General features: G+C 56.2%; 5 protein-coding genes across 10 annotated transcripts; all 5 read right to left on the bottom strand.

The window, feature by feature from the left end:
- Positions 1 to 13,999: 13,999 nt before the first annotated feature.
- LOC113883398 lies at positions 14,000 to 21,714 on the bottom strand. The gene is made up of 10 exons (XM_027527069.1): positions 21,682 to 21,714; positions 19,568 to 19,794; positions 18,183 to 18,329; positions 18,022 to 18,063; positions 16,678 to 16,798; positions 16,561 to 16,599; positions 16,363 to 16,419; positions 15,984 to 16,010; positions 15,749 to 15,808; positions 14,000 to 15,270 (listed from the first exon to the last, which is right to left on the bottom strand). Exons 1-10 carry the CDS (start codon positions 21,712 to 21,714, stop codon positions 14,953 to 14,955), a joined length of 1,071 nt encoding a protein of 356 aa, XP_027382870.1. The 3' UTR covers positions 14,000 to 14,952.
- An 828-nt stretch (positions 21,715 to 22,542) lies between these two features.
- LOC113883284 lies at positions 22,543 to 26,869 on the bottom strand. Of its 3 annotated transcripts, none has more exons than XM_027526903.1 (7): positions 26,792 to 26,869; positions 26,626 to 26,670; positions 25,108 to 25,146; positions 24,911 to 24,967; positions 24,531 to 24,557; positions 24,296 to 24,355; positions 22,543 to 23,811 (listed from the first exon to the last, which is right to left on the bottom strand). In XM_027526903.1, exons 2-7 carry the CDS (start codon positions 26,638 to 26,640, stop codon positions 23,497 to 23,499), a joined length of 513 nt encoding a protein of 170 aa, XP_027382704.1. In that variant the 5' UTR covers positions 26,641 to 26,670; positions 26,792 to 26,869; the 3' UTR covers positions 22,543 to 23,496. The 3 variants fall into 3 exon arrangements, with proteins under 3 accessions (XP_027382704.1, XP_027382703.1, XP_027382705.1); XM_027526902.1 differs by having other exon boundaries at positions 26,626 to 26,667; positions 26,792 to 26,866; XM_027526904.1 differs by lacking the exon at positions 26,626 to 26,670 and having other exon boundaries at positions 26,792 to 26,835.
- Positions 26,870 to 32,946: 6,077 nt separating this feature from the next.
- Positions 32,947 to 37,236, bottom strand: LOC113883285. 2 transcript variants are annotated; one of them, XM_027526907.1, is made up of 7 exons: positions 37,194 to 37,236; positions 37,028 to 37,072; positions 35,512 to 35,550; positions 35,315 to 35,371; positions 34,935 to 34,961; positions 34,700 to 34,759; positions 32,947 to 34,215 (listed from the first exon to the last, which is right to left on the bottom strand). In XM_027526907.1, exons 2-7 carry the CDS (start codon positions 37,040 to 37,042, stop codon positions 33,901 to 33,903), a joined length of 513 nt encoding a protein of 170 aa, XP_027382708.1. In that variant the 5' UTR covers positions 37,043 to 37,072; positions 37,194 to 37,236; the 3' UTR covers positions 32,947 to 33,900. The 2 variants fall into 2 exon arrangements, with proteins under 2 accessions (XP_027382708.1, XP_027382706.1); XM_027526905.1 differs by having other exon boundaries at positions 37,028 to 37,069; positions 37,194 to 37,235.
- A 6,219-nt stretch (positions 37,237 to 43,455) lies between these two features.
- Positions 43,456 to 47,733, bottom strand: LOC113883286. Its single transcript, XM_027526908.1, has 7 exons — positions 47,675 to 47,733; positions 47,510 to 47,551; positions 45,995 to 46,033; positions 45,798 to 45,854; positions 45,419 to 45,445; positions 45,186 to 45,245; positions 43,456 to 44,696 (listed from the first exon to the last, which is right to left on the bottom strand). Exons 2-7 carry the CDS (start codon positions 47,522 to 47,524, stop codon positions 44,382 to 44,384), a joined length of 513 nt encoding a protein of 170 aa, XP_027382709.1. The 5' UTR covers positions 47,525 to 47,551; positions 47,675 to 47,733; the 3' UTR covers positions 43,456 to 44,381.
- Positions 47,734 to 55,364: 7,631 nt separating this feature from the next.
- On the bottom strand, positions 55,365 to 59,730 carry IL32 (interleukin 32). 3 transcript variants are annotated; one of them, XM_027526900.1, is made up of 7 exons: positions 59,574 to 59,730; positions 59,413 to 59,454; positions 57,923 to 57,961; positions 57,725 to 57,781; positions 57,346 to 57,372; positions 57,111 to 57,170; positions 55,365 to 56,632 (listed from the first exon to the last, which is right to left on the bottom strand). In XM_027526900.1, the coding sequence occupies exons 2-7, from the start codon at positions 59,425 to 59,427 to the stop codon at positions 56,315 to 56,317; spliced, it is 516 nt and encodes a 171-aa protein (XP_027382701.1). In that variant the 5' UTR covers positions 59,428 to 59,454; positions 59,574 to 59,730; the 3' UTR covers positions 55,365 to 56,314. The 3 variants fall into 3 exon arrangements, with proteins under 3 accessions (XP_027382701.1, XP_027382700.1, XP_027382702.1); XM_027526899.1 differs by having other exon boundaries at positions 57,725 to 57,961; positions 59,574 to 59,728; XM_027526901.1 differs by lacking the exon at positions 57,111 to 57,170 and having other exon boundaries at positions 59,574 to 59,725.
- Between the last annotated feature and the right edge of the window lie 1,218 nt (positions 59,731 to 60,948).

The raw sequence follows: 60,948 nt of genomic DNA on the forward strand, positions 1-60,948 counted from the left end.
TGTTCAGTACAATATCCTCCAGCGTATTTGGCTGTTTAATTAAAATTGAATAAAACTTAAAATCCCAGGTGTTAGATTAATACGGGAAACCTGTTCTTGTGGAAGGTTGGTAACTAATTCAAACAAAATGCTAGCAGTTAGTGGGTGATTAATTTAAACTGAAAAACTAAACCTGCCTGCAGGTAAGTTGGGTTGACTGTTGGGGGACCCCTAATCACGCATAGGGTCTTCCCTGGTAGCTCAGCTGGTAAAGAATCTGCCTGCAATGCAGGAGCCCCGGGTTGGATTCCTGGGTCAGGAAGACCCCCTGGAGAAGGGATAGGCTACCCACTCTACTTGGACTTCCCTGGTGGCTCAGTCGGTAAAGAATCCACCTGCAATGCAGGAGACCTGGGTTTGACCCCCTGGAGGAGAATGTGGCAACCCACTCCATTATTCTTGCCTGGAGAATCCCCATGGACAGAGGGGCCTGGTGGGCTACAGTCCGTGGGGTCTCAAAGAGTCAGACATGACTGAGTGACTGAACACAGCACAGCACAACCGCCCATAATCCTCTTAAAAACCGGGAGCTGGTTTCTAGGTTTGCTCTACCTTCTTCCTGCCCATCAGGCCCACTTGGTTGGCTTCTTCCTCTGGTGCACAGATTTTAAATCACATGACTTCTGGTAACAATACAGGAGGAGAAAAGCAGCGCACTCCAGCTCCAGAACACAATACCTTTACCCTGTGGCTTTTCAACCACAAAAATACCATATTTTAATTACTGCCCCTCCATCAACCAGACACATAACTGCTCCTTAGCAAATGCTTGTGGAAAGGAAGTGAACTCATCAACCAGAGCTCAAGCAGCTGAAGGAGAACCAGCCCTGAATCTGGGGAAAGTAGAGGTGATTCCTGGGCACAGCTGGCAGGGAGAGCTCTGAGCCTGGGGGAGTGCAGCCCTTCAGGGTGGGGAGGAAGACTGGGCTACAGAGAACCCCTGAAAACTGCTGTGGGTACCTCCCTGAGGCAGGAAGTCAGGGCTGGGGAGGTGAGGTAGGGACCTAGGGTAGGGGGATGTGTCCTCAGAGGTGGTGAGCCGGGCTGGCCCTCAGGCCTTGCTCACTGGCCCCCAGTCTCTGCCTTGAGGCCCAGGTGAGGGACGCCACAGGCCCAGAAGCCCACTCCCGCCCTCCTACCCTACTTTCCCTCCTGGCCCAGGTTTGGGCGCCCTCCCTCCCCTTCCCCTGGCCCCTGGGGCTCTGGTCTTGGAAGAAAGATGGTAGAGCTTCCAAGCCCCAGCTGGGGTACTGAAGGCCAGGAGAGAGAGGTCAGGAGAAGACAAGAGGGGTCAAAGCCCCTCCCCCGAGCTCCCTGGGCCCTAGGAGTGTGATGGTCCAGTCCTCCCCACCAGTCAGTCCACGACCAGTGTTCCTGTTGTAGCCACGCGTTCTGGGAAACAAACTCACTCAGAAAGACAATGCAGATAGTGGAGTGCAGTTTATTACACCAGGGGGCCTGAGGTAGAGTCTCCTCTTAGCCAAGGACCCCTTATATACCCTAAATGTACATGCTCAAACCCACCTCCCCAAATTCTCTGAAACTAGTCTGAAATAAAGGAAAAAGAAAGATACAATCAAAGTTAACCTGTGATCATATGCCTTGAGCTAAGTAGTTAACAGTGGACAATTATCAATAAGCCTGTGGTCATATCCCAATAAGCATAATAGAATTCATGATTCTATTTGGTTACCCAGATAATTAGGGAATTCTTTTAGGCAATGGAGAGTCTAGGTACAAGCCCTGGGGCTCTTGCATCGGCGGTGGGGGGTTTTCCAGTTGGTACATCGTTTCCATAGATACTGGGCACATAGCTCAAAGTCCACAGTCTGACCCAAGATGGAGTCCTGCTTGCAAGATGGAGCCTGTTCTGTCTGTTTCCTCCTTCATTCCCAGTTACAGATTAGAGAGTCCAGTGGCATTTGCTTATCCATCCAGCACCAGGACCCCCACCTGGATCCATCTGACCCACCACCTCTGCCTGTAGCCATCCGACCCCCAGCCTCTCATCCACACAGACACTCCATTTGGGTTAACTGACTTTTATTAGCACATCAGCACTACAGTGACAGGCAGGCCAGACCTGGTGCAGGAAAATTCAGGCAGGGAGAGTTAGATGGGCTGGGTGGTGCCCTCCCTGAAGGGGAGGGGGTGAGGCAGGCTATGAGGATGGGTCAAGGGTGAGCAGGAGGGTAAAGGGTGCATCAGAAGATGCCCTGTGAGAAGGGGAAATTGAGGCGTCTAGATGAGGCCAAGCTCCCTGGGGACCCCTTGGGGCTTCTAGACCTGGATGAGGCTCCTGAAGAGCTGCTCCAGAGAGGAGCAAAAATCATTCAACACTCTCCAGACGGCCTCAGCCGCTATGCGCAAGCCCTGTAGGCAGGCAGCCGCTATCTGATGAAGCCACTCCAGGGCTTTCTGAAACTTCTGCTGCAGTCGCCGCAGGAGCTCTTTAAATAGCTCAAGTATCCAGTCATACCAATCCCTTGAAGTGGAGGAGTCAAAGGGCTGGTTCCGGCCTGGGGGACTGTAGGAGCCAGAGGGCTCACAGACTCTGCGACGCAACTCTTGCAGTGTTTCACGAAGCAATGGACAGGATTCCTGCAGGGATGGGAGGCTGTTCAGGTACATGTCTGGGGCACTGTCCTGACCGAGCCGAGGCCTCCCAGCCTTTAGGAGACTCTGGGACCCAGAAGCCCACGAATGAAAACTGCCTGCCTTCCTGCCAACAGCTCCACCGACAAGAGGACTTTTCCCAAAACCTGAGCCTGGTCCCTTGGGTCCCCTCGAGAAATGAGCCCTGGTGCTTTATTGTACCTGAAGATGGAATGACCTCTGAACTCAGCATGAGGCCCCAGGGCTCACAGGCAGGGGGCTGAAGGCAGGGCTCTGCTCGCTGCGCACTGAGTGAGGAGGCTGATGCCCCAAGGCTGCCCTCCGGAGCTCTCAGGGCCCCCCAGCCCCGCTCCGGGGAGCTCTGTGCACCTGTGGCAGGACCAATGAGAAGACAGACCAGTGGGGAAGGGAATCAAGAGGGGCTGAGATGTCAGCGCAAACTCACCGAGTTGTTAACTTGAGCATCCACGGCGTCAGCCATATCTGCACTGCATATGCTCTGAGGAAAGAAAATGTGGAGACTGCCCACGTGCCTTGCAGCTGAGCTCTGTTGTCCCCACTGGGCCTCCCATGGGTCCAGGAGAGTCAGAAGGAAGACAGACGTCCAGACCCAGTACCCTGGCTGATCCCAACCCTGGGGACTCAACTTCAGGGGAAGGGCAAGACCCAAACTCACCTCCATTAAAATAAGATCTGAGCAGACCTATTGGGAAAATATCACTCAGTTTAAAATTCCCCTACCCTCTCTCACTTCGAGTCTCAATCTCAAGCCCGAGTCTGTGCTCACTGGTGTCCCCTCTTCCTCCGGTGGCTGCGGACCAGGCATCTGACACTGCTGTTCTGTCATACTGCCCTGTGACTTGCACACCTCCCCCAGCAGCCCTGGGCCTCCGTATCCCCCACCTGTGCGGTCAGCGGATACAATGGATACACAGGTGAATTTTGTGCAGTGTAGGGACTGGGCCCTGAGCTATCACCTTCATCATCACCATTATCATGAAATTGTTAGGGGAAACACACTGACTGAAACTGCCCACCCTGGCCAGGCACCACCATAACCATCTGCATGAGTAATTTTAGGACAGGAGGTCCTAGTGAGGAACAGGGAACTAACAAGCTGCCAGTAACTGGAAGAGTTGGGGAAAGCTCAAAAGGAGACAGGACGTGTCTGACCACCTCCCAGAATCCTTCTCGCTGGCATCCATCTTGGCTGAGCAAGGTGTGCGCCACCAGGCAGGACTCCGAGTCAGAACAACTGGCCAAAGACAGCCCAGAAACTAATTCCATCACCATGAAGCCCAAGACTGTGAACCAGCAGGCAGAGCAGTTCTCCTGGTTTCCCTTACCCTCCTGTGCCCCACCCGGGCGCCCTTTCTCAATAAACTCTCTTGCTTTGTCAGCACGTATGTCTCCTCAGAGAATTATTTCCGAGTGTTAGACAAGAGCCCACTCTCAGGCGCTGGAAAAGGTCTTCCTTCCTGCAACAAAGCCACCCTATTCCACTTAAACTGGACAGAGGGGAGTGCACTGACCCACCTCTTCTTTAGACTTCTTTTGAAGGTTTGTACAAAACAATTCCACGAATTGAAACTGTGAAGAGAGACAGAGTTGGGACAAAGAGGCCTGGTCCTTTCACTCCTGGGTCCCAGGTGGGCCAGAACATTCTCAGTTTCACCCAGCTTCCCCATTCCCTTAACCATACATGAGGAAGAACTTCTTACCAATTTGGCTTTGAGGGAATTGATGAAATCGTCGATGTCCTGTGGAGATGACAGTAACACCCAGGCTGATGAGACCTCACCAACCATTGCAGACCTGTTACACACTCACACAAGGAGGACCCTTGCCCTGGACTAGGCAGGTCAACCTGGTTACAGATGCCTAGCCCTCCGTGGTCCCGCTAGAGCAGACCAGGGAGGAACTGGTCAGTTCTCTGACCCTGCAGACCCCCGGCCCCCAGCCCCTTTCCCTCCAGACACTTGACACCATCTCGGAGGTGGCAGGCGCCCCACCGACCCCTCGGGAGACTCCACCTAATGGCGGGAATCTGGCGCTGTCCCCACTGCCCTCCTGGCCCTGCGTGGTCAGTGTGGCTCACAGGGCATGCAGGGCTTCCGTCTGCACACCCTGTGTCCCGGGGCCCCATCCTGTCAGCCCAGCATCACACGTGTCTGGGCAAGAAAACACCTCGAGGGGCCGTGGGGACACTCTGCTGCCCTCATCGTCCTCTCGCTGGGCCTGGCTGCTCAGCCTGGGTCACCCCAGATGACCACTCCCAGACACCGGTGTTCCATGGCCCAGAGCCCCTGAGCATCTGATCATGCTCAGGACTGAGGTGGGCGGATTGGTACAGAGCGGGGAGGGCTCCCCAAAGGGAAAGAATAGACTCTGAGCTCAGCGTGGCTTCAGCTGCTGATCCAGGCCCTAGAGAAATGCTTTCGGTTTCTAGTAAAACACCACATGCCTCTACCCCCAGGTTTCCAGGCTGTAGAAAAAGTCTCCAGAGATGACTCATTCCTCTGACCCTGGAGACCCTCCATTTGCAGCTCTCTCACCAGAATGTCGACTCTAATTCCTAAAGTGACTCCTTTGTCCCATGACTCTGGTTCCTCAGTTTTCTGCAGCCCAGACCAGCCCACCAGGACCTGCACAGAGCTGCTGCCATACCTGTCCTCCAGCAGGAATGCCGCCCCAGAGCCAGGACCTGCTGCTAAGGACGGGGCTCTAGGGTGGGGGGAGTCTGGGGGAGAATGGATGCGTGTATATGTATGGCTGAAACTATCACAACATTGTTAATCGTCTCTATTCCCACACAAAATCAAAAGTTAAAATAAAGAGAGCAAGAGAGAACGAGACAGAAAGAGAGAGAGAAATCTTTGTGCACAAACCCTTTTAGAAATGGAGAGAAAACAAATAGTTGAAGTCCAGCTGAGAATTTTCCAAATGAAATAAAAGAGAGGGCTCAGAGCAACAGGCGTGTATAGGGTCTGTGTCAGTAACTGTTCAGAATGTCGGGGTAGAGATAGCAGAGCACTCCCCGTCACTGCCCCGGATCGCTGTGAGAGAGGACCCTGTCAACTGCATGGGTCACAGGTCTTCAAGGCCAATCTCCCCGGAGGGTCCCCCACTTCAGCCCAGGGAGGTTGGGACAGAGGCAAGTTAGGAAATTCCAGGGCCCAACCTTCCCCCCACTCTTGCGGTCACTCACCTTAGCGGAAGCCATGGTGCTCCAAGGCTCTGCCACTGTAACGCGGTGGGAGGGAGGGTGTGAGGAAAAGTGATCTGGAGAAGCAGGCTCGCCCACCAGCCTGGAGCGAGTTCTGCCTGCAGGTCTCCCCTCTTTCCTCAGCCCAGGCGCCCGGAGCCCCTCACCTGAGAGCCTGCGGCAGAGCCCCAGCTAGCAGTCCACTGCACAGCAGGCCAGACTCAGCATCCCCTGGGAGTCAGGGACTTAAGGGCAGAGGAGGGAGGGGTGGGAGGGTGGAGCCATCGAAGAGCCCAGGAAGCCGGCTGGGGCGGGGGTTCGTGTGTGTGTGTGTGTGTGTGTGTGTGTGTGACAGAAATAGAACTAGAGCAGGGCCAAGACAGAAGGAAGGCAAAATGGGCTGACAGAATTCTGAGGGGCCAGGGTGGACAGGGCGTGTCCCTGACACTCAGGGTCCCTGGACAGGCCCCTCCTCCCTAAGCTGGGACGGGATCTCTGAGCCCAACTAGGGCCTCACCCTCCACCCGCACCCACCAACTAGGGGGCAGGGAGGGACAGGGAAGTCCAGACTTGGGACAGAACGTTGAGGAAGCTTGCGGAGCTCCAGGAAAGGATGTCAACCAGCTGGGGGTTAAGATACAGGGGAAGGCGACCAGGGCCCTCGAACAGACTGCACCCCACTCCACATCCAGAGAAGCTTCGGTAGCCGCCCTGCCCTCAGGAAGTCACAGGACCTGCAAGGGCCCTGAGGTGGAGACTCTCCCCGGGTCCCCGGCATCCAGGGCAGGGCCGGGCCTGATTGCCTGACACAAAGGATGGGGCCCAGGAGGGTCTGAAGGGAGCCTTGCTGACCAACTGACCCCAATGACCAGGGTCTCCTGAGCCCCATGGGGGGCCCTTCAGTCCCAAGCTACAGTGGCAGGGGTCTCCCTGGCCCTGGCCGTCCCCACAGGGCTTGACTCTCACAGCCTGGCCCACCTCCCCCTGAGAACAGCCCCTCACAGCCCAACACAGCCATGGCCCTGTGTCTGTCTCAGAGACCCAGGGCCGCCATAATAAAGAGCCACAGACCCAGGTCTCAGCGACACACGTATATTCTCTCCCAGTGGAGCCAAGGCTCACTGTGTGTGTCTGTCGGTGTGTCTGTGTGTGTGTGTCTGTTGGGGTGTGTGGCGGGGGCGGGGTGTGTGTTGTGGGGAAAGACAGCTATTAGAGCCAACTGTGGGTGAGGCCAACCAGTCTCAGCCTGGAGTGATTTCTCTTCTTGAGTCCACCCCCGTGTTTAGTACAATATCGTCCAGTGTATTTGCCTGTTTAATTAAAATTGAATAAAACTTAAAAGCCCAGATGTTAGATTAATACGGGAAACCTGTTCTTGTGGAACGTTGGTAACTAACTCACACTGAAAATGCTAGCAGCTGATTACTTCAAACTGAAAAACGAAACCTGCCTGCAGGTAAGTTGGGTTGACCGTTGAGGACCCCTAAACACACTATGTAAATTGGGCCAGCCAGGAGTGCTGTTGGTTCTACCTGAGGTCCTCACTCCGGTCCTCGGACCTTCCTTTGCTCTGTTTTCGCTGGCTTTTCCCTTCCTTGTCTTTTAGCCACCGCCATTCTGGACTCCTGATTCCTATTCTAACTACCTAACAACCTCAAGCAGCCATTCTCCACCCCTAAGCCATCATCCTCCAGGGCCCACTACCAGGCAACCCCTAAGTCTGCTTTTTACTTTTTGAGGTACCACTGGAATATTTCCCAAGGTCATAAAACCACGTCACATTGCCAGCAGCAGTATATCAAAGTTCGAATTTGCCTGATCTTCATCAGCACTTATTATCACAACCTTTTGATTCTGGCATCCTAGTGGGCATGAAGTGCTATCTCACCCTGATTTCTATTTGCAGTTCCCCGGAGGCAAATGCTGTTGAGCAACCTTTCATGTGTTTGTGGACCATGTTTATACAGTTCTTGGAGAACTGTATACACTGATCCTCAGGACGTTTTTAAACTGGGGTATTTGTCTTTTTATTTTAAGTTGTCAGAAGAGTTTTATGCTCTGGGTACCAATCCCTTATCAGATACATCGTTTGCACAATTTTTGTTCCCATTGTGTGGTTGTCTTTTCATTTTCCTGATGGTTTACTTTGAAACACAGAAGCTTTTGCATTGTTATCTTGGGACTGTTCGTTCATTTCAGTCACTCAGTCAAGTCCCACTCTTTGCGACCACATGGGCTTCAGCATGCCAGGCTTCCCTGTCCATCACCAACTCCTGGAGCTGTACTGTTCTTTACATAATAAAATTCAATGTGATGTGGCATGTTTGTGAACCTGACTTCATGAAGTGAGAGGCTGGAGAAGTGTCCATTGTCTCAGCGAAAGGAGCCTCAGGTGTCACATGGGACATCCCTCTCTGGGCGCCTCCAACCAACTCTTGGTTGCCCCCCAGCTCATCCTCAGCCACCCTGTCCCCTGTCAATGCTGGATTCCAGCCTCTTCTGTAAAACAGTGATTCAGGTCTGTCACGTTCCTGCCACCAAACTTCGCCTTGGGGCTCCATCACTGCTCTTAGGAAATGAAGGGTTTTCTCTCCTGTTATTTTTATTGTCCTGCTTTGGGGCTGATAAGCTTTTTGAAGACAAGTTTCCTCCTCCTCATACTTAGAAAGGGTCCTGACAGAGGCCCAGATGGCTTCTGGTGCCTTTGAACATCCATATCCCTGGCTGGTTGAAGACACCAGGCTGTCATCCTCCTTCTGGCCTGGTCGTGACCACACTGGGCTCCATGCCCCTGGGTCAGCTCTGGGCTGCACTGTGGGCCCGCTGAGGCTGGTGGCACATTAAGAAATGGTGGGTATGTGACTCCAGCCATGGGGGTGAACCTCTCTCACCCAGGCCGTGAGTGGAATCTGTAAACACAGAAAGAGGTTGGCTCCTGGGTGGAGAACACGGAGGGGACGCACAAGTCAGAAGACAGAGACCTGAGACGGCAGCTGCTGGCCCTGGTCCCTTGAAGATCGGGGCCACCCCCAGCCCACCCCCACATCAACCACCCAGTTTGTTCAAATGCAGATTCCTGGCCCCAGACCCAGAGTGAGGATTCACAGTGAAGCCATGGAATCTGCATTTTTCAAGTTCCCTAGGTCATTCTCTCTTTTTCTTGGACCACACCGATCGGCTTGAAGGATTTGAGTTCTGGGACTAGAAATTTAACTCAGGCCACGACAATGAGAGCACCAGATTCTAACCACTGGACCACCAGGGAACTCCCTTCCTGGATTATCTTGTGTGGACTATTCCAGAAGCAGAGTTCCAGAGGCATTCATTTAGATCCTGAATTCAGTGGGGAGGGAGGTCATTGCGGTGGCCAGGTTCCATCCACTTGTCACCCAGGGGCACTGAGGAGACAGTGACCCCAGACTGAGAGGGGACCAGTCCACTTTCTTCCCACCAACATCGAGCTGATGGGAGCCAAGCGGTTCTGGAGGGGGTGGCAGAGGCTCAGGTGAGGAGATGGGAGAGGTGTTTTAGGAGCAGGAGGGTGTCGTACTGAATGTGGGCGGTGCTGGTTACCAGCGTGCTGATTAGAACCAAGGATGGGCCACAGGGGCCGTCTCAGGAGAATCACCCACGTGATGCTCATGTGACACCCATGTGAGCCATGGATGTCACCCCGGACTTGGGACATGCTCAGGGGTGGTCACAGAGCTGGGTTTGGGACCCCACCAATGTGCTTCGATTGGCACTTCATGAGGGGATGACAGGATGAGAAACCTTAGACCAGAGGCTGGAGAGCCGGCTCAGCAAGGGGGAGTGGGGCTGTCCTGTAAAGAGCCAAGCACTTGGGACAGCTGCTGTTGGCAGGTGGGGTGGGCTGCAGGAATTCAGCCGCCTGAGCTCCGGGAAAGGCCAGGTGTTCCGGGAAAAGGAGAGTCCTGCGGGGTCATGGCCAGGGGCAGGGGAGGAAGGAAGGCCCAGGAGGCAGCACTCAGGGCATTCAGTGTCAGGGCCGGCCCTGTGTCTCCGCCTCCTGGACTTAGCTCCACCTGCATCCCCAGCTGCATCCTGGCTGAGCCCCGCCCCTGGGACGGACTTCCCACAGCCACAACCCGCGGGATCCCCCGTGGGCAATCAGCTCCCTTCCACGCAGCCGCAGGTTCCCTTCAGGGGGAGGCCAGGCCCCCCAACAGCAGGGACAGAAGAGGCAGGAGGGGCACCGAAGACCGTCCTGCAGCCTGACTGATCCCGCACTGACAGTCGCAGTCTCCGGGCTTAAGGGTCGCTCTGGGGGTTCTGGGGGCCCGAGGGCCCACAGTGGGGGCGGGGCAGTCCAGGAACTTGGGACCCATGGGTTGGGGGGAGTCTGGCTCGGCTCTGATGCTGCCCTTGGGGAAGCGCCAGTAGTGGAGGCCCTTGAAGAAGTAGGTGTCACCTGCGGGGAGGGAGAGGTTTGAGGGCTGGTCTACGCCTGACCACCCTCCAAACCCCTCTCTCCGCACGGCTTCTCCCCCGACCCCGGGCTCTGCAAGTCCCACCACCCCACGGCCACTGGGCCCCCAAGGCCTCGCCCACCGAGTCCGCGATCTCTCCCACCCCTGTTGCTGACGGTGACATCGTCGGGAGCCGGCAGCGCGCCCTCCCAGAGGCTCAGATCGCGCGGGTAGCCGGGGTCCGGGCGCGCCACAGCCTCGTCCTACCGCCAGTACTGCCGCCCCCGGATCAGGCAGGTCTTCCCGTTGAGCCGCCAGGAGAACGCGGCGTCCACCTCCGTCCCGGGGGGCAGCCCCAGCTCGGTGAGCGGGCGTGCGGCGGCCTCTAGCAGCCGGTCCTGGAACGACCAGAACTGCGGGCCTGCGGGCGGGGCGGGGGCCGGGTAGGCCGCGCTGCGCGTGCCCCGCGCTAGCCCCCCACCACCAGGACCCTTCTACTGCTGCCAAGTCGCTTCAGGCGTGTCCGACTCTGTGCGACTCCATAGACGGCAACCCACCAGGCTCCCCCATCCCTGGGATTCTCCAGGCAAGAACACTGGAGTGGGTTGCCATTTCCTTTTCCAATGCATAAAAGTGGAAAGTGAAAGTGAAGTCGCTAAGTCGTGTCCGACTCCTTGCGACCCCATGGACTACAGCCTTCCAGGCTCCTCCGACCATGGGATTTTCCAGGCAAGAGTACTGGAGTGGGGTGCCACCGCCTTCTCCACAAAAGAAGAGAATCGGGCACTGATTTAGATCCTTAATTCTGTGATGAGCTGGGGTGGGGGGAGGTCAATAGATGGCCCACGTCCCACCCACTCATCACCCAGGAACGTTGACGAAGCAGTGACCCCAGACTGAGAGGGGACCAGTCGGGGGACCAGTCCACTGTCTTCCCGCCAGCATGAGCTGATGGGAGCCAGGAAGCTCCCGAGAGGACGGCAGGGGCTCAGGTGTGGAGGAGCAGAGAGGTGTTCCAGGTGCAGGAGGGTGTCCCCCTGAAAGTGGGCAGTTCTGGTTCCAGGGTGCTGACCGGAAAGAAGGTGCACGGGGCCGACTGTGGAGCATCATCTATGTGTGAGCAGTGATGTCACCCAGGACCTGGGGCACGGTGACCAGGGGTGGTCTCAGGGCTGATGTGGGGTCCCCAGCAATGTGGGTTGCTTGGGATGTCACAGAAGGAGGACAGGGTGACAAAAATCACAGAGGGCCCACAGAGGCAGGCTGGGGTTCAGCGTCCCGGGGTGGACGGTGGGGCCCATCCCTAAAGACCCAAACAGCTTGGCACAGTTGTTGACAGGAGCGGCCTGGGCTGCCTGGCACACAGACTGGGGCCTTCAGAAGGGAATGAAGGCCGTCTGGGCGCTGAGACCTCTGGGGTCCCCTCGATCCAAAGCGAAGTGGCAGGTGTCTCCCTCCCCTGGCCTGCCCCACAGGGCTTGTCCCTCACAGCCTGGCCAGCCTCCTTGCTGAGGCAACAGCCTCTCTCAGCCCAGCACCTCCATGGCCTTCTCGTAAGTCTTCCAGCCCCAGGGCCACCATAACAAAGAACCACAGACCCGTGTATCAACAACACACATTTATTCTCTCACACGGGAGCCTAGAAGTTGAGGCCAAGGTGTCAGCAGGTATGGTCCCTCTGAGAGCCCTGAGGGAAGCCTGTGTTCCAGGTCTCTCCTAGGCTTGTAGATAGCCATCTCCACATCAACACGGGATCCTCTCCAGATATGCATGTATCTCCTAATCCCCCATTTTCCTAAGGTCACCAGTCATAATGGATTAGGGCCCACCCCAAGGACCAGGTTTCTCTTGATCCCTTGTAAAGACCACCTCCAGATGACGTGGCATTCAGAGGACTTCGGCATAGGAATCTGGGGACACAGTGCGACTTCTGATATCCTTGAAGGGCAACTGGATTTGGAAAGTAGAGGTGTTTCTTGGGCACAGCTGGAAGGGAAAGCTCTGAGCCGGGGGCTGGGATGTTCAGTCGTTTAGGTGTTGGGAGGAAGACAGGGCTACGGGAGTCCCCACATGTCGCAGGTTTAGGTTTAAGACTCCTGCAAGACTCCTGGGAAGAACATTTCCAAGAGAGAGGACAGGTCAGCTAAGAGACTGAGGAACTGGGAGAACCCACAGCGTGGGGGGCATTAATGGTAAGGTATCTGACTGCTAATGAAGGAGATGGAAGCGACCTGGGTTCAATGCCTGGGCTCGGAAGATCCCTTGGACAAGGAAATGACACGCACTCCACTGTCCTTGCCTGGGAAATCCCATGGATGAGGGACCTGGTGGGCCACAGTCCGTGGGGCTGCAGAGGCGAACACGACAGAGCGACAGCACTCACAGCATATCAAGGCGTGATTATTTCCTGAGCCCACCCATGTGCCAGGGAATGTGGTGGGGCCTTAGGGGACTTGGCTTGAAATAGAGGGGCAGGGCTGCCCCGGAGAAAAAGGAGGGCATCCCAGGCAAAAGGAGCAGCATGTGCAGAGACCCCGGTGGGAGAGAGAGGAGCTTGGCCAGCAGCCAAGGACTATTGCGCAGGCGAGGAGATGCAGAGCAGCGTCCTGCAGATGAGACGGGGTCTGACAGGTCAGTGAGAGCCTTAGGTCCTCAGTTGTGTCTGACTGTGCCACTGGTGAACTGTAGGCTGCCAGGCTCCTTTCACCTCTCCCTGAATTCTTTCTGAGCTGAAACATAAAGGACCAGAGTTCACCAGATCAGATCAGATCAGATCAGTCGCTCTGTCGTGTCCGACTCTTTGCGACCCCATGAATCGCAGCACGCCAGGCCTCCCTGTCCATCACCAACTCCCGGAGTTCACTCAGACTCATGTCGATCGAGTCAGTGATGCCATCCAGCCATCTCGTCCTCTGTTGTCCCCTTGTCCTCTTGCCCCCAATCCCTCCCAGCATCAGAGTGTTTTCCAATGAGTCAACTCCTGGCATGAGGTGGCCAAAGTACTGGAGTTTCAGCTTTAGCATCATTCCTTCCAAAGAAATCCCAGGGCTGATCTCCTTCAGAATGGACTGGTTGGATCTCCTTGCAGTCCAAGGGACTCTCAAGAGTCTTCTCCAACACTACAGTTCAAAAGCATCAATTCTTTGGTGCTTAGCCTTCTTCACAGTCCAACTCTCACATCCATACATGACCACAGGAAAAACCATAGCCTTGACTAGACGAACGTTTGTTATCCCATGAAATACCACCTAAGGGTTTCAAATGGCTATCCTATGCTAAATGGAGTACAAAACATCAGCTTTACAGCAAATAACCCACTGAAAACTGCTGTCTATAACTTGCATGTGCTGGTTAAAAGGTCCAAGAAGTGAGATGACTGATATTCACATAAGTAATATTTCATTGTTTCAGAATTCTCCATAGGAAGGAAGAAACTTGTGCCCAGAATCCCTGGAAATTGCACCTATTCCATTCACATCACTCCCTCCTGCACCTTGGAGGACTCTTTCCTCCATATTTTTATTGGATTTTGTTCTGTTACCTCCTGAGTTTATATTGTCCATGCACAAATCACATATCATTGGTCAAAAACTGAAACATTTCCTTGGGAGGGAAAGTGTTTAGAGAATGTATTTCATGTAACTTACATTGAAATGGAGAAAAGATTTAATCTAAAAACAACAACAACAAAAATAAAAACAAACTCATATTGATGTTGAAACGGGGAAGAAATTTAATGTTAAACAAAACATCCGTACTACTCTATCAATGGCTATAATCACCATCGTGAGAAGTAGAATATCAGATGTAAGGTCATTATGTAAAAAGAAAAAAAAGGAAATAGTCAAGTGCAGGTTTAGCACAGGGGCACGGGAGAACGCAGGGGAAAGTCTGAGAGACTTGCATACTGATGGGGAGGTGAGGCAGGGACGGGGCCAGGAAGACAAGGCTGCTCAGGGCCCGGCAGTGGGCAGCTCCTTGCAGCAGGGAACTCAGGCCAGATGTAGACCTTCCAGAGTCAGGCCTGTCAGAGGGACCCCCTGGAAGTGAAGGGGGAAGGGTGGGGCCAGAATGGGGCTCTGCCACAAGGAACTCCCAGACAGGCTGCTGTCCTCCTCAGACAGGAAGGCGCAGGCCCAGGAGACAGGGAGAGCCTTCCTCCAGGTCTCCTGCCCTGCTGGGGCCTCAGCTGACAGCAAGCTGGGTCGCTTAGGATGATGAGGGCACTAAGATGCTAGCGTCAGGGTCAGGGTCCACCACTGACTCCTCCTGCGAGACCCACAGCCGGCCCTCAGGGGTCCCCCTCGCTGAGGATCAGCTCAGCGCCCCATCTGACATGGTTTGGAGCGACACGCAGAGACACAGAGGCATGCTGACCCACGGAAGGCACCTTGGTCCTTGGGGCCTCTGAGTTTCGAAGCCTCTCCCACATCCCTGGGTCAGCAGATCATCCCTGTCCCTGACAGACAGGTCAGACCTGGAGAAGGGAAACCTGGCCTGATGCTGTGGTGTCGTCCCTGCAGGACAGGAGGTGAGGGCAGTTAAAGGATGGGTCAAGGGTGAGCAGGAGGGTAAAGGTCGCTTCAGAAGATGGTTTCTGGGAAGGGCATCGTACAGGGCCTTCTGGATGAGGTGGGGCTCCTCCAGAACCACGTGAGGCTCTTAGACCTGGATGAGGCTTCTGCATAAGAGCTGCCCAACAAAGGAAGAGAAATCCGTGAGCACTTCCCAGAGGGCCTCCACCGCACTGCAGATGGCCTGTAGGCAGGCCGCGGCCTTCTCCCACAGCCAGGTGAGCGCATCCCGACACCCGGACAGGAAACTCTGCAGAATGCCCAAGAACTGCCGCAGGGCTCTGGCCCAGATGCTCTCTTCCGGATTCTGGACCTCCAGAGAGGTGGAGACGGAGCGTCTCTGGATTCTGCAGCGTACTTCTTGCCGTGCTTCCTGAAGCAAGGGACTGGACTCCTTCAGGGTTTCCTGCAGGGATTGTGGGCTATTCAGGGACTCGCCCGGAGCGAGGCAGACCCTGGTCCTGACCTTACCGAGGCCTCCCAGCCCTTGTGAAATGCTGGGACTCAGAAGCCCACGAATCCAAACTGCCTGCTTCTGGCCAAAAGGTCTGCAGACACGAGCACTTCTCCCAGAGACTGGGCCTTGCCCCTCGGTTCCCTTCGAAGAACGAACCCCAGTGCTTGGTTGTACCTGCGTCTACGTGATCAACCACTGAACCCAGCACCAGGCCCACGGGGCTCATAGCAGGAAGCTAAGTCCAGGGCTCTGGCCACCGATGCTGAGTCGGGAGGCTGATGCTCGAAAGGCTGCACCACCTGAGATTTCAGGGACCCCCCCCTTCATCCCCCACTCCAGGGAGCTCTGTGCACACGCAGCAGCCCCAAGGACAAGAGAGACCAGTGGGGAGGGGAAGGAAGGCACTGAGACAGTGGCTCCAACTCACGGGACTGTTCTCTTGAATGTGATTATCCATGACTTTAAAGGCGTCCTTGATGAATTTCTCCTGGGGAGAGGAAGTGTGCAGTCTGCACTCCTGCCTCGCTGCTGAGGTCAGTGGTCCCCAGTGTGGCCTCCCGTGCATCCAGGTGAGTCTGAAGGGAGCCAGTGCCCCAGACTCCATACCCTGGCTGATCCAACTCTGAGGACTACCCTTAGCAGGGGGCAAGGTCCAAACTCACCTTAGTCTCTGCTAGGACTGCCTCCATCTGTTGGGAAAAAACGCTCTGTTTAAAATACCCCCACCCTCTCTCACTTTCACCCTGAATCCCAAGGCCCAGCTAGTACTCATCTCTGCCCAGTTACCCCAATAACTAACACTCAACCTGGGGACCATGCTCTGGCATCCTGCCCACCCTCGTTGCCCTGTGGTCTGGACGCTGCCCTCAGCATCCCTGGGCCTCCGTATCTCCTCCCTGTGCACTCACCTGCCACACAGGTGTGCGTTTGTCCAGTGTAAGGACTGGGTGCTGAGCTGTGACCCTCATCATCACCATGACTGTGAACCCACACCACCTCCCTCAAACTGGGGAGGGTCGGGGGTGGGGCACAGTGACCCACCTGTGCTCCTTCTGGTTCATTTTCCATTGTATCGAAAAATTCATCTACAAGGTTGTGCTGTGAACAGAGATGGACTTGAGTAAAAGAATCTCGGTTCTTCTCCCTGCTGGGTCCCAAGTGGGCCAGAATGTTCTCAGCTTCACCCAGCAGAACCCAGGCCTCCCGAACCCCAGCTATACGTGGAAATGAGCTTCTTACCATTAACACCCTGAAAGAAGCCAGGACACGTGGGTCTCTCTGTGGAGGTAACAGTGAAATTCAGGCTTCTGACCTTGTAACCACCAAGATCTGTTTTATACACACACACACACTCACCCAAGGAGGACGGTTGCCCTGGAGTAGGCGGGTCAACCTGGTTCCCAGATGTCTAGCCCTCCGTGGTCCTGCTGAGAGCTGACCAGGGAGGAACTGGTGCTGTCCTCTCCTGTCTGAGGTGCTGAGGGTGACAGTGGCCAGTCTTCCTGACTTCTGACCCTGCAGACCGCCCCCCAGCCCTTCCCCTCCAGACAATTGATGACTCAATGGAGGATACTCGGGAATCTGGCGCTGTCCCCGCTGCCCTCCTGGCCCTGGGTAGTCAGTGCGGCTCACAGCGCAAGCAGGGCTCCCGTCTGCACACCCTTGTCTGGGGGCCCCATCCTGTCAGCCCAGCATCACACATGACTGGGCAAGGAAACTCCTCGCGGGTCCGTGGGGACACTCTCTGCCCACATCCTCTCACTGGACCTGAGTGCTCAGCCTGGCTCACCCCAAGATGACCACTCCCAGACACCGGTGTTCCATGGCCCAGAGCCCCTGGGGATCTGGTCACCCTCAGAACTAGGTAGGTGAGTGGACAGAGGGCGGAGGCCACCCCAAAGGGTAAGAATAGTTTCTGATCTCAGTGTGGCTTCAGCTGTTGATCCACGCCCTGAGAGAAATGCTTTCAGCTTTTCTCTGAAAATCCTGGCCAGTGAACTAGACCCCACACGCTGCAACTAAGATCGCTCAGAGACAAAAGAAATTCAATAAATAGGAATAAGCATTAGAAGGAGCCTGAGGACGGCTGATTCCTCGGACACTGCAGAGGCTCCAGGTCCGGCTCCCCCACGAGCATGACGACTCTAATTCCTACACTCACTCCCTGGTCCATTGCTCCTTCCTCGGTCCCAAAGGCCCCCACACTGAGCTGCCTGCAAAACTGACCTCCCAGCAGGAGCCCCAGCCCCACAGCCAGGACCTGCCACATAAGGAAAGGGCTCAGAGCAACAGGAAATTGGAGCGTGCTTGTCAACAATTATCCAAAATTTCAGGATGGTGACAGCAGAGCGTTCGACCAGGGTTATTGTGAGACGAGGTGCTTTGTGGCACGGGTCCCATGTTTTGACCCTCTGCTTCCTCAGTGGGAAGGAAATGGCAACCCGCTCCAGTATCTCTGCCTGGAGAAGCCCATGGACAGGGGAGCCTGGTGGGCTACAGTCCCGGGGTTCGCAAAGAGTTGGACACCACTGAGGGACTCACACTTTCACTTCCCCTGTGGCCACCCCAGGGCCCAGGGAGGGTGGGACAGAGGTTGCTGCGCACAGAGCAGTCAGCAGGGCTGGGGCTGAGCTGGTGGGAGCGGGGACAGGTGGCAAAGGAGACTCCAGGACCACTCTCCCCTCATCTCTTGTCACTCACCTTAGTGAAGCACATGGTGGCTCAGGGTCCTGCCGCTGGGACCTGGTGGAGGAAGAGTGGGAGGAAAGTGCTTCAGAGAAGAGGGCTCGCCCACCACCCTGGAGGGTCCTCCGCCTGCAGGTCTCCCCGACCCCCACGCCAGGCTCCCCAGAGCCCCTCACCTGAGATCCTGCAGCCAGAGCTCCAGCTGAGCACTACCCCGCTGCCTGCTGAGCCCCAGCGACTTAAGAGCTGGCCAGGGAAGGGCAGAGAGGGTGGAGCCCTGCTGGGGAGGAGGCAGGGTCAGCTGGGTGTGTTTGAGACAGAAACTGAGATAGAAATAGAAGCAGAAACAGAAGAGGAAGGGGGGGAGTCAGAAGGAGGGGAAGACATGGAGCCAGAATCTGAGGGGCGGGGCGGGAAGGGCGTGTCCCTTACACTCAGGGTCCCAGGACAGGGGCCTTCTCCCTGAGCTGGGTGGGGATCTCTGAGCCCAGCTTGGGCTGGGACCCCCCGCCATCGGCTAGAGCACGCGGAGGGACGGGGTAAAGTCCAGACTTGGGATGATAGTTTGAGGAAGCTTCAGGGGGAGCCGACCAGGGCCCTTGAACAGACTGCACCCCACTCCACATCCAGAGAAGCTTCTGTAGCTGCCCTGCCCTCAGGAAGTCACAGGACCTGCGGGAGCCCTGAGGTGGAGACTCTCCCCTGCATCCAGGGAAGGGCCGGGCCTGTGTGCCTCACCCACAGGATGTGTCCTTCAGAAGGGGCAGAAGGGAGCCTTGCTGGCCGTCTGGGCCCCGCTGACCAGGGTCTCCTGAGCCCTGCTCGGGCCCCCGGGCCTCAGTCACCATGGCAGGGGTCTCCCTGGCCCTGGCCAGCCCCACAGGGCTTGACTCTCACAGCCTGGCCCACCTCCCCCTAAGACCACAGCCCCTCACAGCCATGGCCTGGCATCGGTCTTAGAGACCCAGGGCTGCCATAACAAAGAGCCACAGACCCGGGTCTCAGCAACACACATTTATTCTCACAGTGAAGCCTCGAAATTGAAATCAAGGCGTCAGCAGGCAGCGGTTGCTCTGCGAGCCCTGAGGGAAGCAAGTGTTCCAGGCTTCTCTCCTAGGCCTGTTGACAGCTGTCTCCAGGTCTACATGGTGCCCTCCCTAGACACGTATCTGTCTCCTAATTCCCCATTTTCCTAAGGTCACCAGTCATAATGGATTAGGACCCACCCTAAGGGCCTCATGCTCACTTGATTCCCTGTAAAGACCCCCCTCCAGGCGCTGGTGGTTAGGACTTCACTGTGTGAATTTAGGGGAACACGATTTAGTGTCTAATATCCTTGAAGAGGAACCGGGCTCCTGATGGGCCACCCGTGTGCACCCCATGGGGACAACCTATGAATCCTGCTCCTCAGGGAAAGTCTCTCTTGGGCCCACCAGACCCCAGCCGGCACCCCCTGCCCCTGTTGCTGACGGTGACATCGTCGGGAGCCGGCAGCCCGCCCTCCCAGAGGCTCAGATCGCGCGGGTAGCCGGGGTCCGGGCGCGCCACAGCCTCGTCCTACCGCCAGTACTGCCGCCCCCGGATCAGGGAGGTCTTCCCGTTGAGCCGCCAGGAGAACACGGCGTCCACCTCCGTCCCGGGGGGCAGCCCCAGCTCGGTGAGCGGGCTTGCGGCGCCCTCTAGCAGCCGGTCCTGGAACGACCAGAACTGCGGGCCTGCGGGCGGGGCGGGGGCCGGGTAGGCCGCGCTGCGCGTGCCCCGCGCTAGCCCCCCACCACCAGGACCCTTCTACTGCTGCCAAGTCGCTTCAGGCGTGTCCGACTCTGTGCGACTCCATAGACGGCAACCCACCAGGCTCCCCCATCCCTGGGATTCTCCAGGCAAGAACACTGGAGTGGGTTGCCATTTCCTTTTCCAATGCATAAAAGTGGAAAGTGAAAGTGAAGTCGCTAAGTCGTGTCCGACTCCTTGCGACCCCATGGACTACAGCCTTCCAGGCTCCTCCGACCATGGGATTTTCCAGGCAAGAGTACTGGAGTGGGGTGCCACCGCCTTCTCCACAAAAGAAGAGAATCGGGCACTGATTTAGATCCTGAATTCTGTGATGAGCTGGGATGGGGGGAGGTCAATAGATGGCCCACGTCCCACCCACTCATCACCCAGGAACGTTGACGAAGCAGTGACCCCAGACTGAGAGGGGACCAGTCGGGGGACCAGTCCACTGTCTTCCCGCCAGCATGAGCTGATGGGAGCCAGGAAGCTCCCGAGAGGACGGCAGGGGCTCAGGTGTGGAGGAGCAGAGAGGTGTTCCAGGTGCAGGAGGGTGTCCCCCTGAAAGTGGGCAGTTCTGGTTCCAGGGTGCTGACCGGAAAGAAGGTGCACGGGGCCGACTGTGGAGCATCATCTATGTGTGAGCAGTGATGTCACCCAGGACCTGGGGCACGGCGACCAGGGGTGGTCTCAGGGCTGATGTGGGGTCCCCAGCAAAGTGGGTTGCTTGGGATGTCACAGAAGGAGGACAGGGTGACAAAAATCACAGAGGGCCCACAGAGGCAGGCTGGGGTTCAGCGTCCCGGGGTGGACGGTGGGGCCCATCCCTAAAGACCCAAACAGCTTGGCACAGTTGTTGACAGGAGTGGCCTGGGCTGCCTGGCACACAGACTGGGGCCTTCAGAAGGGAATGAAGGCCGTCTGGGCGCTGAGACCTCTGGGGTCCCCTCGATCCAAAGCGAAGTGGCAGGTGTCTCCCTCCCCTGGCCTGCCCCACAGGGCTTGTCCCTCACAGCCTGGCCAGCCTCCTTGCTGAGGCAACAGCCTCTCTCAGCCCAGCACCTCCATGGCCTTCTCGTAAGTCTTCCAGCCCCAGGGCCACCATAACAAAGAACCACAGACCCGTGTATCAACAACACACATTTATTCTCTCACACGGGAGCCTAGAAGTTGAGGCCAAGGTGTCAGCAGGTATGGTTCCTCTGAGAGCCCTGAGGGAAGCCTGTGTTCCAGGTCTCTCCTAGGCTTTAGATAACCATCTCCACATCAACACGGAATCCTCTCCAGACATGTATGTGTCTCCTAATCCCCCATTTTCCTAAGGTCACCAGTCATAATGGATTAGGGCCCACCCCAAGGACCAGGTTTCTCTTGATCCCTTGTAAAGACCACCTCCAGATGACGTGGCATTCAGAGGACTTCGGCATGGGAATTTGGAGACACAGTGCGACTTCTGATATCCTTGAAGGGCAACTGGATTTGGAAAGTAGAGGTGTTTCTTGGGCACAGCTGGAAGGGAAAGCTCTGAGCCGGGGGCTGGGATGTTCAGTCGTTTAGGTGTTGGGAGGAAGACAGGGCTACGGGAGTCCCCACATGTCACAGGTTTAGGTTTAAGACTCCTGCAAGACTCCTAGGAGGAACGTTTCCAGGAGACAGCACAGGTCAGCTAAGAGACTGAGGAAGTGGGAGAACTCACAGCGTGGGGGCACTAGTGGTAAGGGATCTGACTGCTAATGAGGGAGATGCAAGCGACCTGGGTTCAATGCCTGGGCTCGGAAGATCCCTTGGAGAAGGAAATGACACGCACTGCACTGTCCTTGCCTGGGAAATCCCATGGATGAGGGACCTGGTGGGCCACAGTCCGTGGGGCTGCAGAGGCAAACACGACAGGGCGACAGCACTCACAGCGTAGCAAGGCATGATTATTTCCTGAGCCATGTGCCGCATTTTCCATGTGCCAGGGAATGTGGTGGGGCCTTGAGGGGAACTGGCTTGAAACAGAGGGGTAGGGCTGCCCCGGAGAAAAAGGAGGGCATCCCAGGCAAAAGGAGCAGCATGTGTAGAGACCCAGGCCGTAGAGCAAGGAGCTTGGCCGGCAGCCAAGGACTATTGTGCAGCCGAGGAGATGCAGAGCAGCGTCCTGCGGATGAGACTCGGTCTGACAGGTCACTGAGAGCCTTAGGTCCTCAGTTGTGTCCGACTCTGTGCCACCCCGTGGACTGTAGGCTGCCAGGCTCCTTTTGCCTGTCGCTGAATTCTTTCTGAGCTGAGACATAAAGGACCAGAGTTCCTCGGATCCCATGAAATACCACCTAACGGTTTCAAATGCCTATCCTATGCTAAATGGAGTACAAAACATCTGCTTTACAGCAAATAACCCACTGAAAACTGCTGCCTATAACATGCATGTGCTGGTTAAAAGGTCCAAGAAGTGAGATGACTGATATTCACATAAGTAATATTTCATCTGTTCAGAATTCTCCATAGGAAGGAAGAAACTTGTGCCCAGAATCCCTGGAAATTGCACCTATTCCATTCACATCACTCCCTCCTGCACCTTGGAGGACTCTTTCCTCCATATTTTTATTGGATTTTGTTCTGTTACCTCCCGAGTTTATATTGTCCATGCACAAAGCACATATCATTGGTCAAAAACAAACATTTCTTTGGGAGGGAAAATGTTTAGAAAATGTATTTCATGTGACTTACATTGAAATGGAGAAAAGATTTAATCTAAAAACAACAACAACAAAAAACAAACTCATATTGACTTTGAAACGGGGAAGAAATTTAATGTTAAACACAGAATACCGTACTACTTCTATCAGCTGAGTAACCTCACCATCGTGAGAAGTAGAATATCAGATGTAAGGTCATTATGTAAAAAGAAAAAAAGGAAATAGTCAAGTGCAGGTTTAGCACAGGGGCACCGGAGAACACAGGGGAAAGCCTGAGAGACTTGCATACTGATGGGGAGGTGAGGCAGGGACGGGGCCAGGAAGCCAAGGCTGCTCAGGGCCTGGCAGTGGGCGGCTCCTTGAAGCAGGGAACTCAGGCCAGAGGTAGGCCTTCCAGAGTCAGGCCTGTCAGAGGGACCCCCTGGAAGTGAAGGGGGAAGGGTGTGGCCGGAATGGAGCTCTGCCACAAGGAACTCCCAGACAGGCTGCTGTCCTCCTCAGACAGGGAGGCGCAGGCCCAGGAGACAGGGAGAGCCTTCCTCCAGGTCTCCTGCCCTGCTGGGGCCTGTGCTGACAGCAAGCTGGGTCGTTTAGGATGATGAGGGCACTAAGATGCTAATGTCAGGGTCAGGGTCCACCGCTGACTCCTCCTGCGAGACCCGCAGCCGGCCCTCAGGGGTCCCCCTCGCTGAGGATCAGCTCAGCGCCCCATCTGACATGGTTTGGAGCGACAGGCAGAGGCACAGAGGCATGCTGACCCACGGAAGGCACCTTGGTCCTTGGCGCCTCCGGGCTTCCAAGCCTCTCCCACATCCCTAGGTCAGCAGAGCATCCCCGTCCCTGACAGACAGGTCAGACCTGGAGATGGAAAACCTGGCCTGATGCTGTGGTGTCGTCCCTGCAGGACAGGAGGGGAGGGCAGTTAAAGGATGGGTCAAGGGTGAGCAGGAGGGTAAAGGTCGCTTTAGAAGATGGTTTCCGGGAAGGGGATCGTGCAGGGCCTTCTGGATGAGGTGGAGTTCCTCCAGAATCACTGGGGCTCCTATACCTGGATGAGGTTTCCGAAGAGCTGCCCCACAGAGGAGTACATATCCATCAGCATTCCGCAGACGGCCTTCACTGCACTCCAGACGGCCTCCAGGAACGCCCCCACCTTCTCCCAAAGCCAGGTGAGCACATCCCAACACCGCTGCTGGATACTCTGCAGAATGCCTTGGAACCGCCGCAGGGCTCTGGCCCAGATGCTCTCTTCCAGATTCAAGACCTCCAGACAGGCAGAGCCTGAGGGTCTCTGGATTCTGCGGCGTACTTCTTGCCTTGCTTCCTGAAGCAAGGGACTGGACTCCTTCAGGGATTCCTGCATGGATGGGGGCCTTTCAGGGACCCGCCCTGGGTGAGGCAGACCCTGGTCCTGACCTGACTGAGGCCTCCCAGACCTTGGGAGACGCTGTAACTCAAAAGTACAGCCCAGCCCAACCCAAACCGCCTGCCTGCAGACCAAGAGCTTTGCAGACACAAGGACTTCTCCCAGAGACTGGGTCTGCTCCTTGGTTCGCCTTGAAGAATGAACTCTGGTGCTTGGTTGTATCTGCCTGCAGGTGGTTGGCCTCTGAACCCAGCACGAGACCCACGGGTCTTAGAGCAGGAAGCTGAGTCAGGGCTCTGGCCACCGTGTGCTGAGTGGGGAGGGTGATGCCCGCAAGGCTGCACCATCTGAGATTTCAGGGACCACCCCCTTCATCCCCCACTCCAGGGAGCTCTGTGCGCACATAGCAGCCCCAAGGACAAGAGAGACCAGTGGGGAGGGGAAGGAAGGCGCTGAGATAGTGGCTGTGACTCACTGGAAGGTTCTGTTGAATGTGATCTTCTATAAATTCACTGATGTCCTCGCTGAGCTCCTCCTGGGGAGAGGAAGCGTGCAGTCTGCACTCCTGCCTCCCTGCTGACGTCTGGGGTCCCCACTGTGGCCTCCCGTGCATCCAGGTGAGTCTGAAGGGAGCCAGGGCCCCAGACCCCATACCCTGGCTGATGCAACTCTGAGGACTACCCTTAGCAGGGGGCAAGGTCCAAACTCACCTCCGTCTCATCTAGGGCTGCCTCCATCTGGTGGGGAAAAAATATTGTATTTAAAACACCCCCACCCTCTCTCACTTTCACCCTGAATCCCAAGCCCCAGCTAGTACTCATCTCGGCCCAGTCACCCCAATAACTAACCCTCAACCCGAGGGCCATACTCTGGCATCCCTGCCTTGCCCTGTTGCCCTGTGGTCTGGACGCCGCCCTCAGCATCCCTGGGCCTCCGTATCCCCTCCCTGTGCACTCACCTGCCACACAGGTATGCGTTTGTCCAGTGTAAGGACTGGGTGCTGAGCTGTGACCCTCATCATCACTGTGACTGTGAACCCACCTACCGCCCTCAAACTGGGGAGGGTTGAGGGTGGGGCACACTGACCCACCTGTGCTTCTTCTGGTTCATTTCCCATCTTATCACAGAAATCATCCACCCGTTTGTGCTGTGAACAGAGATGGACTTGAGTAAAAGAATCTCCGTCCTTCTCCCTGCTGGGTCTCAAGTGGGCCAGATCGACTCGGCTTCACCTCGCAGACCCAGGCCTCCCGAGACCCTAGCTATTCATGGGGATGAGCCTCTTACCATTATGGACCTCAGAGAAGCCTGGTCATATGGGACTCCCTGTGGAGGTAACAGTGAAACTCAGATTCTGTCCTTGTAACCACCGAGACCTGTCCTACACACACACACACACACACACACACACACACACACACACACGGACACTGACCAAAGGAGGACCCTTGCCCTGGAGTAGGCAGGTCAACCTATTTCCCAGATGCCTAGCCCTCCGTGGTCCTGCTGAGAGCTGACCAGGGAGGACCTGGCACTGTCCTCTCGGGTCTGAGGCTCTGAGGGTGACAGTGGCCAGTCTTCAGACCTCTGACCCTGCAGACCCCCGGCCCCCAGGACCTTCCACTCCAGACCCTTGATGAGTCATGGAGGTGGGAGGCGCCCCACCGACCCCTGGGAGACTCCACCTAACGGCGGGCATCTGGTGGGTCCCCACTGCCCTCCTGGCCCTGGGTGGTCAGTGGGGCTCACAGCGCATGCAGGGCTCCGTCTGCACACCCTTGTCCAGGGGGCCCATCCTGTCAGCCCAGCATCACACACAACTGGGCAAGGAAACACCTCGAGGGGCCGTGGGGACACTCTCTGCCCGCATCGTCTCACTGGGCCTGGCCGCTCAACCTCGGCCAGCCACGCTGACCACTGCCAGATACTGGTGTTCCATGGCCTGGAGCTCCTGAGCATCTTGTCACCGTCAGAACTGAGATGAGGGAGTTGTACAGAGGGCGGAGGGCACTCCAAAGGGAAAGAGTAGACTCTGAGCTCAGTGTGGCTCGGCTACTCATCCAGGCCCTGAGAGAAATGTTTTCAGCTTTTCTCTGAAAATGCTGGCCACATGCTGCAACTAAGATCGCTCAGAGACAAAAGAAATTCAATAAATAGGAATAAGCATTAGAAGGAGCCCGAGGATAGCTGATTCCTAGGAGACTGCAGACGCTCCACGTCTGGCTCCCCCACGAGCATGACGACTCTAATTCCTACACTCACTCCCTGGTCCATTGCTCCTTCCTCGGTCCCAAAGGCCCCCACACTGAGCTGCCCCCCAAACCGAACTCCCAGCAGGAGCCCCAGCCCCACAGCCAGGACCTGCTACATAAGGAAAGGGCTCAGAGCAACAGGAAACTGGTGCCTGCTTGTCAACAATTATCCAGAATTTCAGGATGGTGACAGCAGAGCGTTCGACCAGGGTCATTGTGAGACGGGGCGCTTTGATGGCCCGGGTCCCATGTTTTGACCCTCTGCTTCCCCAGTGGGAAGGAAATGGCAACCCGCTCCAGTATCTCTGCCTGGAGAAGCCCATGGACAGGGGAGCCTGGTGGGCTATAGTCCCCGGGTTCGCAAAGAGTTGGACACCACTGAGCGACTAACACTTTCACTTTCCCCTGCGGCCACCCTAGGGCCCAGGGAGGGTGGAACAGAGGCTGTTGTGCAGAAAGCAGTCAGCAGGGCTGGGGCTGAGCTGGTGGGAGCCAGATCGGGCGGCAAATGATACTCCAGGACCACTCTCCCCTCATCTCTTTTCGTCACTACCTTTGCGAAGCACATGGTGGCTTAGGGTCCTCCCGCTGGGACCTGCTGGAGGAAGAGGTTGGGGGGTGGAAAGTGCTTCAGAGAAGCGGGCTCGCCCACCACCCTGGAGGGTCCTCCGGCTGCAGGTCTCCCCCATCCCCATGCCGGGGTCCCCAGAGCCCCTCACCTGAGATCCTGCAGTCAGAGCTCCAGCTGAGCACTACCCCGCTGCCTGCTGAGCCCCAGCGACGTAAGAGCCGGCCAGGGAGGGGCAGAGAGGGTGGAGCCTTGCTGGGGGAGGGAATAGGGGCAGCTGGGAGTGTTTGAGACAGAAACTGAGTCAGAAATAGAAGCAGAAAAAAAAGGGGAAAGCGGGGAGTCAGAAGGAGGGGAAGACATGGAGCCAGAGGTCTGAGGGCCGGGGCGGGGAGGGCATGTCTCTTACTCTCAGGGTCCCAGGACAGGCCCCTTCTCCCTGAGCTGGGTGGGGATCTCTGAGCCCAGCTTGGGCCACATTCCCCCACCATCGGCTGGAGCATGGGGAGGGACGGGGTAAAGTCCAGACTTGGGACGATAGTTTGAGGAAGATTCGGGGGGAGCCGACCAGGGCCCTCGAACAGACTGCACCCCACTCCACATCCAGAGAAGCTTCTGTAGCTGCCCTGCCCTCAGGAAGTCACAGGACCTGCAGGGGCCCTGAGGTGGAGACTCTCCCCGGGGCCCTGGCATCCAGGGCAGGGCCGGGCCTGTGTGCCTCACCCACAGGATGTGTCCCTCAGAAGGGGCAGAAGGGAGCCTTGCTGGCCGTCTGGGCCCCACTGACCAGGGTCTCCTGAGCCCTGCTCGGGCCCCCGGGCCTCAGTCACCATGGCAGGGGTCTCCAAGACCCTGGCCAGCCCCACAGGGCTTGACTCTCACAGCCTGGCCCACCTCCCCCTAAGACCACAGCCCCTCACAGCCATGGCCTGGCATCTGTCTTAGAGACCCAGGGCTGCCACAACAAAGAGCCACAGACCCGGGTCTCAGCAACACATATTTATTCTCACAGTGGAGCCTCGAAATTGAAATCAAGGCGTCAGCAGGCAGCGGTTGCTCTGCGAGCCCTGAGGGAAGCATGTGTTCCAGGCTTCTCTCCTAGGCCTGTAGACAGATGTCTCCAGGTCTGCATGGCGCCCTCCCTAGACAAGTATCTGTCTCCTAATTCCCCATTTTCCTAAGGTCACCAGTCATAATGGATTAGGGCCCACCCTAAGGACCTCATGCTCACTTGATTCCCTGTAAAGACTCCCCTCCAGGTGCTGGTGGTTAGGACTTCACTGTGTATATTTAGGGGAACACTATTCAGTGTCTAATATCCTTGAAGAGGAACCGGCCTCCTGATGGGCCATCTGTGTGCACCCCACGGGGACAACCTATGAATCGTGCTCCTCAGGGAAAGTCTCTCTTGAGTGCACAAGACCCCAGCCGGCACCGCCTGCCCCTTAGGTCCGTTCAGTTGTCTGAAACTCCCTTCCTACACCCAGGAAGTCCAGATTCTTCCCTGAGCCACCTCAGAACTCCAGGGTGGGAGGGAGCCAATAGAGCTGCTCTTGCTTCAGCTGCAGGCTTCCCTGGTGGCTCAGAGAGTAGAGAATCTGCCTGCAATGCAGGAGACATAGGTTCGATCCCTGGGTCGGAAAGATCCCCCTGGAGAAAGGAACCCACTCCTCTATCATGGCCCGGAGAGTTCCATGGACTGCATAGTCCATGGGTCGCAAAGAGTCACACGGGTGAGCGGCTTTCACTTGCTTCAGCTGCACGCCTCATTTCCAGGTCGTATTTCCAGTGATCTGGCTGCCTGAGACGTGACAATGGGCACCTCCACATCTGTCTCAGGAAGGCCACCTCCTGAAAGGCATTTCATGTCTCACGTTGGGCTGAACCCTTTTCTTTATAGAGTTTTAGTGAGATGTAATTCACATATCATACAATTCACCCAGGAAAGGGCCTAATTTAATGCACAGTACTACTCAACCACCACCACCATCAATTTCACAATACTTTTATCATCTCCAGAAACCATACTGCACCCTTAAGCCTCCAGGGCCCACCACCAGGCAATCCCTAAGTCTGTTTTTAACTTTTTGGGGTACCACTAGACTATTTCCCCAGGCTTTCCTGGTAGCTCAGCAGTAAAGAATCTGCCTGCAATGCTGAAAACCAGCTTCAATCCGTGGGTCAGGGAAGATCCCTGGGAGGAAGACATGGCAACCCACTCTAATACTCTTGCCTGGAAAACCACATGGACAGAGGAGCCTAGGGGGCTACAGTCTATGGGGCCACGGAGACAGCATTGAGCATGCACGACCACACGCAAGAGTAGTAAATGTTTTCTGGCTCCATGCCCTTACCACATGAATCATTTGCAAATTTTCTTCCCCATTCTATCGGTTGTCTTCTTACTTTTCCGGTGTTTCCCTTTGAAATACAAAAGTTTTAAGTGCTTATATTTTAATAATTTATATCATTTACTTCCCATTCTTTAAAAAACATAATTCAGTGCGATGTGGCATTTTGTGAAGCAGACGTCATGAAGTGAGAGGCTGGAGAAGTATCCATTGTCTCAGCGAAAGGAGCCTCAGATATCACATGGGACATCCCTCTCTGGGCGCCTCCAACCAACTCTTGGTTGCCCCCCAGCTCATCCTCAGCCACCCTGTCCCCCGTCAATGCTGGATTCCAGCCTCTTCTGGAAAACAGTGATTCGGGTCTGTCACGTTCCTGCCACCAAACTTCAGCCTGGCTCCATCACTGCTTCAAGGAAATGAGGGTTTTCTCTCCTGTTATTTTTACTGTCCTGCTTTGGGGCTGACAAGCTTTTTGAAGACAAGTTTCCTCCTCCTCGTACTTAGAAAGGGTCCTGACAGAGGCCCAGATGGCTTCTGGTGCCTTTGAATTCCCAGGTGGCTGGCTGGTTGAAGACACCGGGCTGTCATCCTCCTTCTGGCCTGGTCATGACCACGCTGGGCTCCATGTCCCTGGGTCAGCTCTTGCAGCACTGTGGGCCCGCTGAGGCTGGGTGGCACATTAACAAATGGTGGGTCTGTGACTCCACCCATGGGGGGTGAACCTCTCTAACCCAGCCGATGAGCTGGGCTCAGTAAACACAGGAAGAGGTTAGAGAACTTGGCAGAGACACAGAAAAGCCACAAGACAAAGAGATGCAGGTGCTGGCCCAGCTCCCTTGCCCAGGAAGACCACGCCCCGCCCCACCACCCAGTTTGTTAAAATGCAGATTCCTGTCCCCAGACCTCAGAGTGTAGATTCAGATGAGGACATGGAATCTGCATTTTCAGTCTCCAGGGTCATGCTCTCTCTCTCTGTGTGTTTTTTTTCTTTTTTTTTTTTTTTCCGGCAAGATCAAGCGACTTGAGGGATCTTACTTCTGGGACAAGAAATTTAACTCAGGCCATGACAGTGAAAGCACCTGATTCTAACCAGTGGACCACCAGGCAACTCCCTTCTTGGGTCATCCTGTGTGGAATATTCCAGAAATGGATTTGCAGAGTCACTGGGTTTTAGATCCTGAATTCTGTGACGAGTCTGGGGTGGGCAGAGGTCAATGAGGTGGCTCAGGTTCCACCCACTCATCACCCAGGAACGATGAGGAAGCCGTGACCCCAGACTGAGAGGGGGCCAGTCCACTGTCTTCCCATCAGCATGAGCTGATGGGAGCCAAGCAGCTCCCGAGAGGACGGCAGAGGCTCAGGTGTGGAGGAGCAGGGAGGGGTCCAGGTGCAGGAGGGTGTCCCCTGAAAGTGGGTAGTTCTGGTTCCAGGGTGCTGACCGGAAAGAAGGTGCACGGGGCCAACTGTGGAGCATCATCTATGTGTGAGCAGTGATGTCACCCAGGACTTGGGGCACGGTGACCAGGGGTGGTCTCAGGGCTGATGTGGGGTCCCCAGCAATGTGGGTTGCTTGGGATGTCACAGAAGGAGGACAGGGTGACAAACATCACAGAGGGCCCAGAGAGGCAGGGCTGGGGTTCAGCATCCCGGGATGGACGGTGGGGCCTGTCCCTAAAGACCCAAACAGCTTGGCACAGTTGTTGACAGGAGTGGCCTGGGCTGCCTGGCACACAGACTGGGGCCTTCAGGAGAGAATGAAGGCCGTCTGGGCGCTGAGCCCTCTGGGGTCCCCTTGATCCAAGGCGAAGTGGCAGGTGTCTCCCTGCCCTGGCCTGCCCCACAGGGCTTGTCGCTCCCAGCCTGGCCAGCCTCCTTGCTGAGGCAACAGCCTCTCTCAGCCCAGCACCTCCATGGCCTTCTCATAAGTCTTCCAGGCCCAGGACCACCATAACAAAGAACCACAGACCCATGTATCAGCAACACACTGTCTTCCCACCAGCATGAGCTGATGGGAGCCAAGCAGTTCCCAAGAGGAACTGCTTTATTCTCTCACACGGGAGCCTAGAAGTTGAGGCCAAGGGATCAGTAGGTATGGTTCCTCTGAGAGCCCTGAGGAAGCCTGTGTTCCAGGTCTCTCCTAGGCTTGTAGATAGCCATCTCCACGTCGACACGGCATCCTCTCCGGACATGTATGTATCTCTTAATCCCCCATTTTCATAAGGTCACCAGTCATAATGGATTAGGGCCCATCCCAAGGACCTCATCGGAGAAGGCGATGGCATCCCAGTCCAGTACTCTTGCCTGGAAAATCCCATGGACGGAGGAGCGTGGAAGGCTGCAGTCCATGGAGTCGCTAGGAGTTGGACACGACTGAGCGACTTCACTTTCACTTTCCACTTTCATGCGTTGGAGAAGGAAATGGCAGCCCACTCCAGTGTTCTTGCCTGGAGAACCCCAGGGATGGGGGAGCCTGGTGGGCTGCCGTCTCTGGGGTCGCACAGAGTCGGACATGACTGAAGCGACTTAGCAGCAACAGCAGCAGCAAGGTCCTTGTTTACCGTGATTCCTTATAAAGACCACCTCCAGATGACTTGGCATTCAGAGGACTTCAGCATAGGAATCTGGAGACACATTGTGACATCTGATATCCTTGAAGGGCAACTGGATTTGGAAAGTAGAGCTGTTTCTTGGGCACAGCTAGAAGGGAAAGCTCTGAGCCAGGGGTGGGGAGGTTCAGTCGTTTAGGTGTTGGGAGGAAGACAGGGCTACGGGAGTCCCCACATGTCACAGGTGTAGGTTTAAGACTCCTGAAAGACTCCTGGGAGGAACGTTTCCAGGAGAGAGGACAGGTCAACTAAGAGACTGAGGAATTGGGAGAACCCACAGCATGGGAGGCACTAATGGTAAGGGATCTGACTGCTAATGAGGGAGATGCAAGCGACCTGGGTTCAATGCCTGGGCTCGGAAGATCCCTTGGAGAAGGAAATGACACGCACTCCACTGTCCTTGCCTGGGAAATCCCATGGATGAGGGACCTGGTGGGCCACAGTCCGTGGGGCTGCAGAGGCGAACACGACAGAGCGACAGCACTCACAGCGTAGCAAGGCGTGATTATTTCCTGAGCCATGTGCCACATTTTCTATGTGCCAGGGAATGTGGTGGGGCCTTGAGGGGAACTGGCTTGAAACAGAGGGGTAGGGCTGCCCCGGAGAAAAAGGAGGGCATCCCAGGCAAAAGGAGCAGCATGTGCAGAGACCCAGGCCGTACAGCAAGGAGCTTGGCCGGCAGCCAAGGACTATTGTGCAGCCGAGGAGATGCAGAGCAGCGTCCTGCGGATGAGACTCGGTCTGACAGGTCACTGAGAGCCTTAGGTCCTCAGTTGTGTCCGACTCTGTGCCACCCCATGGACTGTAGGCTGCCAGGCTCCTTTTGCCTGTCGCTGAATTCTTTCTGAGCTGAGACATAAAGGACCAGAGTTCCTCGGATCCCATGAAATACCACCTAACGGTTTCAAATGCCTATCCTATGCTAAATGGAGTACAAAACATCTGCTTTACAGCAAATAACCCACTGAAAACTGCTGCCTATAACATGCATGTGCTGGTTAAAAGGTCCAAGAAGTGAGATGACTGATATTCACATAAGTAATATTTCATCTGTTCAGAATTCTCCATAGGAAGGAAGAAACTTGTGCCCAGAATCCCTGGAAATTGCACCTATTCCATTCACATCACTCCCTCCTGCACCTTGGAGGACTCTTTCCTCCATATTTTTATTGGATTTTGTTCTGTTACCTCCCGAGTTTATATTGTCCATGCACAAAGCACATATCATTGGTCAAAAACAAACATTTCTTTGGGAGGGAAAATGTTTAGAAAATGTATTTCATGTGACTTACATTGAAATGGAGAAAAGATTTAATCTAAAAACAACAACAACAAAAAACAAACTCATATTGACTTTGAAACGGGGAAGAAATTTAATGTTAAACACAGAATACCGTACTACTTCTATCAACTGAGTAACCTCACCATCGTGAGAAGTAGAATATCAGATGTAAGGTCATTATGTAAAAAGAAAAAAAGGAAATAGTCAAGTGCAGGTTTAGCACAGGGGCACCGGAGAACACAGGGGAAAGCCTGAGAGACTTGCATACTGATGGGGAGGTGAGGCAGGGACGGGGCCAGGAAGCCAAGGCTGCTCAGGGCCTGGCAGTGGGCGGCTCCTTGAAGCAGGGAACTCAGGCCAGAGGTAGGCCTTCCAGAGTCAGGCCTGTCAGAGGGACCCCCTGGAAGTGAAGGGGGAAGGGTGTGGCCGGAATGGAGCTCTGCCACAAGGAACTCCCAGACAGGCTGCTGTCCTCCTCAGACAGGGAGGCGCAGGCCCAGGAGACAGGGAGAGCCTTCCTCCAGGTCTCCTGCCCTGCTGGGGCCTGTGCTGACAGCAAGCTGGGTCGTTTAGGATGATGAGGGCACTAAGATGCTAATGTCAGGGTCAGGGTCCACCGCTGACTCCTCCTGCGAGACCCGCAGCCGGCCCTCAGGGGTCCCCCTCGCTGAGGATCAGCTCAGCGCCCCATCTGACATGGTTTGGAGCGACAGGCAGAGGCACAGAGGCATGCTGACCCACGGAAGGCACCTTGGTCCTTGGCGCCTCCGGGCTTCCAAGCCTCTCCCACATCCCTAGGTCAGCAGAGCATCCCCGTCCCTGACAGACAGGTCAGACCTGGAGATGGAAAACCTGGCCTGATGCTGTGGTGTCGTCCCTGCAGGACAGGAGGGGAGGGCAGTTAAAGGATGGGTCAAGGGTGAGCAGGAGGGTAAAGGTCGCTTTAGAAGATGGTTTCCGGGAAGGGGATCGTGCAGGGCCTTCTGGATGAGGTGGAGTTCCTCCAGAATCACTGGGGCTCCTATACCTGGATGAGGTTTCCGAAGAGCTGCCCCACAGAGGAGCACATATCCATCAGCATTCCGCAGACGGCCTTCACTGCACTCCAGACGGCCTCCAGGAACGCCCCCACCTTCTCCCAAAGCCAGGTGAGCACATCCCAACACCGCTGCTGGATACTCTGCAGAATGCCTTGGAACCGCCGCAGGGCTCTGGCCCAGATGCTCTCTTCCGGATTCAAGACCTCCAGACAGGCAGAGCCTGAGGGTCTCTGGATTCTGCGGCGTACTTCTTGCCTTGCTTCCTGAAGCAAGGGACTGGACTCCTTCAGGGATTCCTGCATGGATGGGGGCCTTTCAGGGACCCGCCCTGGGTGAGGCAGACCCTGGTCCTGACCTGACTGAGGCCTCCCAGACCTTGGGAGACGCTGTAACTCAAAAGTACAGCCCAGCCCAACCCAAACCGCCTGCCTGCAGACCAAGAGCTTTGCAGACACAAGGACTTCTCCCAGAGACTGGGTCTGCTCCTTGGTTCGCCTTGAAGAATGAACTCTGGTGCTTGGTTGTATCTGCCTGCAGGTGGTTGGCCTCTGAACCCAGCACGAGACCCCCGGGTCTTAGAGCAGGAAGCTGAGTCAGGGCTCTGGCCACCGTGTGCTGAGTGGGGAGGGTGATGCCCGCAAGGCTGCACCATCTGAGATTTCAGGGACCACCCCCTTCATCCCCCACTCCAGGGAGCTCTGTGCGCACATAGCAGCCCCAAGGACAAGAGAGACCAGTGGGGAGGGGAAGGAAGGCGCTGAGATAGTGGCTGTGACTCACTGGAAGGTTCTGTTGAATGTGATCTTCTATAAATTCACTGATGTCCTCGCTGAGCTCCTCCTGGGGAGAGGAAGCGTGCAGTCTGCACTCCTGCCTCCCTGCTGACGTCTGGGGTCCCCACTGTGGCCTCCCGTGCATCCAGGTGAGTCTGACGGGAGCCAGGGCCCCAGACCCCATACCCTGGCTGATGCAACTCTGAGGACTACCCTTAGCAGGGGGCAAGGTCCAAACTCACCTCCGTCTCATCTAGGGCTGCCTCCATCTGGTGGGGAAAAAATATTGTATTTAAAACACCCCCACCCTCTCTCACTTTCACCCTGAATCCCAAGCCCCAGCTAGTACTCATCTCGGCCCAGTCACCCCAATAACTAACCCTCAACCCGAGGGCCATACTCTGGCATCCCTGCCTTGCCCTGTTGCCCTGTGGTCTGGACGCCGCCCTCAGCATCCCTGGGCCTCCGTATCCCCTCCCTGTGCACTCACCTGCCACACAGGTATGCGTTTGTCCAGTGTAAGGACTGGGTGCTGAGCTGTGACCCTCATCATCACTGTGACTGTGAACCCACCTACCGCCCTCAAACTGGGGAGGGTTGAGGGTGGGGCACACTGACCCACCTGTGCTTCTTCTGGTTCATTTCCCATCTTATCACAGAAATCATCCACCCGTTTGTGCTGTGAACAGAGATGGACTTGAGTAAAAGAATCTCCGTCCTTCTCCCTGCTGGGTCTCAAGTGGGCCAGATCGACTCGGCTTCACCTCGCAGACCCAGGCCTCCCGAGACCCTAGCTATTCATGGGGATGAGCCTCTTACCATTATGGACCTCAGAGAAGCCTGGTCATATGGGACTCCCTGTGGAGGTAACAGTGAAACTCAGATTCTGTCCTTGTAACCACCGAGACCTGTCCTACACAGACACACACACACACACACACACACACACACACACGGACACTGACCAAAGGAGGACCCTTGCCCTGGAGTAGGCAGGTCAACCTATTTCCCAGATGCCTAGCCCTCCGTGGTCCTGCTGAGAGCTGACCAGGGAGGACCTGGCACTGTCCTCTCGGGTCTGAGGCTCTGAGGGTGACAGTGGCCAGTCTTCAGACCTCTGACCCTGCAGACCCCCGGCCCCCAGGACCTTCCACTCCAGACCCTTGATGAGTCATGGAGGTGGGAGGCGCCCCACCGACCCCTGGGAGACTCCACCTAACGGCGGGCATCTGGTGGGTCCCCACTGCCCTCCTGGCCCTGGGTGGTCAGTGGGGCTCACAGCGCATGCAGGGCTCCGTCTGCACACCCTTGTCCAGGGGGCCCATCCTGTCAGCCCAGCATCACACACAACTGGGCAAGGAAACACCTCACGGGGCCGTGGGGACACTCTCTGCCCGCATCGTCTCACTGGGCCTGGCCGCTCAACCTCGGCCAGCCACGCTGACCACTGCCAGATACTGGTGTTCCATGGCCTGGAGCTCCTGAGCATCTTGTCACCGTCAGAACTGAGATGAGGGAGTTGTACAGAGGGCGGAGGGCACTCCAAAGGGAAAGAGTAGACTCTGAGCTCAGTGTGGCTCGGCTACTCATCCAGGCCCTGAGAGAAATGTTTTCAGCTTTTCTCTGAAAATGCTGGCCACATGCTGCAACTAAGATCGCTCAGAGACAAAAGAAATTCAATAAATAGGAATAAGCATTAGAAGGAGCCCGAGGATAGCTGATTCCTAGGAGACTGCAGACGCTCCACGTCTGGCTCCCCCACGAGCATGACGACTCTAATTCCTACACTCACTCCCTGGTCCATTGCTCCTTCCTCGGTCCCAAAGGCCCCCACACTGAGCTGCCCCCCAAACCGAACTCCCAGCAGGAGCCCCAGCCCCACAGCCAGGACCTGCTACATAAGGAAAGGGCTCAGAGCAACAGGAAACTGGTGCCTGCTTGTCAACAATTATCCAGAATTTCAGGATGGTGACAGCAGAGCGTTCGACCAGGGTCATTGTGAGACGGGGCGCTTTGATGGCCCGGGTCCCATGTTTTGACCCTCTGCTTCCCCAGTGGGAAGGAAATGGCAACCCGCTCCAGTATCTCTGCCTGGAGAAGCCCATGGACAGGGGAGCCTGGTGGGCTATAGTCCCCGGGTTCGCAAAGAGTTGGACACCACTGAGCGACTAACACTTTCACTTTCCCCTGCGGCCACCCTAGGGCCCAGGGAGGGTGGAACAGAGGCTGTTGTGCAGAAAGCAGTCAGCAGGGCTGGGGCTGAGCTGGTGGGAGCCAGATCGGGCGGCAAATGATACTCCAGGACCACTCTCCCCTCATCTCTTTTCGTCACTACCTTTGCGAAGCACATGGTGGCTTAGGGTCCTCCCGCTGGGACCTGCTGGAGGAAGAGGTTGGGGGGTGGAAAGTGCTTCAGAGAAGCGGGCTCGCCCACCACCCTGGAGGGTCCTCCGGCTGCAGGTCTCCCCCATCCCCATGCCGGGGTCCCCAGAGCCCCTCACCTGAGATCCTGCAGTCAGAGCTCCAGCTGAGCACTACCCCCGCTGCCTGCTGAGCCCCAGCGACGTAAGAGCCGGCCAGGGAGGGGCAGAGAGGGTGGAGCCTTGCTGGGGGAGGGAATAGGGGCAGCTGGGAGTGTTTGAGACAGAAACTGAGTCAGAAATAGAAGCAGAAAAAAAAGGGGAAAGCGGGGAGTCAGAAGGAGGGGAAGACATGGAGCCAGAGGTCTGAGGGCCGGGGCGGGGAGGGCATGTCTCTTACTCTCAGGGTCCCAGGACAGGCCCCTTCTCCCTGAGCTGGGTGGGGATCTCTGAGCCCAGCTTGGGCCACATTCCCCCACCATCGGCTGGAGCATGGGGAGGGACGGGGTAAAGTCCAGACTTGGGACGATAGTTTGAGGAAGATTCGGGGGGAGCCGACCAGGGCCCTCGAACAGACTGCACCCCACTCCACATCCAGAGAAGCTTCTGTAGCTGCCCTGCCCTCAGGAAGTCACAGGACCTGCAGGGGCCCTGAGGTGGAGACTCTCCCCGGGGCCCTGGCATCCAGGGCAGGGCCGGGCCTGTGTGCCTCACCCACAGGATGTGTCCCTCAGAAGGGGCAGAAGGGAGCCTTGCTGGCCGTCTGGGCCCCACTGACCAGGGTCTCCTGAGCCCTGCTCGGGCCCCCGGGCCTCAGTCACCATGGCAGGGGTCTCCAAGACCCTGGCCAGCCCCACAGGGCTTGACTCTCACAGCCTGGCCCACCTCCCCCTAAGACCACAGCCCCTCACAGCCATGGCCTGGCATCTGTCTTAGAGACCCAGGGCTGCCACAACAAAGAGCCACAGACCCGGGTCTCAGCAACACATATTTATTCTCACAGTGGAGCCTCGAAATTGAAATCAAGGCGTCAGCAGGCAGCGGTTGCTCTGCGAGCCCTGAGGGAAGCATGTGTTCCAGGCTTCTCTCCTAGGCCTGTAGACAGATGTCTCCAGGTCTGCATGGCGCCCTCCCTAGACAAGTATCTGTCTCCTAATTCCCCATTTTCCTAAGGTCACCAGTCATAATGGATTAGGGCCCACCCTAAGGACCTCATGCTCACTTGATTCCCTGTAAAGACTCCCCTCCAGGTGCTGGTGGTTAGGACTTCACTGTGTATATTTAGGGGAACACTATTCAGTGTCTAATATCCTTGAAGAGGAACCGGCCTCCTGATGGGCCATCTGTGTGCACCCCACGGGGACAACCTATGAATCGTGCTCCTCAGGGAAAGTCTCTCTTGAGTGCACAAGACCCCAGCCGGCACCGCCTGCCCCTTAGGTCCGTTCAGTTGTCTGAAACTCCCTTCCTACACCCAGGAAGTCCAGATTCTTCCCTGAGCCACCTCAGAACTCCAGGGTGGGAGGGAGCCAATAGAGCTGCTCTTGCTTCAGCTGCAGGCTTCCCTGGTGGCTCAGAGAGTAGAGAATCTGCCTGCAATGCAGGAGACATAGGTTCGATCCCTGGGTCGGAAAGATCCCCCTGGAGAAAGGAACCCACTCCTCTATCATGGCCCGGAGAGTTCCATGGACTGCATAGTCCATGGGTCGCAAAGAGTCACACGGGTGAGCGGCTTTCACTTGCTTCAGCTGCACGCCTCATTTCCAGGTCGTATTTCCAGTGATCTGGCTGCCTGAGACGTGACAATGGGCACCTCCACATCTGTCTCAGGAAGGCCACCTCCTGAAAGGCATTTCATGTCTCACGTTGGGCTGAACCCTTTTCTTTATAGAGTTTTAGTGAGATGTAATTCACATATCATACAATTCACCCAGGAAAGGGCCTAATTTAATGCACAGTACTACTCAACCATCACCACCATCAATTTCACAATACTTTTATCATCTCCAGAAACCATACTGCACCCTTAAGCCTCCAGGGCCCACCACCAGGCAATCCCTAAGTCTGTTTTTAACTTTTTGGGGTACCACTAGACTATTTCCCCAGGCTTTCCTGGTAGCTCAGCAGTAAAGAATCTGCCTGCAATGCTGAAAACCAGCTTCAATCCGTGGGTCAGGGAAGATCCCTGGGAGGAAGACATGGCAACCCACTCTAATACTCTTGCCTGGAAAACCACATGGACAGAGGAGCCTAGGGGGCTACAGTCTATGGGGCCACGGAGACAGCATTGAGCATGCACGACCACACGCAAGAGTAGTAAATGTTTTCTGGCTCCATGCCCTTACCACATGAATCATTTGCAAATTTTCTTCCCCATTCTATCGGTTGTCTTCTTACTTTTCCGGTGTTTCCCTTTGAAATACAAAAGTTTTAAGTGCTTATATTTTAATAATTTATATCATTTACTTCCCATTCTTTAAAAAACATAATTCAGTGCGATGTGGCATTTTGTGAAGCAGACGTCATGAAGTGAGAGGCTGGAGAAGTATCCATTGTCTCAGCGAAAGGAGCCTCAGATATCACATGGGACATCCCTCTCTGGGCGCCTCCAACCAACTCTTGGTTGCCCCCCAGCTCATCCTCAGCCACCCTGTCCCCCGTCAATGCTGGATTCCAGCCTCTTCTGGAAAACAGTGATTCGGGTCTGTCACGTTCCTGCCACCAAACTTCAGCCTGGCTCCATCACTGCTTCAAGGAAATGAGGGTTTTCTCTCCTGTTATTTTTACTGTCCTGCTTTGGGGCTGACAAGCTTTTTGAAGACAAGTTTCCTCCTCCTCGTACTTAGAAAGGGTCCTGACAGAGGCCCAGATGGCTTCTGGTGCCTTTGAATTCCCAGGTGGCTGGCTGGTTGAAGACACCGGGCTGTCATCCTCCTTCTGGCCTGGTCATGACCACGCTGGGCTCCATGTCCCTGGGTCAGCTCTTGCAGCACTGTGGGCCCGCTGAGGCTGGTGGCACATTAAGAAATGGTGGGTATGTGACTCCACCCATGGGGGGTGAACCTCTCTAACCCAGCCGATGAGCTGGGCTCAGTAAACACAGGAAGAGGTTAGAGAACTTGGCAGAGACACAGAAAAGCCACAAGACAAAGAGATGCAGGTGCTGGCCCAGCTCCCTTGCCCAGGAAGACCACGCCCCGCCCCACCACCCAGTTTGTTAAAATGCAGATTCCTGTCCCCAGACCTCAGAGTGTAGATTCAGATGAGGACATGGAATCTGCATTTTCAGTCTCCAGGGTCATGCTCTCTCTCTGTGTGTGTGTTTTTTTTTTTTTTTTTCCGGCAAGATCAAGCGACTTGAGGGATCTTACTTCTGGGACTAGAAATTTAACCCAGGCCATGACAGTGAAAGCACCTGATTCTAACCAGTGGACCACCAGGCAATTCCCTTCTTGAGTCATCCTGTGTGGAATATTCCCGAAGCAGATTTGCAGAGGCACTGGTTTTTAGATCCTGAATTCTGTGACGAGTCTGGGGTGGGCAGAGGTCAATGAGGTGGCTCAGGTTCCACCCACTCATCACCCAGGAACGATGAGGAAGTCGTGACCCCAGACTGAGAGGGGGCCAGTCCACTGTCTTCCCACCAGCATGAGCTGATGGGAGCCAAGCAGCTCCTGAGAGCACGGCAGGGGCTCAGGTGTGGAGGAGCAGGGAGGGGTCCAGGTGCAGGAGGGTGTCCCCCTGAAAGTGGCAATTCTGGTTCCAGGGTGCTGACCGGAAAGAAGGTGCACGGGGCCAACTGTGGAGCATCATCTATGTGTGAGCAGTGATGTCACCCAGGACTTGGGGCACGGTGACCAGGGGTGGTCTCAGGGCTGATGTGGGGTCCCCAGCAATGTGGGTTGCTTGGGATGTCACAGAAGGAGGACAGGGTGACAAACATCACAGAGGGCCCAGAGAGGCAGGGCTGGGGTTCAGCATCCCGGGATGGACGGTGGGGCCTGTCCCTAAAGACCCAAACAGCTTGGCACAGTTGTTGACAGGAGTGGCCTGGGCTGCCTGGCACACAGACTGGGGCCTTCAGGAGAGAATGAAGGCCGTCTGGGCGCTGAGCCCTCTGGGGTCCCCTTGATCCAAGGCGAAGTGGCAGGTGTCTCCCTGCCCTGGCCTGCCCCACAGGGCTTGTCGCTCCCAGCCTGGCCAGCCTCCTTGCTGAGGCAACAGCCTCTCTCAGCCCAGCACCTCCATGGCCTTCTCATAAGTCTTCCAGGCCCAGGACCACCATAACAAAGAACCACAGACCCATATATCAACAACACACATTTATTCTCTCACAGGGGAGCCTAGAAGTGGAGGTCAAGGTGTCAGCAGGTATGGTTCCTCTGAGAGCCCTGAGGGAAGCCTGTGTTCCAGGTCTCTCCTAGGCTTTAGATAGCCATCTCTACATTGACACGGAATCCTCTCCAGACATGTATGTGTCTCCTAATCCCCCATTTTCATAAGGTCACCAGTCATAATGAATTAGGGCCCACCCCAAGGACCACGTTCACCTTGATCCCTTGTAAAGACCACCTCCAGATGACGTGGCATTCAGAGGACTTCGGCATAGGAATCTGGAGACACAGTGTGACTTCTGATATCCTTGAAGGACAACTGGATTTGGAAAGTAGAGGTGTTTCTTGGGCACAGCTGGAAGGGAAAGCTCTGAGCCTGGGGCTGGAAGGTTCAGTCGTTTAGGTGTTGGGAGGAAGACAGGGATACGGGAGTCCCCACATGTCACAGGTTTAGGTTTAAGACTCCTGCAAGACTCCTGGGAAGAATGTTTCCAGGAGAGAGGACAGGTCAGCTAAGAGACTGAGGAACTGGGAGAACCCACAGCATGGGGGTCATTAATGGTAAGGTATCTGACTGCTAATGAAGGAGATGCAAGGGACCTGGGTTCAATGCCAGGGCTCGGAAGATCCCTGGAAAAGGAAATGACACCCTACTCCAGTATCCTTGCCTAGGAAATCCCATGGATGAGGGACCTGGTGGGCCACAGTCCGTGGGGCTGCAGAGGCGAACACGACAGAGCGACAGCACTCACAGCATATCAAGGCGTGATTATTTCCTGAGCCCACCCACGTGCCAGGGAATGTGGTGGGGCGTTAGGAGACCTGGCTTGAAATAGAGGGGCAGGGCTGCCCCGGAGAAAAAGGAGGGCATCCCAGGCAAAAGGAGCAGCATGTGCAGAGACCCCAACAGGAGAGAGAGGAGCTTGGCCCCCAGCCAAGGACTATTGCGCAGGCGAGGAGATGCAGAGCAGCGTCCTGCAGATGAGACGGGGTCTGACAGGTCAGTGAGAGCCTTAGGTCCTCAGTTGTGTCTGACTGTGCCACTCGTGAACTGAAGGCTGCCAGGCTCCTTTCGCCTCTCCCTGAATTCTTTCTGAGCTGAAGCATAAAAGACCAGAGTTCACCAGATCAGATCAGATCAGATCAGTCGCTCAGTCGTGTCCGACTCTTTCCGACCCCATCAATCGCAGAAAGCAGGCCTCCCTGTCCATCACCAACTCCCAGAGTGCACTCAGACTCACGTCGATCGAGTCAGTGATACCATCCAGCCATCTCATCCTCTGTCGTCCCCTTCTCCTCCTGCCCCCAATCCCTCCCAGCATCAGAGTCTTTTCCAATGAGTCAACTCCTCGCATGAGGTGGCCAAAGTACTGGAATTTCAGCTTTAGCATCATTCCTTCCAAAGAAATCCCAGGCGTGATCTCCTTCAGAATGGACTGGTTGGATCTCCCTGCAGTCCAAGGGACTCTCAAGAGTCTTCTCCAACACCACAGTTCAAAAGCATCAATTCTTCGGCACTCAGCCTTCTTCACAGTCCAACTCTCACATCCATACATGACCACAGGAAAAACCATAGCCTTGACTAGATGGACCTTTGTTATCCCATGAAATACCACCTAAGGGTTTCAAATGGCTATCCTATGCTAAATGGAGTACAAAACATCTGCTTTACAGCAAATAACCCACTGAAAACTGCTGTCTATAACTTGCATGTGCTGGTTAAAAGGTCCAAGAAGTGAGATGACTGATATTCACATAAGTAATATTTCATTGTTTCAGAATTCTCCATAGGAAGGAAGAAACTTGTGCCCAGAATCCCTGGAAATTGCACCTATTCCATTCACATCACTCCCTCCTGCACCTTGGAGGACTCTTTCCTCCATATTTTTATTGGATTTTGTTCTGTTACCTCCTAAGTTTATATTGTCCATGCACAAATCACATATCATTGGTCAAAAACTGAAACATTTCTTTGGGAGGGGGAATGTTTAGAAAATGTATTTCATGTAACTTACATTGAAATGGAGAAAAGATTTAATCTAAAAACAACAACAAAAAACAAACTCATATTGACGTTGAAACAGGGAAGAAATTTAATGTTAAACAAAAAAAAACCTTATTCCTTATACCAACTGAGGAACCTCACTATCGTGAGAAGTAGTATATCAGATGTAAGGTCATTATGTAAAAAGAAATAAAGGAAATAGTCAAGAGCTGGTTTAGCACAGGAGACTTGCATACTGATGGGGAGGTGAGCCAGGGACGGGGCCAGGAAGCCAAGGCTGCTCAGGGCCTGGCAGTGGGCGCCTCCTTGAAGCAGGGAACTCAGGCCAGAGGTAGGCCTTCCAGAGTCAGGCCTGTCAGAGGGACCCCCTGGAAGTGAAGGGGGAAGGGTGTGGCCGGAATGGAGCTCTGCCACAAGGAACTCCCAGACAGGCTGCTGTCCTCCTCAGACAGGAAGGCGCAGGCCCAGGAGACAGGGAGAGCCTTCCTCCAGGTCTCCTGCCCTGCTGGGGCCTCAGCTGACAGCAAGCTGGGTCACTTAGGATGATGAGGGCACTAAGACGCTAACGTCAGGGTCAGGGTCCACCACTGACTCCTCCTGCGAGACCCACAGCCGGCCCTCAGGGGTCCCCCTCGCTGAGGATCAGCTCAGCGCCCCATCTGACATGGTTTGGAGCGACAGGCAGAGGCACAGAGGCATGCTGACCCACGGAAGGCACCTTGGTCCTTGGCGCCTCCGGGCTTCCAAGCCTCTCCCACATCCCTGGGTCAGCAGAGCATCCCCGTCCCTGACAGACAGGTCAGACCTGGAGAAGGGAAACCTGGCCTGATGCTGTGGTGTCGTCTCTGCAAGACAGGAGGTGAGGGCAGTTAAAGGATGGGTCAAGGGTGAGCAGGAGTGCAAAGGTCGCTTCACAAGATGGTTTCTGGGAAGGGGATGGTGCAGGGCCTCCTAGATGAGGAGGAGTTCCTCCAGAACCACCTGCGGCTCCTAGACCTGGATGAGGTTTCCGAAGAGCTGCCCCACAGAGGAGCAGAAATCCGTCAGCACTCCCAAGACGGCCTTCACCACACTGCAGATGGCCTCCAGGAAGGTCACCGCCTTCTCCCGCAGCCAGGTGAGCGCATCCCAACACCGCTGCTGGAGACTCTGCAGAATTACTTGGAACCTCCCCAGGGCTCTGGCCCAGATGCTCTCTTCCGGATTCTGGACCTCCAGACGGGCAGAGACTGAAGGTCTCTGGATTCTGCGGCGTACTCCTTGCCGTGCTTCCTGAAGCAAGGGACTGGACTCCTGCAGGGATTCCTGCATGGATGGGGGCCTTTCAAGGACCTGCCCTGGGAGAGGCAGACCCTGGTCCTGACCTGACCGAGGCCTCCCAGCCCTTGTAAGAGTCTGGGGCTCAGAAGCCCAGCCCAGCCCAACCCAAACTGCCTGCCTTCAGGCCAACAGCTCAGCAGACATGAGCACTTCTCCCAGAGACTGGGCCTGGCCCCTCGGTTCCCCTTGAAGAACGAACCCTGGTGCTTGGTTGTACCTGCCTGCAGGTGGTTGGCCTCTGAACCCAGCACCAGGCCCACGGGGCTCATAGCAGGAAGCTCAGTCCAGGGCTCTGGCCACCATGTGCTGAGTGGGGAGGCTGATGCCCGCAAGGCTGCACCACCTGAGATTTCAGGGACCCCCCCTTCATCCCCCACTCCAGGGAGCTCTGGGCACACACAGCAGCCCCAAGGACAAGAGAGACCAGTGGGGAGGGGAAGGAAGGAAGGCGCTGAGACAGTGGCTCCAACTCACGGGAAGGTTCTCTTGAATGTGATCTTCTATGAATTCACAGATGTCCTCGCTGAGTCCCTCCTGGGGAGAGGAAGTGTGCAGTCTGCACTCCTGCCTCCCTGCTGAGGTCAGTGGTCCCCACTGGCCTCCCGTGCATCCAGGTGAGTCTGACGGGAGCCAGGGCCCCAGACCCCATACCCTGGCTGATCCAACTCTGAGGACTACCCTTAGCAGGGGGCAAGGTCCAAACTCACCTCCGTCTCATCTAGGGCTGCCTCCATCTGGTGGGGAAAAAATATTGTATTTAAAACACCCCCACCCTCTCTCACTTTCACCCTGAATCCCAAGCCCCACAAGTTCTCTTCTCTGCCCAGTTACCCCAATAACTAACCCTCAACCCGAGGGCCATGCTCTGGCATCCCTGCCCTGCCCTGTTGCCCTGTGGTCTGGACGCCGCCCTCAGCATCCCTGGGCCTCCGTATCCCCTCCCTGTGCACTCACCTGCCACACAGGTATGCGTTTGTCCAGTGTAAGGACTGGGTGCTGAGCTGTGACCCTCATCATCACTGTGACTGTGAACCCACCTACCGCCCTCAAACTGGGGAGGGTTGAGGGTGGGGCACACTGACCCACCTGTGCTTCTTCTGGTTCATTTCCCATCTTATCACAGAAATCATCCACCCGTTTGTGCTGTGAACAGAGATGGACTTGAGTAAAAGAATCTCCGTCCTTCTCCCTGCTGGGTCTCAAGTGGGCCAGATCGACTCGGCTTCACCTCGAAGACCCAGGCCTCCCGAGACCCTAGCTATTCATGGGGATGAGCCTCTTACCATTATGGACCTCAGAGAAGCCTGGTCATATGGGACTCCCTGTGGAGGTAACAGTGAAACTCAGGTTCTGTCCTTGTAACCACCGAGACCTGTTCTACACACACACACACACACACACACACGGACACTGACCAAAGGAGGACCCTTGCCCTGGAGTAGGCAGGTCAACCTGTTTCCCAGATGCCTAGCCCTCCGTGGTCCTGCTGAGAGCTGACCAGGGAGGACCTGGCACTGTCCTCTCGGGTCTGAGGCTCTGAGGGTGACAGTGGCCAGTCTTCAGACCTCTGACCCTGAAGACCCCCGGCCCCCAGGACCTTCCACTCCAGACCCTTGATGAGTCATGGAGGTGGGAGGCGCCCCACCGACCCCTGGGAGACTCCACCTAACGGCGGGCATCTGGTGGGTCCCCACTGCCCTCCTGGCCCTGGGTGGTCAGTGGGGCTCACAGCGCATGCAGAGCTCCGTCTGCACACCCTTGTCCGGGGGGCCCATCCTGTCAGCCCAGCATCACACACAACTGGGCAAGGAAACACCTCACGGGGCCGTGGGGACACTCTCTGCCCGCATCCTCTCACTGGGCTTGGCCGCTCAACCTCGGCCAGCCACGCTGACCACTGCCAGATACTGGTGTTCCATGGCCTGGAGCTCCTGAGCATCTTGTCACCGTCAGAACTGAGATGAGGGAGTTGTACAGAGGGCGGAGGGCACTCCAAAGGGAAAGAGTAGACTCTGAGCTCAGTGTGGCTCGGCTACTGATCCAGGCCCTGAGAGAAATGTTTTCAGCTTTTCTCTGAAAATGCTGGCCAGCCAACTAGACCCCACATGCTGCAACTAAGATCGCTCAGAGACAAAAGAAATTCAATAAATAGGAATAAGCATTAGAAGGAGCCCGAGGATAGCTGATTCCTAGGAGACTGCAGACGCTCCACGTCTGGCTCCCCCACGAGCATGACGACTCTAATTCCTACACTCACTCCCTGGTCCATTGCTCCTTCCTCGGTCCCAAAGGCCCCCACACTGAGCTGCCCCCCAAACCAACCTCCCAGCAGGAGCCTCAACCCCACATCAGGACCTGCCACATAAGGAAAGGGCTCAGAGCAACAGGAAACTGGAGCGTGCTTGTCAACAATTATCCAAAATTTCAGGATGGTGACAGCAGAGTGTTTGACCAGGGTCATTGTGAGATGGGGTGCTTTGATGGCCCGGGTCCCATGTTTTGACCCTCTGCTTCCCCAGTGGGAAGGAAATGGCAACCCGCTCCAGTATCTGCCTGGAGAAGCCCATGGACAGGGGAGCCTGGTGGGCTACAGTCCCCAGGTTCCCAAAGAGTTGGACATCACTGAGCGACTCACACTTTCATTTTCCCCTGTGGCCACCCCAGGACCCAGGGAGGTTGGGACAGAGGCTGCTGTGCACAGAGCAGTCAGCAGGGCTGGGGCTGAGCTGGTGGGAGCGGGGACAGACGGCAAAGGAGACTCCAGGCCCACTCTCCCCACATCTCTTGTCGTCACTCACCTTAGCGAAGCACATGGTGGCTTAGGGTCCTCCCGAAGGGACCTGATGGAGGAAGAGGTGGGGGGTGGAAAGTGCTTCAGAGAAGCGGGCTCGCCCACCACCCTGGAGGGTCCTCCGCCTGCAGGTCTCCCCCATCCCCATGCCGGGGTCCCCAGAGTCCCTCACCTGAGATCCTGCAGCCAGAGCTCCAGCTGAGCACTGCCCCACTGCCCGCTGAGCCCCAGCAACTTAAGAGCTGGCCAGGGAGGGGCAGAGAGGGTGGAGCCCTGCTGGGGAGGGGGCAGGGGCAGCTGGGTGTGTTTGAGACAGAAACTGAGATAGAAATAGAAGCAGAAACAGAGGGGGGAGGGCAGGAGTCCGAAGGAAGGGATGACAAGGGGCCAGAGGTCTGAGGGGCGGGGTGGGGAGGGCGTGTGCCTTACACTCAGGGTCCAGGGGTCAGGGCCCTTCCTCTCTGACCTGGGTTGGGATCTCTGAGCCCAGCTTGGGCCACCTCCCTTCACCATCGGGTCGAGCACAGGGAGGGACAGGGTAAAGTCCAGACTTGAGACAATAGTTTGAGGAAGATTTGGGGGGAGCTGACCAGGGCCCTCGAACAGACTGCACCCCACTCCACTCCACATTCTGGAGCTGCCCTACCCTCAGGAAGGCACAAGACCTGCAGGGGCCCTGAGGTGGAGACTCTCCCCGGGGCCCTGGCATCCAGGGCAGGGCCGGGCCTGTGTGCCTCACCCACAGGATGTGTCCCTCAGAAGGGGCAGAAGGGAACCTTGCTGGCTGTCTGGGCCCCGCTCACCAGGGTCTCCTGAGCCCTGCTCGGGCCCCCGGGCCTCAGTCACCATGGCAGGGGTCTCCCTGGCCCTGGCCAGCCCCACAGGGCTTGACTCTCCCAGCATGGCCCACCTCCCCCTGAGACCACAACCCCTCACAGCCATGGCCTAGCATCTGTCTTAGAGACCCAGGGCTGCCATAACAAAGAGCTACAGACCCCGGTCTCAGCAACACACATTTACTCTCACAGTGGAGCCTCGAAATTGAAATCAAGGCGTCAGCAGGCAGCGGTTGCTCTGAGAGCCCTGAGGGAAGCATGTGTTCCAGGCTTCTCTCCTAGATGTGTAGACAGCTGTCTCCAGGTCTGCATGGTGCCCTCCCTACACATGTATATGTCTCCTAATTCCCCATTTTCCTAAGGTCACCAGTCATAATGGATTAGGGCCCACCCTAAAGACCTCATGCTCACTTGATTCCCTGTAAAGAACCCCCTCCAGGCGCTGCTGGTTAGGACTTCACTGTGTGAATTTAGGGGAACACTATTCAGTGTCTAATATCCTTAAAGAGGAACCAGGCTCCTGATGGGCCACCCGTGTGCACCCCACGGGGACAACCTATGAATCCTGCTCCTCAGGGAAAGTCTCTCTTGAGTGCACCAGACCCCAGCCGGCACCCCCTGCCCCTTAGGAGCCAGTTCAGTTGTCTGAAAGTCCCTTCCCACACCCAGGAAGTCCAGATCCTTCCCTGAGCCAGCTCAGAACTCCAGGGTGGGAGGGAGACAATAGAGTGGCTCTTGCTTTGGCTGCAGGCTTCCCTGGTGGCTCAGAGGGTAGGGAATCTGCCTGCAATGCAGGAGACCTGGGTTCAATCCCTGGGTCGGAAAGATCCCCCTGGAGAAAGGAACCCACTCCACTATCATGGCCCAGAGAATTCCATGGACTGAATAGTCCATAGGGTTGCAAAGAGTCACACAGCTGAGCGGCTTTCACTTGCTTCATTTGCCCGCCTCATTTCCAGGTTTGATCTCCGGTGATGTGACACTGGGCACCGCCACATCTGTCTCAGGAAGGCCACCTCCAGAAAGGCATTTCATGTCTCACTGAGGACTGAACGCTTTTCTTTATAGAGTTTTAGTGAGATGTAATTCACATATCATACAATTCACCCAGGAAAGGGCCTAATTTAATGCACAGTACTACTCAACCATCACCACCATCAATTTCAGAACACTTTTATCATCTCCAGAAACCATTCTGCACCCTAAGCCATCATCCTCCACGGTCCAGCATCAGGCAATTCCTAAGTCTGTTTTTAACTTGTTGAGGTACCAGTAGCCTCTTTCCCCAGGCTTCCCCGGTAGCTCAGCGGTAAAGAATCTGACTGCAATGCTGAAAACCAGGTTCAATCTGTGGGTCAGGGAAGATCCTTGGGAGGAGGACATGGCAACCCTCTCCAATACTCTTGCCTGGAAAACCCCATGGACAGAGGAGCCTGGGGGGCTACAGTCTATGGGGCCACAGAGACAGCATTGAGCATGCACAACCACACACAAGAGTAGTAAATGTTTTCCGGCTCCATGCCCTGACCACATGAATCATTTGCAACTTTTGGTCCCCATTCTGTGGGTTGTCTTTTTACTTTTCTCGTGTTGCCCTTTGAAATACAAAAGTTTTAAGTGTTTATATTTTAAAACTTTGTATCATTTCCTTCCCATTCTTTAAAAAACATAATTCAATACCATGTGGCATGTTTGCGACCCTGACTTCATGACGTCTGAGAGGCTGGACAAGTGTCCATTGTCACAGCGAAAGGAGCCTCAGGTGTCACATGGGACATCCCTCTCTGGGCACCTCCAACCAACTCTTGGTTGCCCCCCAGCTCATCCTCAGCCACCCTGTCCCCCATCAATGCTGGATTCCAGCCTCTTCTGGAAAACAGTGATTCGGGTCTGTCACGTTCCTGCCACCAAACTTCGCCTTGGGGCTCCATCACTGCTCCGAGCAAATGAAGGGTTTTCTCTCCTGTTATTTTTATTGTCCTGCTTCAGGGCTGATAAACTTTTTGAAGACAAGTTTCCTCCTCCTCATACTTAGAAAGGGTCCTGACAGAGGCCCAGATGGCTTCTGGTGCCTTTAAACATCCAGATCCCTGGCTGGTTGAAGACACCGGGCTGTCATCCTCCCTCTGGCCTGGTTGTGACCACGCTGGGCTCCATGCCCCTGGGTCACCTCTGGGCTGCACTGTGGGCCCGCTGAGGCTGGTGGCACATAAGAAATGGTGGGTATGTGACTCCAGCCATGGGGGTGAACCTCTCTCACCCAGGCCGTGAGTGGAATCTGTAAACACAGGAAGAGGTTGGCTCCTGGGTGGAGAACACGGAGGGGACGCACAAGTCAGAAGACAGAGACCTGAGATGGCAGCTGCTGGCCCTGGTCCCTTGCAGATCGGGGCCACCCCCAGCCCACCCCCACATCAACCACCCAGTTTGTTCAAATGCAGATTCCTGGCCCCAGACCCAGAGTGAGGATTCACAGTGAAGCCATGGAATCTGCATTTTTCAAGTTCCCTAGGTCATTCTCTCTTTTTCTTGGACCACACCGATCGGCTTGAAGGATTTGAGTTCTGGGACTAGAAATTTAACTCAGGCCACGACAATGAGAGCACCAGATTCTAACCACTGGACCACCAGGGAACTCCCTTCCTGGATTATCTTGTGTGGACTATTCCAGAAGCAGAGTTCCAGAGGCATTCATTTAGATCCTGAATTCAGTGGGGAGGGAGGTCATTGCGGTGGCCAGGTTCCATCCACTTGTCACCCAGGGGCACTGAGGAGACAGTGACCCCAGACTGAGAGTGGACCAGTCCACTTTCTTCCCACCAACATCGAGCTGATGGGAGCCAAGCGGTTCTGGAGGGGGTGGCAGAGGCTCAGGTGAGGAGGTGGGAGAGGTGTTTTAGGAGCAGGAGGGTGTCGTACTGAATGTGGGCAGTGCTGGTTACCAGCGTGCTGATTAGAACCAAGGATGGGCCACAGGGGCCGTCTCAGGAGAATCACCCACGTGATGCTCATGTGACACCCATGTGAACCATGGATGTCACCCCGGACTTGGGACATGCTCAGGGGTGGTCACAGAGCTGGGTTTGGGACCCCACCAATGTGCTTCGATTGGCACTTCGTGAGGGGATGACAGGATGAGAAACCTTAGACCAGAGGCTGGAGAGCCTGCTCAGCAAGGGGGAGTGGGGCTGTCCTGTAAAGAGCCAAGCACTTGGGACAGCTGCTGTTGGCAGGCGGGGCGGGCTGCAGGAATTCAGCCACCTGAGCTCCGGGAAAGGCCAGGTGTTCCGGGAAAAGGAGAGTCCTGCGGGGTCATGGCCAGGGACAGGGGAGGAAGGAAGGCCCAGGAGGCGGCAGTCAGGACATTCAGTGCCAGGGCTGGCCCTGTGTCTCTGCCCTCCTGGATTTAGGTCCACCTGCATCCCCAGCTGCATCCTGGCTGAGACCCACCCCTGGGACAGACTTCCCACAGCCACCACCCGAGGGGGCCCGGTGGGAGATCCGATCCCTTCCATACAGCCGCAGGTTCCCTTCAGGGGGAGGCCAGGCCCCCCACCAGCAGGGACAGAAGAGGCAGGAGGGGCACTGAAGGACGCCCCGCAGCCGGACTGATCCCACATTGACAGTCGCAGTCTCTGGCTTAAGGGTCGCTCTGGGGGGTCTGGGGGCCCGAGGGCCCACAGTGGGGGCGGGGCAGTCCAGGAACTTGGGACCCATGGGTTGGGGGGAGTCTGGCTCGGCTCTGATGCTGCCCTTGGGGAAGCGCCAGTAGTGGAGGCCCTTGAAGAAGTAGGTGTCACCTGCGGGGAGGGAGAGGTTTGAGGGGCTGGTGCACGCCTGCCCACCCTCCAAACCCCTCTCTCCGCACCGCTTCTCCGCCCACGCCGGGCTCTGCAGGCCCCACCACCCCACGGCCACTGGGCCCCCAAGGCCCGGCCCCCCGGGTGCGCGAGCTCTCCCACCCCTGTTGCTGACGGTGACATCGTCGGGGGCCGGCAGCGCGCCCTCCCAGAGGCTCTGATCGCGCGGGTAGCCGGGGTCCGGGCGCGCCGCCGCCTCCTCCTACCGCCAGTACTGCCGCCCCCGGATCAGGTAGGTCTTCTCGTTGAGCCGCCAGGAGACACGGCGTCCACCTCCGCCCCGGGGGGCAGCCCCGGCTCGGTGAGCGGGCGTGCGGAGCCCTCTTGCAGCCGGTCCTGGAACGACGAGAACTGCGGGCCTGCGAGCGGGGCGGGGGCCGGGTAGGCCGCGCTGCGCGTGCCCCGCGCTAGCCCGCCACCACCGGGACCCTGCTACTGCTGCTAAGTCGCTTCAGTCCTGTCCGACTCTGTGCGACTCCATAGACGGCAGCCCACCAGGCTCCCCCATCCCTGGGATTCTCCAGGTAAGAACACTGGAGTGGGTTGCCATTTCCCTCTCCAATGCAGGAAAGTGGAAAGTAAAAGTGAAGTCCCTCAGTCGTGTCGGACTCTTTGCCACCCCATGGACTGCAGCCTACCAGGCTCCTCGGTCCATGGGATTTTCCAGGCAAGAGTACTGGAGTGGGGTGCCATAGCCTTCTCCACAAAAGAAGAGAATCCGGCACTGATTTAGATCCTGAATTCTGTGATGAGCTGGGGTGGGGGGCGGTCAATAGGTGGCCCAGGTCAGACCCACACATCACCCAGGAACGATGACGAAGCAGTGACCCCAGACTGAGAGGGGGACAGTCCACTGTCTTCCCACCAGCATGAGCTGATGGGAGCCAAGCAGCTCCCGAGTGGACGGCAGGGGCTCAGGTGTGGAAGAGGGGAGAGGTGTTCCAGGTGCAGGAGGGTGTCCCCCTGAAAGTGGGCAGTTCTGGTTCCAGGGTGCTGACCAGAAAGAAGGTGCATGGGGTCTGCCTGTGGAGCATCATCTATGTGTGAGCAGTGATGTCACCCAGGACCTGGGGCACGGTGACCAGGGGTGGTCTCAGGGCTGATGTGGGGTTCCCCAGCAAAGTGGGTTGCTTGGGATGTCACAGAAGGAGGACAGGGTGACAAAAATCACAGAGGGCCCACAGAGGCAGGCTGGGGTTCAGCGTCCCGGGGTGGACGGTGGGGCCCATCCCTAAAGACCCAAACAGCTTGGCACAGTTGTTGACAGGAGTGGCCTGGGCTGCCTGGCACACAGACTGGGGCCTTCAGGAGAGAATGAAGGCCGTCTGGGCGCTGAGCCCTCTGGGGTCCCCTTGATCCAAAGCAAAGTGGCAGGTGTCTCCCTGCCCTGGCCTGCCCCACAGGGCTTGTCGCTCGCAGCCTGGCCAGCCTCCTTGCTGAGGCAACAGCCTCTCTCAGCCCAGCACCTCCATGGCCTTCTCTTAAGTCTTCAAGGCCCAGGGCCACCATAACAAAGAACCACAAACTCGTGTATCAACAACACACATTTATTCTTTCACAGGGCAGCTTAGATGTTGAGGTCAAGGTGTCAGCAGGTACGGTTCCTCTGAGCGCCCTGAGGGAAGCCTGTGTTCCAGGGCTCTCCTAGGCTTTAGATAGCCATCTCCACGTCGACAGGGTGTCCTCTCCAGACGTTTAAGTGTCTCCTAATCCCCCATTTTCATAAGGTTAACAGTCATAATGGATTAGGGCCCACTCCAAGGACCACGTTTCTCTTGATCCCTTGTAAAGACCACCTCCAGATGACGTGGCATTCAGAGGACTTCAGCATGGGAATTTGGAGACACAGTGAGACTTCTGATATCCTTGAAGGGCAACTGGATTTGGAAAGTAGAGGTGTTTCTTGGGCACAGCTGGAAGGGAAAGCTCTGAGCCGGGGGCTGGGAGGTTCAGTCATTTAGGTGTTGGGAAGAAGACAGGGCTACGGGAGTCCCCACATGTCACAGGTTTAGGTTTAAGACTCCTGCAAGACTCCTAGGAGGAACGCTTCCAGGAGAGAGGACAGGTCAATAAGAGACTGAGGAACTGGGAGAACTCACAGCGTGGGGGGCACTAGTGGTAAGGGATCTGACTGCCAATGCGGGAGATGGAAGCGACCTGGGTTCAATGCCTGGGCTTGGAAGATCCCTTGGACAAGGAAATGACACGCACTCTACTGTCCTTGCCTGGGAAATCCCATGGATGAGGGACCTGGTGGGCCACAGTCCGTGGGGCTGCAGAGGCGAACACGACAGGGCGACAGCACTCACAGCATATCAAGGCGTGATTATTTCCTGAGCCCCACCCATGTGCCAGGGAATGTGGTGGGGCCTTAGGGGACCTGGCTTGAAATAGAGGGGCAAAGCTGCCCCGGAGAAAAAGGAGGGCATCCCAGGCAAAAGGAGCAGCATGTGCAGAGACCCGGGTGGGAGAGAGAGGAGCTTGGCCAGCAGCCAAGGACTATTGCGCAGGTGAGGAGATGCAGAGCAGCATCCTGTGGATGAGACGGGGTCTGACAGGTCAGTGACAGCCTTAGGTCCTCAGTTGTGTCCGACTCTGTGCCACCCCGTGGACTGTAGGCTGCCAGGCTCCTTTCACCTCTCCCTGAATTCTTTCTGAGCTGAGACATAAAGGACCAGAGTTCCTCGGATCCCATGAAATACCTCCTAATGGTTTCAAATGGCTATCCTATGCTAAATGGAGTACAAAACGTCTTCTTTACAGCAAATCACCCACTGAAAACTGCTGTCTATAACATGCATGTGCTGGTTAAAAGGTCCAAGAAGTGAGATGACTGATATTTACATAAGTAATATTTCATTGTTTCAGAATTCTGCATAGGAAGAAGGAAACTTGTGCCCAGAATCCCTGGAAATTGCACCTATTCCATTCACATCACTCCCTCCTGTACATTGGAGGACTCTTTCCTCCATATTTTTATTGGATTTTGTTCTGTTACCTCCCGAGTTTATATTGTCCATGCACAAATCACATATCATTGGTCAAAAACTGAAACATTTCCTTGGGAGGGAAAGTGTTTAGAAAATGTATTTCATGTAACTTACATTGAAATGGAGAAAAGATTTAATCTAAAAACAACAACAACAAAAATAAAAACAAACTCATATTGATGTTGAAACGGGGAAGAAATTTAATGTTAAACAAAACATCCATACTACTTCTATCAACGGCTATAATCACCATCGTGAGAAGTAGAATATCAGATGTAAGTCATTATGTAAAAAGAAAAAAAGGAAATAGTCAAGTGCAGGTTTAGCACAGGGGCATCAGAGAACAGAGGAAAGTCTGAGGGACTTGCATACTGATGGGGAGGTGAGGCAGGGACGGGGCCAGGAAGCCAAGGCTGCTCAGGGCCTGGCAGTGGGCGGCTCCTTGCAGCAGGGAACTCAGGCCAGAGGTAGGCCTTCCAGTGTCAGGCCTGTCAGAGGGACCCTCTGGAAGTGAAGGGGGAAGGATATGCCCGGAATGGGGCTCTGCCACAAGGAACTCCCAGACAGGCTGCTGTCCTCCTCAGACAGGAAGGCACAGGCCCAGGAGACAGGGAGAGCCTTCCTCCAGGTCTCCTGCCCTGCTGGGGCCTCAGCTGACAGCAAGCTGGGTCGCTTAGGATGATGAGGGCACTAAGATGCTAATGTCAGGGTCAGGGTCCACCACTGACTCCTCCTGCGAGACCCGCAGCCGGCCCTCAGGGGTCCCCCTCGCTGAGGATCAGCTCAGCGCCCCATCTGACAGGGTCTGGAGCGACAGGCAGAGACACTGAGGCATGCTGACCCACGGAAGGCACCTTGGTCCTTGGGGCCTCTGGGCTTCCAAGCCTCTCCCACGTCCCTGGGTCAGCAGAACATCCCCGTCCCTGACAGACAGGTCAGACCTGGAGAAGGGAAACCTGGCCTGATGCTGTGGTGTCGTCCCTGCAGGACAGGAGGGGAGGGCAGTTAAAGGATGGGTCAAGGGTGAGCAGGAGGGTAAAGGTCGCTTCAGAAGATGGTTTCCGGGAAGGGCATCGTACAGGGCCTTCTGAATGAGGTGGGGCTCCTCCAGAACCATGTGAGGCTCTTAGACCTGGATGAGGCTTCTGCATAAGAGCTGCCCAACAAAGGAGCAGAAATCCGTGAGCACTTCCCAGAGGGCCTCCACCGCACTGCAGACGGCCTGTAGGCAGGCCGCGGCCTTCTCCCACAGCCAGGTGAGCGCATCCCGACACCCGGACAGGAAACTCTGCAGAATGCCCAAGAACTGCCGCAGGGCTCTGGCCCAGATGCTCTCTTCCGGATTCTGGACCTCCAGAGAGGTGGAGACGGAGCGTCTCTGGATTCTGCAGCGTACTTCTTGCTGTGCTTCCTGAAGCAAGGGACTGGACTCCTTCAGGGTTTCCTGCAGGGATTGTGGGCTATTCAGGGACTCGCCCGGAGCGAGGCAGACCCTGGTCCTGACCTTACCGAGGCCTCCCAGCCCTTGTGAAATGCTGGGACTCAGAAGCCCACGAATCCAAACTGCCTGCTTCTGGCCAAAAGGTCTGCAGACACGAGCACTTCTCCCAGAGACTGGGCCTTGCCCCTCGGTTCCCTTCGAAGAACGAACCCCAGTCCTTGGTTGTACCTGCGTCTACGTGGTCGACCGCTGAACCCAGCGCCAGGCCCACAGGGCTCATAGCAGGAAGCTAAGTCCAGGGCTCTGGCCACCGATGCTGAGTCGGGAGGCTGATGCCCACAAGGCTGCACCACCTGAGATTTCAGGGAGCCCCCACTTCATCCCCCACTCCAGGGAGCTCTGTGCACACGCAGCAGCCCCAAGGACAAGAGAGACCAGTGGGGAGGGGAAGGAAGGCACTGAGACAGTGGCTCCAACTCACGGGACTGTTCTCTTGAATGTGATTATCCATGACTTTAAAGGCGTCCTTGATGAATTTTTCCTGGGGAGAGGAAGTGTGCAGTCTGCACTCCTGCCTCCCTGCTGAGGTCAGTGGTCCCCACTGTGGCCTCCCATGCATCCAGGTGAGTCTGAAGGGAGCCAGTGCCCCAGACTCCATACCCTGGCTGATCCAACTCTGAGGATTTCCCTTAGCAGGGGGCAAGGTCCAAACTCACCTTAGTCTCTGCTAGGACTGCCTCCATCTGTTGGGAAAAAACCTCTGTTTAAAATACCCCCACCCTCTCTCACTTTCACCCTGAATCCCAAGGCCCAGCTAGTTCTCATCTCTGCCCAGTTACCCCAATAACTAACACTCAACCTGGGGACCATGCTCTGGCATCCTGCCCCACCCTCGTTGCCCTGTGGTCCGGACGCTGCCCTCAGCATCCCTGGGCCTCCGTATCTCCTCCCTGTACACTCACCTGCCACACAGGTGTGCATTTGTCCAGTGTAAGGACTGGGTGCTGAGCTGTGACCCTCATCATCACCATGACTGTGAACCCACCCCACCTCCCTCAAACTGGGGAGGGTCGGAGGTGGGGCACAGTGACCCACCTGTGCTCCTTCTGGTTCATTTTCCATTGTATCGAAAAATTCATCTACAAGGTTGTGCTGTGAACAGAGATGGACTTGAGTAAAAGAATCTCGGTTCTTCTCCCTGCTGGGTCCCAAGTGGGCCAGAATGTTCTCAGCTTCACCCAGCAGAACCCAGGCCTCCTGAACCCCAGCTATACGTGGAAATGAGCTTCTTACCGATAACACCCTGAAAGAAGCCAGGACACGTGGGTCTCTCTGTGGAGGTAACAGTGAAATTCAGGCTTCTGACCTTGTAACCACCAAGATCTGTTTTATACACACACACACACTCACCCAAGGAGGACGGTTGCCCTGGAGTAGGCGGGTCAACCTGGTTCCCAGATGTCTAGCCCTCCGTGGTCCTGCTGAGAGCTGACCAGGGAGGAACTGGCACTGTCCTCTCCTGTCTGAGGTGCTGAGGGTGACAGTGGCCAGTCTTCCTGACCTCTGACCCTGCAGACCCCCGGCCCCCAGCCCTTCCCCTCCAGACAATTGATGACTCATGGAGGTGGGAGGTGCCCCACCGACCCCTTGGGATACTCGGGAATCTGGCGCTGTCCCCGCTGCCCTCCTGGCCCTGGGTAGTCAGTGCGGCTCACATCTCGAGCAGGGCTCCTGTCTGCACACTCTTGTCTGGGGGCCCCATCCTGTCAGCCCAGCATCACACATAACTGGGCAAGGAAACTCCTCGCGGGTCCGTGGGGACACTCTCTGCCCGCATCCTCTCACTGGACCTGAGTGCTCAGCCTGGCTCACCCCAAGATGACCACTCCCAGACACCGGTGTTCCATGGCCCAGAGCCCCTGGGGATCTGGTCACCCTCAGAACTAGGTAGGTGAGTGGACAGAGGGCGGAGGCCACCCCAAAGGTAAGAATAGTTTCTGATCTCAGTGTGGCTTCAGCTGTTGATCCACGCCCTGAGAGAAATGCTTTCAGCTTTTCTCTGAAAATCCTGGCCAGTGAACTAGACCCCACACGCTGCAACTAAGATCGCTCAGAGACAAAAGAAATTCAATAAATAGGAATAAGCATTAGAAGGAGCCTGAGGACGGCTGATTCCTCGGACACTGCAGAGGCTCCAGGTCCGGCTCCCCCACGAGCATGACGACTCTAATTCCTACACTCACTCCCTGGTCCATTGCTCCTTCCTCGGTCCCAAAGGCCCCCACACTGAGCTGCCCGCAAAACTGACCTCCCAGCAGGAGCCCCAGCCCCACAGCCAGGACCTGCCACATAAGGAAAAGGCTCAGAGCAACAGGAAACTGGAGCGTGCTTGTCAACAATTATCCAAAATTTCAGGATGGTGACAGCAGAGCGTTCGACCAGGGTTATTGTGAGACGGGGCGCTTTGATGGCACGGGTCCCATGTTTTGACCCTCTGCTTCCTCAGTGGGAAGGAAATGGCAACCCGCTCCAGTATCTCTGCCTGGAGAAGCCCATGGACAGGGGAGCCTGGTGGGCTACAGTCCCGGGGTTCGCAAAGAGTTGGACACCACTGAGGGACTCACACTTTCACTTCCCCTGTGGCCACCCCAGGGCCCAGGGAGGGTGGGACAGAGGTTGCTGCGCACAGAGCAGTCAGCAGGGCTGGGGCTGAGCTGGTGGGAGCGGGGACAGGTGGCAAAGGAGACTCCAGGCCCACTCTCCCCTCATCTCTTGTCACTCACCTTAGCGAAGCACATGGTGGCTTAGGGTCCTGCCGCTGGGACCTGGTGGAGGAAGAGTGGGAGGAAAGTGCTTCAGAGAAGAAGGCTCGCACACCACCCTGGAGGATCCTCCCCCTGCAGGTCTCCCCCACCCCCACGCCAGGCTCCCCAGAGCCCCTCACCTGAGATCCTGCAGCCAGAGCTCCAGCTGAGCACTACCCCGCTGCCTGCTGAGCCCCAGCGACTTAAGAGCTGGCCAGGGAAGGGCAGAGAGGGTGGAGCCCTGCTGGGGAGGAGGCAGGGTCAGCTGGGTGTGTTTGAGACAGAAACTGAGATAGAAATAGAAGCAGAAACAGAAGAGGAAGGGGGGGAGTCAGAAGGAGGGGAAGACATGGAGCCAGAATCTGAGGGGCGGGGCGGGAAGGGCGTGTCCCTTACACTCAGGGTCCCAGGACAGGGGCCTTCTCCCTGAGCTGGGTGGGGATCTCTGAGCCCAGCTTGGGCTGGGACCCCCCGCCATCGGCTAGAGCACGCGGAGGGACGGGGTAAAGTCCAGACTTGGGATGATAGTTTGAGGAAGCTTCAGGGGGAGCCGACCAGGGCCCTTGAACAGACTGCACCCCACTCCATATCCAGAGAAGCTTCTGTAGCTGCCCTGCCCTCAGGAAGTCACAGGACCTGCGGGAGCCCTGAGGTGGAGACTCTCCCCTGCATCCAGGGCAGGGCCGGGCCTGTGTGCCTCACCCACAGGATGTGTCCTTCAGAAGGGGCAGAAGGGAGCCTTGCTGGCCGTCTGGGCCCCGCTGACCAGGGTCTCCTGAGCCCTGCTCGGGACCCCGGGCCTCAGTCACCATGGCAGGGGTCTCCCTGGCCCTGGCCAGCCCCACAGGGCTTGACTCTCACAGCCTGGCCCACCTCCCCCCTAAGACCACAGCCCCTCACAGCCATGGCCTGGCATCTGTCTTAGAGACCCAGGGCTGCCATAACAAAGAGCCACAGACCCGGGTCTCAGCAACACACATTTATTCTCACAGTGAAGCCTCGAAATTGAAATCAAGGTGTCAGCAGGCAGCGGTTGCTCTAGAGCCCTGAGGGAAGCACGTGTTCCAGGCTTCTCTCCTAGGCGTGTAGACAGCTGTCTCCAGGTCTACATGGTGCCCTCCCTAGACACGTATCTGTCTCCTAATTCCCCATTTTCCTAAGGTCACCAGTCATAATGGATTAGGGCCCACCCTAAGGGCCTCATGCTCACTTGATTCCCTGTAAAGACCCCCCTCCAGGCGCTGGTGGTTAGGACTTCACTGTGTGAATTTAGGGGAACACTATTCAGTGTCTAATATCCTTGAAGAGGAACCGGGCTCCTGATGGGCCACCCGTGTGCACCCCATGGGGACAACCTATGAATCCTGCTCCTCAGGGAAAGTCTCTCTTGGGCCCACCAGACCCCAGCTGGTACCCCCTGCCCCTTAGGGGCCCGTTCAGTTGTCTGAAACTCCCTTCCCACACCCAGGAGGTCCAGATCCTTCCCTGAACCAGCTCAGAACGCCGGGTGGGAGG

Source organism: Bos indicus x Bos taurus, chromosome 25 (assembly GCF_003369695.1).
Source record: "Bos indicus x Bos taurus breed Angus x Brahman F1 hybrid chromosome 25, Bos_hybrid_MaternalHap_v2.0, whole genome shotgun sequence".
In the NCBI taxonomy this organism is placed as follows: Eukaryota; Metazoa; Chordata; class Mammalia; order Artiodactyla; family Bovidae; genus Bos; species Bos indicus x Bos taurus.

Excerpts from the sequence above, each read along its gene's own strand:
- LOC113883398 (XM_027527069.1), bottom strand. The coding sequence starts at position 21,714 with ATGGCTCAGGAAATAATCATGCCTTGCTACGCT. Across the intron at positions 18,330-19,567 it reads CGGGGGCGGCAGTACTGGCG|TTTCTGTCTCAAACACACCC; the intron begins GTAGGACGAGGC and ends TTTCTATCTCAG. Across the intron at positions 15,809-15,983 it reads CAGTCCTAGCAGAGACTAAG|GAGAAATTCATCAAGGACGC; the intron begins GTGAGTTTGGAC and ends TCCTCTCCCCAG.
- LOC113883284 (XM_027526903.1), bottom strand. Across the intron at positions 24,558-24,910 it reads ATGAACCAGAAGAAGCACAG|ATGGAGGCAGCCCTAGATGA; the intron begins GTGGGTCAGTGT and ends TTTCCCCACCAG. Across the intron at positions 23,812-24,295 it reads ACATTCAACAGAACCTTCCA|GAATCCCTGAAGGAGTCCAG; the intron begins GTGAGTCACAGC and ends CCATCCATGCAG.
- LOC113883285 (XM_027526907.1), bottom strand. Across the intron at positions 34,760-34,934 it reads CAGCCCTAGATGAGACGGAG|GAGGAGCTCAGCGAGGACAT; the intron begins GTGAGTTTGGAC and ends TCCTCTCCCCAG. Across the intron at positions 34,216-34,699 it reads ACATTCAACAGAACCTTCCA|GAATCCCTGAAGGAGTCCAG; the intron begins GTGAGTCACAGC and ends CCATCCATGCAG.
- LOC113883286 (XM_027526908.1), bottom strand. Across the intron at positions 45,855-45,994 it reads CTTCTCTGAGGTCCATAATG|CACAAACGGGTGGATGATTT; the intron begins GTAAGAGGCTCA and ends CTCTGTTCACAG. Across the intron at positions 45,246-45,418 it reads CAGCCCTAGATGAGACGGAG|GAGGGACTCAGCGAGGACAT; the intron begins GTGAGTTTGGAC and ends TCCTCTCCCCAG.
- IL32 (XM_027526899.1), bottom strand. Across the intron at positions 57,373-57,724 it reads ATGAACCAGAAGGAGCACAG|ATGGAGGCAGTCCTAGCAGA; the intron begins GTGGGTCACTGT and ends TTTTCCCAACAG. Across the intron at positions 57,171-57,345 it reads CAGTCCTAGCAGAGACTAAG|GAAAAATTCATCAAGGACGC; the intron begins GTGAGTTTGGAC and ends TCCTCTCCCCAG.